General features: G+C 38.7%; 3 protein-coding genes across 8 annotated transcripts in view; all 3 read right to left on the reverse strand.

Annotated features, from left to right (window-relative positions):
• Positions 1-15,229, reverse strand: part of galnt2 (UDP-N-acetyl-alpha-D-galactosamine:polypeptide N-acetylgalactosaminyltransferase 2) — a 90,249-nt gene extending 75,020 nt beyond the window's left edge. The window contains exon 1 of one of the 2 annotated variants that reach the window (XM_027145892.2): positions 14,833-15,229. In XM_027145892.2, the coding sequence (XP_027001693.1) occupies positions 14,833-14,928 (96 nt within the window). In that variant the 5' untranslated portion in view covers positions 14,929-15,229. The remainder of the gene's footprint in view (positions 1-14,832) is intronic. The other variant, XM_027145894.2, reaches the window with a different exon arrangement.
• Positions 15,230-35,261: 20,032 nt separating this feature from the next.
• On the reverse strand, positions 35,262-46,854 carry LOC113642443 (zinc finger protein 184-like). 5 transcript variants are annotated; one of them, XM_047812633.1, is made up of 7 exons: positions 46,701-46,854; positions 44,322-44,669; positions 43,295-43,824; positions 39,351-39,428; positions 39,164-39,253; positions 37,364-37,468; positions 35,262-35,599 (listed from the first exon to the last, which is right to left on the reverse strand). In XM_047812633.1, exons 2-7 carry the CDS (start codon positions 44,653-44,655, stop codon positions 35,513-35,515), a joined length of 1,224 nt encoding a protein of 407 aa, XP_047668589.1. In that variant the 5' UTR covers positions 44,656-44,669; positions 46,701-46,854; the 3' UTR covers positions 35,262-35,512. The 5 variants fall into 5 exon arrangements, 4 of the variants coding, with proteins under 4 accessions (XP_047668589.1, XP_047668588.1, XP_027001759.2 ...); XM_047812632.1 differs by having other exon boundaries at positions 39,164-39,256; XR_007140416.1 differs by lacking the exons at positions 35,262-35,599; positions 37,364-37,468; positions 39,164-39,253 and having other exon boundaries at positions 39,358-39,428; positions 42,423-43,824.
• Positions 46,855-48,970: 2,116 nt separating this feature from the next.
• On the reverse strand, positions 48,971-58,868 carry si:ch73-109d9.2 (uncharacterized protein LOC565042 homolog). Its single transcript, XM_047812137.1, has 8 exons — positions 58,176-58,868; positions 57,705-57,841; positions 57,439-57,544; positions 55,566-56,697; positions 55,469-55,481; positions 52,029-52,386; positions 51,433-51,557; positions 48,971-50,308 (listed from the first exon to the last, which is right to left on the reverse strand). The coding sequence occupies exons 1-8, from the start codon at positions 58,432-58,434 to the stop codon at positions 49,223-49,225; spliced, it is 3,216 nt and encodes a 1,071-aa protein (XP_047668093.1). The 5' UTR covers positions 58,435-58,868; the 3' UTR covers positions 48,971-49,222.
• Positions 58,869-60,084: the final 1,216 nt, after the last annotated feature.

Below are 60,084 nucleotides of genomic sequence, written 5' to 3' on the forward strand. Positions count from 1 at the left end.
GCCACGGTTAAAGCCACAAAGATGACGGACTTCAGATAGGAGAAAAGCTGTGTAGGTTAAAAGAAGCTCTTCATCTGCATCAGCAGGGCTTTATGTATTATGTTGCAGCCATGTGATTGGCTGATTAAATAAATGCATAAAACCCTACCTAATCAAGTAGAGGTTGAAGGTGTATAGATTTATTTCTATATTTATTCTTCATGTTTAAAAGCTCAATTTTTATATATAGTGTGGAAGTAAACCATGAGCAGATTTTAAATCAAAAAAGTTTAAAAAAAAAAAAAAAAAAAAAAAAAAAAAAGCTCCATGAAGTCAAGGGATTTTTTTTTAGCTAATAAAGAACCTTACCTGCTGAGCTCGTACTTTCCATTTTTAGACTATCGAGTCCTTTTTTAATCTGAGAACTGAATATTTCGAGACGGTGAGTATTCATTTAATTTAATACCGAATAAAATTCAGAGTCTGAATGCACTAGTTCATGCACTAAAAGAAAAAAAAAAAAAAACCCTGCTTTCTTCGAGGCGAGCATGGCAACGGACCATAGTCACAAGCCATGTGGCATGTCAGATAACCATGAACCTGCCAGGAACAAGCATACAGTGTGTGCATTCATTACACAAAAACTCAACTGTAATCAATAGAAATAAGTTTACAATTTGCATTTAAAAATGCAAAGCTTGATCGGTGCTAAATAAAAATAAATAAATAAAAAAATTTGAAAAATCTTCTGTCTTCATAATCCTCGTTATAGAGCGCTCATTTTAGCAGCTACAGGATAGTCGATAAAACCCGTTGGTGTTAGAGAGGAAGACGAATTGGTTTTAATTTGCATTCGGGAAGAGATTACACAGCGTTCTCAAAATGCCTCTTATTAAATATGTGAAATAATAGAAGAACAACTGTTTTTCCATCAAGCATAAAATTGTGCAATTAACAGTGAGAAATTTTCAAACCAGTCAGGTCACTGTTAGAGACTGCTGATCTTCTGAGATTTCCACACGCAACCATCTAAATCCAATGAGGACACATGCAGATGGAAATGTATGATTAATGAGAGAGAGACAGAGAGAGAGATTGGGGTTGAATGACAAGACTGGTTCTAGCTTACTGGAAGTCTACAGTAACTCATAGATCCACTCACTATGGTGAGCAGAAAAACATCTCAGAACACATAACATGTTGGACTTTAAAGGTGGGGTCTCCGTTGTTTGAGAAATGCTTCAGAAAACTGTGTTGGGCCGCCAAACAAAACAAAATACAAAACAAACGGTGTAGCCAATGAGCAGAAAGGGGCGTGTCTTGTCAATATGGGCAGAGAGAGTGTTCAGTGTGCATGTGTGACATTAGCAGAAAGCACTTTTAACTTAGACATGGAGGATAAAAACAAAGAAAGAAAGAGAAGAAAGGCTTACGATAAGGCAAGAAGCAGGACCCGTGTTAATATAGGATCAGCGTTCCAGCACTGGAGAGAACTGAACGTCTTCCGTGTGAAACGGAGATAAACCTTTCACGGTACAACACACAGTACTACAAAAACACTTATGTATTAACATAGTATTACTCATGAGTTCATTTATTGATAAAAATATCCCCTCAGTCAGCTGCCCCAACAGGTTCCGCCATAATAGTTGTCTGGGTTATACATGTCTGGTGTATGTGTGGGACAGAGCTATCAAAACAGGGGTGGGAACCATTTGGGTAAGGGGTGTGTTTGTTTTGGTGATTTCAAAACGTCAACATTGACTTTCAAACAATGGAGACCCCACCTTTAAGGCAGATGGGCTACAACAGAAGAAATCCACATCGAGTGCTGCTCCGGTTTGCCAAGAACAAAAAACAGTCTATATTGGTCACAAAAACTTGACAGCTGGAATACTGGAAAAGCATGGCTTGGTTTTGAAGTAAGTAAGTACACCCCTGGCCTCAGAAACTGATAAAAGTAATGACTTTATGTAGCATTTCAGTAAGAGTCAGATCTGGGCCAGGACATTTTTTTTTAAACCAGTTCCTTGGTTGATTTACTTTAAAGTTTTGACCCATTACACTGTTCTTCATTTTCAACTGTTGCACAGATAACTCAGATTCTTCCCAAGCCCTCTTGGTATCAAAGACAATTCATTATTGATCCCATGACTGTGTTAGAGCTGCCAGGTTCCCAGGAAGCAAAGCAGTACCAGACCACCACATTTCGACCACCATGCTTTACACTTGCTATGTGGTCCTTCTGATTGAATCTAATACAGCTTTTGTGATCGAACAGCTCCGTCTTTGACTTGTCTGAACATAGCTCGTTGTTTCAAAAAGCCTGGTTCTTGCCTTAATATTCTGTAGGCAACTTTACTCCTGCTCTGACATCCTTTTTCTGCTTCCTCTCGTCACACCTCTCGTGTAGGTCAAATTTGTGTCGCTTTCTAACCGTACACTGAGCTACATTGAAATGAACAATGGCAAAAGCTACAGATTCAGGGATGAAATTCTGAGCTTCTTAGACCTCTTTTAGCCTTGAGTGGTCTGCTTTCAGAATACACTTGCAGGCCTGGACAAGTTGCCAGTGGTTTTAATCTCCTTCGCTGGTAGATGATCTTCCCGGGCAGTGGAATGATTGATTTCCAATATTTTAGAAAACAGCTCAAATCCCTTCCCAGACTCACAGGCATCTAAAACCTTCTTTCCGACAGACCGTGAGAGCTCTTCTGAGCTAGGCATGATGATACCGTACACACTCCAATAACAAAGAGCAAACTAGACCAGAGAGCAAAGCTTTAAATCAGACCCATTCCTCCAAGATATTCCATCTCTTTTCTCACCTGATTTTAACGTAAAACCCCCGAAGTAGCATTGATGCAGTAGTCAGGGGTGTGCTTACTTTTTCTACATGAGAAAACATTTCTGATTATTTCAATTTTATAAACGATGACATTTTTAAAGTCACTTGATAGATAAAAGTCATCAAATACAACACTGATGATAGATGACTGGATGTCCAAATATGTTGACCTTGGGTATAAACTTTATATCCTTACCTCTGCACATGACAGTAAATAACATCAGCACTGGAGTGTGTACATGACGCGAGTTCTACATGCAGATATTTCTGAAACAAACAAACAAACCCACAGCTCGTTTCATTTACCCGAGATCTCTCCGACATTATCTAATCTGCCCATTCAGCACAAAAAAAGCAATATTACAGAAGACAATTCACACCATTACGCAAAAGCATTTGTTTTAGAGGCTTAGGCTTGCTCGAAAAGAACGTGCTCGCAGGAATTTCCGCGAGCCTCGTAAATCCCGAACGCACGTGATCGTCTTCGGTGAGCGCAGAACCGCCAAGCTAAGACACTCGCGCTTCTCGTACGACTTTCTGTCACGGGTTTTTTTGGGGGTTTTTTTTGCACATTGCCATCTCTCAGAACACCAGCACATTTACCTTCAGCACAATGAACCTTTTGTGTCATGTAGCGCATTACACCGTCTCTCATCTATTATTTTTATAGCAGCTGTTTGTCTTTTTCAGTCAAAAGGTCCATTACTACAAGACATACAGAGCTTGTATGACAAATCCCGGAGCAAACAGTGATTAGTGACTTATGGTGAACATCTATTCACCATGCAGAGGGGGAGTCGTGTCTGAAAACAGAACAGTCAAGTCAAGTCACTTTTATTGTCACATCACCACAGCACATGTGCCTTGATGAGTGAAATTCTTAGGAGCAAACTCCAGAAATTACAGAACAGTTATGCAGATAAGATATAGATAATGAGTTGACAAGTCAAAATGTGCAATTTGCTCATATATATAGTCAGTACAATGTGTGTACAATATGTACAATTAGCAGACAGATATGGAATCAACCAATGAACATGTGCAATATGCTCATACATATAGTCAGTACACACAGTGTACTATTGGGCATCCTCACAGTAGCACTACACATTATATGCAATATGTACTTATACATGTCTGTGTAATATATGTAAATATATTATATATAAAATAGGTGCAAAACAGATTGTACAGGTACAGAAGTGACATGGATGTGCATCGGATGGTATCTAGTGGTAACAGATGGATTATGGCATTAAATGTAGTGTGTATGTATAGTCCAGTGTGTATAATGTAGTGTGTATGTATAATGCAGTGTGTATGTATAGTCCAGTGTGTATAATGCAGTGTGTATGTATAGTCCAGTGTGTATAATGCGGTGTGTATGTATATTCCAGTGTGTATAAATAGTCCAGTGTGTATAATGCAGTGTGTATGTATAGTCCAGTGTGGATAGTCCGAAGTTAAGGTGCAGTGTGTGGCATACCATAATGTGAAAGTATGTGAAACCTTATATCCTGTGAATTGTGTGCATAATCACTAATGGGGCAGTTAGGAAGAACAACTAAATAAAAATCAGAACAGTTCACACACCAAATATCTTCCTGCAAACTGGTGTCATTCTGTTGCATTGCGGAAGAAGAAAGGAAGGAAGGAAGAAGAAGGAGGGGAGGAAGGAAGGAAGGGAAGAAGAAGAAGAAGAAGAAGAAGAAGAAGAAGAAGGAAGAAGCTTGTTAGTGCTGGGGCTTGACCAGGGCCTTGAGACACCTCTTGGTGTTTTAATAAATGACACTACTGGGCTCTTGAAGTCTCAGATAAGAAAACGGGCAGAAGGTGGAACGTCTTCACCGCCGTTGCTCTGAAGGTAGACCCGGCAAATCTCGTCATTATTCTAACGTGTTACCGTTTCTATAGTAACAACTGACTTCCACAACTGATTTACAGTGGGTCATTTCTGAAGTTTTCTTTAAAGTCATGTTCCTTTAGAAGCTTATTGAACGAGTCTACAGTGTCAGCATCTTAGGTAAAGCACAGCAGGAGAAAGGCTTCAGGATGGAGGACATCGCTGTATGTCTGTAACATGACACACTGTAGTGGTTTAGTTTTATCAAGAAGAAAGAGAGAAGGGCAACTAAAAGAAGGAAGTAGCAAGTGGCTGGCTATGTTCTATTTCTTCCTCATTAATTTTACTAAACCATTTTTCATCCCCTTAAGATTTGAGGCTGAATGTGTTTTCTAGCATCTTTAAAGGCAAGGATTAGGAAGAACAGAACAAAAAACTTCTAACTGAATTAGAAGTGTTTTGTCTACTGGGTTGCATGCATGCATCAGTGTCTGTGTGGCTTTGATACCAACATCAGAAAAAGAAAACGGACTGGATGGATGGATGGATGGATGGATGGATGGATGGATGGATGGATGGATGGATGGATGGATGGATGGATGGATGGATGGATGGATGGATGGATGGATGGATGGATGGATGGATGGATGGATGGATGGATGGAAGGAAGGAAGGAAGGAAGGAAGGAAGGAAGGAAGGAAGGAAGGAAGGAAGAAAGAAAGAAAGAAAGAAAGAAAGAAAGAAAGAAAGAAAGAAAGAAAGAAAGAAAGAAAGAAAGAAAGAAAGAAAGAAAGATCTTTGTGATGCATTTTTAAAAAGCCGGCGCTCTTTTTCAAAGCAGCCTCTGTAAATCAATCCAGTGGTGTGAGGATGATAAAAGGCATTTATATCACATATCCTGCTTTTTCACTGAGATCTGAAATAAGACTTTGTGTGCATTATTAGACAAGTATTGCTGCATGTATGGGATGAGACAGAAATGCTAAAGTGATATCGGGTTCTTAATGCAAACGCACGCAAATGTGCCTTGAAGCTGGTTTAGGACACGGATAGACAGACTGGAAGGGGTGGGTGTGCGAGAGACCGGCTCAGTCAACGCACTGCTACAGAAATCCGTCGAGCGTGGACGGAACAATCAGCCACTCAATAATTGTACTGTGTAACAGATATCAGAGCTTCTCTTCCCACTTCTCACGTCTCGCAGGAGATAACAGGCACCTGACCACCCTGACACGACCTTCATCTAGGGATGTGTGTTGTAGAACCGGCAGAGAAAAATCTCCAGGTTAATCTACTGCACATTCGACGTGCTTCAGTCACGAGGATGCTTTCGCTTGATCAGACGCATGTAATTTCAGCTCTTATACAGAGCGTCTTCCCGGCATTTGCTCTGACATCCGAGGCACAATGAGATTCTTGATGTGTTGTGGTGAACAGAGCGTGGAGGTAGTGAGGGATTTACGCAGAGCTGAAGAGCAGCTGTCCTGCAGTGCAGTGCAGCGCAGTCACTCCCGCATGTCACGCCACACAATACAGCCTTCATCGCCAAACACTGGCTTCAAGTGTTTACTTTTTGCCATTGTGTTCTCAAGGTGTGCAAGATAAACATCAGTGCATGTGTAGACGCTTACACTCACTATGTTTACGTGGGACTCGGGGTGCTTTCACACCTATTAATCCACATGCAGCATCTGTTTAGAGCAAAATCGATTCTTTTGCTTCATCTGCTACATGGTTCAGTACAGTTTTGCATCGGACAGGATTAAATGAACCAAAAAATTAATTGATTAAATAAAAATTTAAATAAACAGTTTGAGAGGCACATACACAGCTCTCTCTTTTGTTTCACAAAATGCTGCTACCTTGAAATAACCGGGATGTTTAGTTCGATGTCCTCAAATGATTAAATTCAGAGTTGAATTGCTTTCTCACTTCCATAGTTTTGTGCTAGAAAATAATTAGAATCAAACTGAGACCACTGTGCGCCGATGTCCTCTGATTAGTTTAGCAGCTTGCATCTACAAAAATAATGCAGACAGCAACCCATAACTTGTACAGCTCATCAACTGTTCATTTCTTGCAGTTGAGTCGATTCAGAGTCAAATCGCTTTCTCACTAATCTGTGCTGAAGTTTGACTGAAAGCAGCCCGAGGCCACCATGCTCTCTGATCAGTTTAACAGCATCTACCAAAAAAAAAAGCTAAAATAAACATATAATGCATTATGAAAAGCTCGATCTCTACAGATGAGTTGATTCAGAGTTGAATCACTTTCTCGTTGTAATCAAACTAACCTAGAGCTTGACTGGAAGCAGACCAAGACCACCGTGGACAGAGCAGTTTAATGGTTTACATCTACAAAAAGAAAAAAGTGTGCAAATCATTGCAACCTATAATACTTCATGAAATTTTTGTTTCATGCAGTTGAGTCAAGTTGAATCGCTTTCTCAAACCATGCTAGAGTAAAATCAGACAGAGGTCACCGCGTTCAGACCGACTCAGACTGGTTAGTATTGTTCAGGTCTGAGTGTGATTGCTGTGTTCTGGCCTGCACCCACACCACCACAAACTAATCACTGCATATGTGAAAGCTCCCTCAGAGCCACGTGTACAGTAAAAACTGACACATATTACACATAAAGCAGTTAAAGACAGACGGCTTATGAAAACTACGATGAAACCTTATTCCATAACAACTAACTACCTCAACAAATACCTCAAAGCTACCAAAATCCTTACCCACTTAAAAGGCAAATGAACCCTAGAGAGAATAAACGAAATTTTATATCAGACTTCACAGATGCTCTTGTTTATCCACTCAAGGAGTCATTTGCTAATGACTCCCATTCATGTCTGAAAGGTGTGAGAGAATCCTCCTTGGAGCAAATGAAGGAATGATTCACAGAGCAGTCAACACATAAAATAAGATATACCTTTATTCGTCCCACAATGGGGAAATCTCTCTACAGGAGCAAAAATATATAAAAAGAATAAAGACAATATAATATACAGTATGTACAAAAACAAAAATGTATAAAAAGAGTAGTCCTAATCCTCTAATATCTAATCCTCAGTAAAGCAGAGAATATATAATGCTGCCACTGGGCCGTTTGCTTACAACTTCATCAGCGACCATCTTATTAGCATTAAACAGAAGTTAAAAAGCCAGTTAAAAAGCAGTGGAGCTCTAATATGTAGAGAATCAAAGCAGTTGGCTCCTGTTGCTCTGCACCTTGATTAAAATACACCATTCTCCACCTTCTTCTCAGTCTATTAAACACCAGTAAGACTGGTGAAAATGACACGAGCCGTTACGAGCACTTCTCTATTTAAAACTCACGCTGATTAGCGTCACCTTAATGTGACCTTCATAAAGTCAGCTGCGTAAAACAGGTTTATGAATAAATCCTGTCTGGGGCCTTGGTTTGAGTATGTGGATTGCTTGAAAGTGGTTTCTATAAGCCTTATCTGATGTTACTGAGTCTGTACTGTGGATGGAAAATGTTACTGCAATTGCATCATAAAATTTATTCAGAATATGTGAGCTCGGGCCGTGCAGCAACCGCATAGCAGAGGAAGTGGGCAACGAATACCGATTCCTTGATTAGTTTTTTTGTGGAGCATCACATCAAACAATATAAAAATTATGGCTTAAGATGCAGTGGTCCTCTGAGTAAGAAATAAAACACAATGGCACATGCTGTTATAGTCAAACAATCAATGACCGGGTGATGTGATGCGTTTTCCGTGTTAGCGTTACATTTAGCATTCACTAAACTAGACGGTTCCTGTTATTACTTTTGTTTTAAGCAGTCGATGCCTCAGTAGTCACACTTCTCTCTCACAGCTGATAAACTAACAAGAAAAAAAAAACTCCAGCTTTTTGTGACACTGAGAAACCAAAATCCTTTATCCTGAAGACCTTCTCAATGAGTTAAACCGAACATTTACTTAACTCTGTGCTTAAATTATGGAAGCGTCCATCATATAAGACCCTGTGAATGAGCTGTTGCTATAGAAACAAAAAAAGAACATTAGAAGAAAGCTGAGGTTTGTCTTGCTGCTGACAATACAAAAGAGCTTGCAGTTACAGAAACTTAATAACCACCTGCTGACCAATCAGATTTGTGGGTTACTGATCAGGAGATCAAATCCCAGCACCGCTAAGCTGCGAGTCCTTGAGTAAGGCTCTTAACCCTCTCTGCTCCACAGACGGAGTATCACTGCTGACCCTGTGCTCTCACCCAAACTTCCTAACAAGCTGAGAAATGCGAAAAAGCAAAAAAAAAAAAAAAAACAACAGCACTGTGGTGTAATCCAATTTAACCTTCTTCAACCTGTGATACTTGATCAATTCTGGTAGAACTGTTTATTGTATATTTAGTTGTGACTATCAGAATCTTGTACGTTTCCCTTTTGTGGCACTGGCATCACAGTAAGTTCCTTGAACAGCTCTAGTCAGATAAAGCGTAGCTTGGGATAGAAGCAAATGCTAGCCGAATAAACGAAAATGCAAACGCTCTAGATGGACTGAGAACTAATCGATGGCAGGCCTTTCCAACAAAGAACCGATTGTATAATCTCACAGTAATATGCACCATGTGATGCTCTTGCCATCCAGCATCCTAATCTTGCACATTCACTGCACAATTTCATGGTGCATAGCTCAAACATGACACATTGGACACAAAGTCTATACGGGAGCAATAATAATAGAGCTCCTTCGGTTACAATGCTCGAGTCTTCCCAGTCACAGCATGCATACAGAGGTGGAAAAGCTATATTTGTGAAGTTAAAAAAATTCAGTGTAGGTCTTTGCCAGTATAAGGAAAAGTTACATCATTAACGTTAGGTTATACTGGGGTATATAATACCAGCTCAAAATCTGTAGCTACTGTATATTGTTTGCAGAGCAAAACAACTCAAAAATACAACAAACATGTGACCTGAATGTTAATGCTTCATTTTGGTTCTAGACAATAATAATGTGTCTTGATCAGCATCTCTCTCAGAGTGGTTCTTCCCCAACAGTGACATCTGACAGGAGTATTCTCAAGCTGATCCACTTGTGATGGATGGCTGGTGTTGAAGTGCATACAAATACACACTAAGGGGGGAAAAAAAATCTAAAAATGTGCTTTAAAATACACTTTAGGGGTAAAAGTGTGTGGACACCTAATAACTTTAAACATCTCATTCCAAAACCATTGGCTGCTCCCCTTTTGGCTGCTAGAACAGCCTCTACTCTTCTGGGAAGGCTTTTCAGTAGATTTCTACAAAGACCGTGACCGGTCAGGCAGTGTCACTGAATAAAAACATAATTGCCTGGTGCAAAGGGCATCCTAAAAGATGTTCAGTGAGAGGGGATGAGGTCAAGGTTCACTTACTGTGCAGTAAACACTCCCACTTCCAGCTTTGCTAAACCATGTCTTCATAGACCTAGCGTTGTACACAGGAGCATTGTCATGCTGGAACAGGTTAGTTCCAGTTCCGAGGGAAATCTAGATGCTACAGCATACAAAGACATGTCCAACAGTGTGGAAAATTCACATAAGAGTGAGATAATCAGGTGTCCACATCATTTCCATATACAATATAGTGTATGTAACTGTGGATCTGCCAACTGCATGAGCTGTAGACCTTTCTAAAACAAGGCTGAACAATTATATATGATGTAGAGCACTAACAGGGTCACAACCCTACAGAGACTGACGACTGAAAGGAAAGAAACTGGACTCCAGACCCTAAGTGGTGCGTCTTAATGGATCTAGCGAACATAGTAAGTCCACCAGCAATGTGGTGAAAGAAACCAATCACACACCTGACAGTTAATAGAAAGCTTTGGTGGTGGGTGGGAAAGGGGTTTAAGGGACGGTTCATGTGGAGAGCGGAAGATGAGATGGAGGGAACCCAACTCCAGTCCCAGTATGCACATTAGCCACACAGTCCAGCAGATTTGCTAGGCTCTGTAAAGCTGTGTGGTGTGGCGATAGAGACATGCTCAATCATATTTCCAACATGGAGGAAAAATAGGTGGGGTGTTTCTGAATCCCTTTTGTGGAGTGAACGTGTTGAGGGATCTCCAGTAGAGAGCGTGAAGCTGCTGAAACTGTTACTGAATATTGTTTTAAAAATGTATACTGATCAGAATGAATTATTGTTGTATAATGAACCGTTGAACCCGTGTTGCTCGGCTACATTAAAGCAGATTATTCCAAGTGACTGAAAAATGGACCAGGACGTTTCATATGCTCAATAAATCCGAGGTAGCAGAAGAAAAAATGAGTAACATATTTTGTCTAAAACCTCATAGATCGCAATTTTATAGGCAACCTTATTTGATTCACAGACTGCCTTCTTTGTCCCCTGCTGCCCAAGTGCTCTGAAAATAACGAGCACCTCTAGATGAACTGACTATGCAAGACTGTCAGCCTCTTTATGGCTAGAAGTTCTAGCTAGCAATCAGACTCATAGTGTAATTAATGTCTAAGCGCTAATAGAAAAGGAGAATGTTTACTGGCTCCGTCTGGCTTTTTTTTTTCCAAACATCAGTTTATGTCACTGCAGTTCTGCCGCTCCACCCCACCCCCCTCTCCCTATCTGTCTCACTCTCTCTGTCATTCTCTGTCTGACCCTGTGCTGAGTTCATGACACACTCAAATAAGAAACAAGGTGTGTTATTTTTCACAACAGACTGAACAAAATTTGTTATTTTAACAGGAATAAGTATACTCCTGTGGTCGACAAACTACTTGGGTGCGGCACCAAAGTTCATGTCTTCTGGTCGTCTGGATAGACAGAGATGCAAATACATGGAGGAGATGGTGGAAGAATGGAGAAATAAGTGCTGGTACTGAGCAGCAACAAAGAGCAACTCATCAAACAGCGCAGTGAGTCAGGCCAACAAGGCTAACAACACTGAAACAGGGAAACCGTCTCAATGCCGTGGAGTCCCAAATCACTCCCAAGAAACTGTGCTATAAACAAAGAAAAAAAAAAACACTCATGGCAATAGAAGCAATAGCTGCAACTCTGGCTGTTGCCACAAGCTGTTACACAGATAGCTCCTTATATCTAACACATGACCTGACATAAAGGTAAAGTCAGATGATGGGTCTATTTATTTTCAACACAGCGCTTTTGTCATTTTTTCAAAGATCATGGCAAGCAACGCAAGCAATAAGGTGTCCATGTGATTCTCAGAGCCCTTGCGGTTATATGGAATGAAAGCACTGTGTGTGATACAGCGATGATGTGAAATACTACATCCTGTGATTTCCGACATTGAACATTATTACGACATGTATTTTTGCACTTCACTTTTTGTTCTCCGCATTCAGTGAAGTATACTGACAGAGTTCTCTTTCTAGGACTTCAGCGATTCAAACAAAATCCATCACTGGTCAGCAAATCTGCTGCTCTTCTCATAATCCATAGAAAGATAAATGCGATGTTTATGAGACCAAAGAATAAACAGAAGTCAGTGAGCAAAATAAATCAACGCAATCAAGCTCCCAAATGGAGACCTTAAGAAAGACTACACCAGTCAAAATCAAACTTATCGACCAGGAGTCCATCAGTGATGGCAGATGATGACCAAGGTTCATATTACTGGCTGATATAAATGTCATACTATACCGTACTCTGAAGACGGGGGAAATGGGGGTGCATTTGATATGTAGCTGTGGGTTGGTTATTAAATTTCTCTCTTTTAATATACATTTTTTTAAGACATGACAAAGGAGAGTAAGTGGGGAGGGGAAGTCATAGCTCAGAGGGTAAATTGTTGGCTGCTGATGAGGAGGTTGTGAGTTTAAAACCCCGAATCACCAAATCAGCCACTGCTGGGCCCATGAGAATGGCCCCTAATCCTCAGCTGCTCAGTTGTATAAAAGAGATAAATGTAAGCTGCTATCGGTAAGGATGTCTTCCAAATAGCATAAACGTAACAAGCATTTTTATAAGACAAAACAAATGCAAAATTCACCATATTTATTAGGAATTTACAACTTTCAGTCGCACCAAATAATTATATTGTGATCAAATTCCACATTAGTTTTAGTTTATTTCATCAATAACTTGGTCTAATAATTTCTTCTGACTGTACCATAGTGTAAACATCTCTATTTAAAGAGAACAATGTAGCAGCAATGTAGTTTAATCCTTTACCCTGTCCATCTCCTCATCTGTATACTCTGCTCAAACAGCTCAGCTCCCACAACTTTCATGCTGATCCCGGCATCGTCAATCAACACCGTCGTGCTTGTCACCTCGTAGCTCACTAACTAGCAGAGCAGAGTTTCTGCCATAACTCAGCACAACAGTATCATAAAGCTGTACTGCATTCTGGAGCATGGATTTAAATGCTTGCTGAGGTCAATACTTTTATGTTGTATTTTATCATTAATATGACTCTCTTTGCAGTGAAACTTGATCAGCATCACCTTCTTAAACAGCACTGTAAGTGTTCTAGTGATGTTTCCCTGTGGCACCGGAGTGACACACAACAACTAACTAAAGGGGAAATCACTAAACTTCAATAACATGGTTCTCTAAAGTGGTTCTGTGATGTACCCCCAGGGGGTTCCTAAGCGTATTGCAGTTTTAATTTCCTGGCTAGTGGTTGTGGCAGTAGTGGTGTTGACGAATCACCACCGCCACCACCACCATCAGCTAGCACCGAAGTTGCTGTCATTATTAATATTTATGGAATAATCTCTCCCTTTATATTCACTTGGCCCCATCAGTGGTGATTTTTAAGTCTCATATAGAACACAATCTATATGCATTGGCATTTGAATTAGGGGAACCTTGAGGACTGAATATTTGTTCTGATACTGATTGCAGTTGGTGATGCTGCTTGACTTTTTTTGCAGCTATTTTTTTTTTTATTTCCTATTTGTGAAGCACTTTGGTGTTTAATGCTGTGCTGTTTTTTTTTAATGTGATTTATACATAAAACTAAAGTTGGGTATTAGCGATCATCACTTAGCTTGACTGGCAACTTAATATAAAAGGTTCAACTTAACCCTTAATACCTAAAAGACAAGAATAAAACTGAAATTTTATTCGGAACACAGTGGGAGTGACAAATCCCAGTGTTTCCAATCTATATCTGGATAAATGGAAGCTTCAGAAATAAACAGATCACATGACATGACTAAGCTGAAGTCATGGTGCATGTTGGCATTTCTGTCCTTGCAGTTTATTGTGTGTCTTGGGGATAAGCGTGTTATTATAATGTCTCTGCTAGACCTTGCTGGATGCAAAAGTTTGTGCCCCCTTCAGCCCAAGAACATTTGGTCATCCGAGAACAAGCTTGTAAGTCAGGATTTACAACAAATTATTGTATTTACTATTTAGTACTTTTAGTTATTAGTGTGTTTGACTGGAATACGGATCAAACCATGTAGGCGTACTTTGTACTTGCAGTTTTAATAAAATACTAGAGATTCATTTTGAGGTTAAACTTTGTGTTTAAGTTCAAGACTTAAAGCTCTAAAGGTTCAGTTTTACTCGACGTATTTCATACAATAACCATTTATTACAGATTTATTTTAGAGCTAAACAAATCCTTGGTTCATATCAGTGTCTCACAGAGCAGAAAAACCCCCGAACACGATACAGTTATTTAGACAAAGTAACGTTAGAGCAGTTACTTTGTAGCTCCGTTAGCTACAGTTTAACGCTGTAAATGCTACACATTTGCCGGTCAGTGAGGGAAACACTTTCTCCTGAGATGTCTGAAGGCGATATTTGAAGTCAAAGTTGTCTAACCAGCAAAGGAAATGTCAGAAATATCAGCTTTTGTAGCGTTTTAGTGTCAGCTCGGCTAGCGTTAGCTGCTAGCACTAGACCGATATTCAAATCACAGCTGAGACTCGACGCTGTGGAACACGATAACAGTCCCTAAGTAAATAACCCGAACATTCACTCTGACGGCTCAAATTCACCTGATAAAGTTACTAGCTGTGTTCACCCGACGTGTTAGAAGAGTTTTAAGGTGAAAATACACACACACACACACACACACACACACACACACACACACACACACACACACACACACACACACACACACACACATAGTGAGAAGCAGGCGCACGATTGTTCATGTACATGCCCGTGTTCGTCATTAGCAAAGCGGCGAAACCTCATCTTACCTTCCGATGTAGCGTTGTTCCTGAATAGAAATAATACGCTATTCCTAGGATCCAGAGCACAGCGAAACATAGTAATATCCTGGATTTCCTTCGCATGGCTGCGGGTCTGGATGTGCTGCTTTACTGGATGGCTTCGTGTTTTCGCTGTTAAAGCAACCCGCTCGTCCGGGCTACGTGTTTCACCGGAGCTTCAGCGCTGTGTGTCTACCACTAGTCGGGCAGAAGAGGCAGGAAACGGCCAACATCACCGGGTTAGAGGGGAAAGGGGAGACGACTTTAACCCAATCACACGCCGCAAAGCACCAGAGGAGGGCGGCGACATCCACATCCACAGCCACAGCCTGAGAGCAACACGGCGAGCCCGGCTCTCATGAAAAGCTAATAAACTCACGACTAAACCCCGTGATAACTCAGTGACGCTGTTCTACATAACCGGCAGTCACGTGTAAATCAACTAAACCAAGCAGAAGTAACGTGGCGATCTTTGAGTTTTATTCAGAGTGTGTTGAGATTGTTTTGTTTGAATGCATAGATCTGTTTTGTTTGAATGCATAGATCTATTTAGACATATAGACAGACAGATTGGTAGATAGATAGATAGATAGATAGATAGATAGATAGATAGATAGATAGATAGATAGATAGATAGATAGATAGACAGGTATATATATAGATAGGTAGACAGATAGGTAGACAGACAGATAGATAGGTATATAGATAGATAGACAGAGATAGGCAATGAGATAAATAGACAGACAGATAGGTAGACAGACAGACATGTAGATAGATAGATAGATAGATAGATAGATAGATAGATAGATAGATAGATAGATAGATAGATAGGTAGATAGGTAGGTAGACAGACAGACATGTATATAGATAGATAGACAGACAGACAGACTGGCTGATAGATAGACAGGTATATAGATAGACAAATAGATAGATAGATAGATAGATAGATAGATAGATAGGTAGACATGTATATAGATAGATAGACAGACAGACAGACTGGCAGATAGATAGACAGGTATATAGATAGACAGACAGATGGATAGATAGATAGATAGATAGATAGATAGATAGATAGATAGATAGATAGATAGATAGATAGATAGACAGACAGACTGGCAGATAGACAGACAGGTATATATATAGATAGGTAGACAGACAGATAGATAGGTATATAGATAGATAGACAGACAGAGATAGGCAATGAGAGATAGATAGATAGACAGACAGACAGACAGACAGACAGACAGGTATATATATATAGATAGGTAGACAAACAGAGAGGTAGATATATAGATAGATAGACAGACAGATAGGTAGACAGACAGACATGTAGATAGATAGATAGATAGATAGATAGATAGATAGATAGATAGATAGATAGATAGATAGATAGATAGATCGATCTAACAACTATGGAAGGAGTCTCCACTGTCAGAGGTTTGTTATGTCTGTCAGTAACTTTGCCTGCATATGAAAGTCTTCAAATCTTTTAACTTTCCAGTTTCTCTGTAACATGACAAGCTGTGTTGGTATGTAGTATGTATTATTAACGTCAAGTAAAAAAAACTCCTTCACCGACAAACCCAGTCTTTCCTGTTCTTAGTCCACATGCCTTAAATGTCCTTAAAATATACTCCAGGTAGGAAGGAGTGCATTGAAGAAATGTCATTTCAGACACTGATGCAGTGGCAATAACTACATGGTTATTCTGATGGATACAGTGCTAATTTCATCTCTATCCTACAAACATTTACGCACAGACAAAAAGAAAAAGTAAAATGAAATCAACACCAAACCTAACAGCACAAAAAGCAGATGGTGAGGCAACTTCTGTTTCTAGTTCAGTGTGATTCAATTTGATTTTAACTGTATATAGAGCGTTTAACAATGGATTTAGTCTCAAAGCAGCTTTACAGATTATAGTTGCTATAACCTAAGTGATAACAGGAACTAACCTGTCTCATAGACATCCCACAAGATTAAAAGACTACGGATGAACAAAAGCAGTCATTGCTGTGATATAAAAGGAATAAAACATTTCCAGATACGCTGTTATAGGACAACAATCATCTTTGGGGTATTAACAGACATAAAATCAGCCTGTCATGGATTAATATTAATGAAACTATTTAAAATGTTGTTTGTTTGTTTTTTTGTGATCAACATATTTTTTTATTATTATTTACTTATTACAAAACATCAAACTATATACATCAGATGCCATGATTAAGAAATAATATTGTACAACAGTATATAATAGAATATTAAGATCCAAGCCCTTATAGTCGTTTAAATTGCTGTCAGTGTTTCAATTTGTCCAGTAAAATTTCAGCCATTTCTTCCCAGCTTCCGATAGTCCGATCTTTTGCACCATTGAGTTTGGCAGTGGTACATTCTAACAGAACAATGTCTCTGAAGAAAGATAGCCAGATGAAGTTTGTAGAGATGGATGTTTCAAACCACAGTTTCAGAATAGTCTTTTTAGCAGCCGTACTGGCCGCCAAGAGTATTCTTTTTTGACCAGTATTTAGTTTAAGAGTCGAGTCATCTAGTAACAGAAGAAGTAGTGGATCCTTGGGTATGTCCATATACAAAATGTCAGAGAGAGTGGAGGATACATAAGTCCATAAGGAAACTATTCTAGGACATTCCCAGAACATATGCATATATGAACCTATTATAGAGTTATTACAAATATGACAATAGGGATCAGATCTAAACCTCATCTTGTACAGAACACTAGGAGTAAGATAAGCCTTATTAATAGATTTGTAATGGATCATATGGTGCGCCAGATTCTTAGAGGCCGTGAAACAATTTCCCCATAGTGTCCCAGTCGGGTTTGGCTAGGTCTTCACGTTCCCAGGAATATGTGGCTATAATAGATGACTATTTAAAATGTTAAAGGTGGGGTCTCCGTTGTTTGAGAAATGCTTCAGAAATCTGCGTTGGGCCGCCAAACAAAACAAATACTAAACTAACGTCTAGCCAATGAGCAGAAAGGGGCGTGTCTTGTCAATATGGGTGGAGAGAGTGTTCAGAGCGCATGTGTGACGTTAGCAGAAAGCAGTTTACATGGAGGATAAAAACAAAGAAAGAAAACGAAGAAAGGCAAGAAGTAGGACCCGTGTTAATATACGATAAGCTTTCAAGCACTGGATAAAACTGAAGGAGCAGGAAGACCTGCGATGGGATGCAGATGTTGCTTTTTTCCTTCTCGATAAGTGAGTAACGCTGGTTTTGCTTTGTTTCACAGAACTAATATATGCCGTACTTTGCATGATTATGCTTGTGTGTCATTTTTGCTTATTTGTTTATCTGTGATCGTATTATTCTTCCCTTCAGCTATTATAAAGAAACATTTCTTTCCATTAGTTGCCTGGGTTACGTATGTATGTGTCAGTGGAGCTACCAATACAGGGGTGGGACCCATTTGGGTTAGGGGCGTGTTTGTTTCTGTGATTTCAAATGTCAACATTGGCTTTTAAACAATGTACACGCCGACTTTAACTTTAAAAAAGCACTTTGTATATTTCAGAGCCCTCTGCTGCTTCTGGTGTGAACTGCACTTGCAGTGGTTCATGACACTACATAGATCAGTCACACTACTTGTTAATGTTGGTTAACATTAAGTTTATATGGTGTTATTCAGAGATCCTAGTATAGGCTCCAGATTCACAGTAATCCTGACCAGAATAAAGCTGAGAGAATGAAGATGAAAGAGGGAATGTATTTCTATCATGAACAGGGCTCAGTTACAGAGCTATCATGGTAAATCTAGGCTCTAGGTTTCATTTCCTGGATGTCAAAATGTATTAGATTTGTCTTCCTTACAGAATGGCGTATCATTTTTCAGACCTTGCCATCTGTTTCACCATCTCTTACTCACTGCCATTGTTGCTGTCATGATTGTAAATCTAGAATTATAGATTATAGAAATTAGACAGTGGAAAGTCTCATTTGGAACTCCTTTGTGTATCTGATTATGAAGTCGAAACAAATTGAGCTCATTTTTTTATGTGTGCGTGTCAAATCAAAATCAAATCAAATCAAATTTTATTTGTCACATACACGTACATACAGAGTACAACATGCAGTGAAATGCTATTTGCATCTGTCCGGTATTTAAACATAAGGAATGCAATTTGGGATAAAGAAATATCACGAAAAGGGGGGAGATCAATAAAAAAAAGTATAAACTATATAAAAAGAAACTATATAAAATATGAAAATATGGAAATATAAGTGAAAATAATGTATATACACATAAATATACATAAATGCGTATGGTTTTAATTATTGTCCTTAAAGTGTAAATGTGCAGTATGGTATGTATAAAGTGGTACTGTGCTGTGCGAGGCCGAAGTTAAAGTGTCAGTCCAGAGTTTAAAAAAAAAGGTGTGTGTGTGTGTGTAAATCTGAATCTGATAATATCTCTTATCAGCACGTTCTTAAAAGACAAGCAGCCAATTTTTTTTACAGATTGAAATATACTAAATGTATTTATTACGTCATGAATGAGTATTTTCCCCCTCATCTGCATTGCCCCGGTTAATTTCAGACATCTGGTTCGTGTCAGTTTACACAATGAGCTAAGGATAATAATACCAGGATATGTAAAAATGTTTGGTCATTTAACAAAGAAAACCAAAAATCACAGATATGGTGAAGTTTTCTTCATCTAAAGAGATGTTTATTCAACATTTATGGAAGCAGTCTCCAGTGTCAGCACTTACAGTGTAACAGTCACATACCCATGGGAAAGTTTTCAGAACAGAGGAAGTTGACCTAAGATGTATTTTTTTCTTATTACTGCAAAGAAAGGTGAAAAAATACAGGCTGTTAAGTTTATAGCTGATAGAATGCAGACTTTCCATAGCAAAAATCTAGACAGACAGACAGACAGACAGACAGATAGACAGATCGACAACATTTGTAGGACGTCTCTGCCAACACTTAGATGTAAAAGAATCTGCCTGCTGTGTTTATTCCCCACTCGTAGATTTGATAAGTGACCTACATTCATGAAACACAGAAAGTGAGGAGGATTATGCAAGGAATAAAATATTTCAGATCGTGCTCATAAAGGAGAATAACATCATTAACGTATGACGTGAAGTGTCACTGTTCACATCGGTGTCACTCTGCGGATTTTTTTCCAATAACATGATTATTTTCATATCAAATTTCCAATGCTAACAATTTTGTTATTAATGAAAGGCATGTTATTATTTATTTATTAATTAAAGACATTTGCCTGCAATGTTAAATAAATATACAGTATACAATAAAATTGCATAGTCTAGTTAAAACTACACTGTAATAATAAAATTCTTTTTGATTAAAAAATATTATTATTATTATTGTTATTATTTAATTTATGTAAAACTCTAGATTTAGTGTTGGTGGAAAAACTACATCTTCATATTTTTTCAAGTGTTAGCAGCTAATAGTAATATCCTTCTTTTCTTTAGTTAATTTTATTTGTCATTCATTTGACAAAGCTTGAAACTCAGGACAAATTAGCCACAGTTAAGATTTGCTCTTGTAGCGTTGAATGTGAAATGTCTGTGTATGTTAGAGCTTTACCATTTAAACACACTCTAAGCAAGAAATATAATGTGTCCTTGTAAGAGACATCAGCTGCAGGAGAATCAGGATGACATAGCATCAGTCTATTATTACTGAGCTATTCTGCTCTGATCAATCATTGTTACTGTGAGATTTATGGCACTTAGGTACAGAAATGAAGGAACTGGAAGCATCGATTGATGACCTACTTTTCTCAAAAGCACTTTCTTAGACCAATTCAAGTTCATGGCACAAGGCAGGATGAAACAAAACACAGCAGTATTTTGAAATGCTTGATATCTTAAATGAGAACTTTGTGCTTAAGTGCGTGGCTATGTAAGTGTAGAAATGATGAAATTATAAAGAAATCAGGATAGAAGTATGAAACAGGTCCCTTTTTTCAGTCATCTTTCAGTTTTCTAAATCTATGGTCTAAATCTATGGTTATCATATCCTTAGTACATTTTTCTACAATGCTGCATATCAGTCTACAGATTATCGCTTCGTATCTGATGCGTAAAGAATAAAACACAGCAACATGTCCAGTTACAGGAAAATAATCAAATACAGGGTTGAGCCTCAAGTTTTTTATCTTCCTATAACTTATATCACAGAAAAATGTTTACATTTGTTATTAAACGACATTTAATGTTGTGGTATTTAGTATCTGTGAGGTGTTATGTCCTGTTAGCCCTTCTGTTACATAGGCAATAAAATATATAGTAATAAAATATCTCGTCTTCTCTCTTGAAGGTAAATATGACAAGAAATCACAGCTTGGCATTTTATAGAGAGTGCATAGAGACTCCTTCTCTAAATAAAGCTTAATTCATTTGCAACAATATGAACATTTTCTTCGTTAAATAACACTGTTTTTGTTTGTATTTTTTTTAAACTTAATTATTAATAAACACATTAATTATAGCTCATCTCAGCAGTTGCTATGGGAACGATAATCTTTTAGAATGTGTATCAATATAAATAAACCTGTGATTTGAATTATATTTGTACTACTATAAGAATTGAGTTTAAGGAAAAGAGATGTAAAAGAAACACAGTTGAATTTGAATAATGCAAAATTACCTAGATATAATGTAGGATTGATTTAGTGTGACTTTGACGAGCGGTCATCTCAAATGATCTCATATAAATGTGTTTTCTTGCTGCTAGAAAACTGCTCGAAGGCATTCCGGCACATCGTTCCACTTGTCCTCCGACGTCGTCACTTTTACACCGCAGTTGTATAGGAGTATGGCAGCTTAATTACCCTTCCAACTGTTTAGACACCGAGCGTCGCTTGCTTAAATGCAGCAGTTTTTTAATTTGTTGATGTTGGAGAGCTTATTTATACTTATTTTCATGCTTCAGAGCAGAAAATTGTGTCCATGCCTCTGAGTGATTAACATTAAAGAACTGCAGAGGCAAATGTGTTTTTCATCATGCTGATCATTCAAGTTTAGCCAAAATAATGAAAAGAACAGTACAGCTCATTTTTGGAAGTCATGTCACGCTTCTTCCATCTGCTTCATGTTTTGAAATGGGCAAGAGAAAAACAATCAAGACCAAAAAGATATTTTTTAAAAATGTATTTCTGGTTACAGTTCTGGCCGTGTTTTTATCTTCCTGGATTGTACGTCACAGCAGTGTTTTTACTGGGATGGAAAATACATACAAACTACCACTGGTTCCTGGCTTAAAAGCTTCTTGTCTTGGCTGTCAACATTTTATATGTAGCAAGCATTACAATGAAGCCGTCAAGCCACCCAAAAATCTCTGACCTTATTATATGTTATTAATTTTAACTTAATTATTCTTTATTGTTATGTATTAACTGTGACAACTGAAGTATCTCCAGTGAGAAGAGCAGGAATGGTACAGTTAGTAGTAATGGTGAGGAATGTTACCTGGGGTGTAAAGGCATTCAAACTGGAGAAGTGCATCACTGATAAACAAACTCAGGAGCAGGATTAGGTAGAGCTGCACATATAATTATTCATATAGTGAATCAATTAAATGAGCATTCTTCTTTAAACAGATGAATACACTTGATTTTAATTGGCTTCATTAAAATTAATAGGTTGCTAAACAGGTTTAATGATCATTATACATGCCTTCAGACTTGTATAAAATATACATTTTCAAACACAACTTGCAAATGCCTTTCAAAAAAAAGTAGAAGAAAAGACAACCGAGATTAAAGCACAGGTTTTATTTGCCTTGAGATTGTTGGAGAAGTTGGAGATTGTTCCTGGTCAGGATCATGTAACTAAAGCCTTTCTCAGGAACACTGGGATCAATGTTAGATCAGATCCCAGTGCATTAAAGAAGAATTATTATAGCACAGTTTTGTTTTTTTTCTTCACATATCCCAGCTTGTTAGGAAGCTAGGGTCAGCGCTCATAGTCGACCATGATACAGCGTGCCTGAGCACAGAGGGTTAAGGGCCTTGGAGGTGCTTGAGATTGAATCCCCCACCTTCGACTCCCTAACCAAGAGCCTTAACCATTGAGACACTTCTGTCACTACAAGGCACACATTCAGACATCCATTCACAGCTAGGGGTAATTTTGTGAGGTCAATCCACCAATTGGTGGAAAGAGACTGAAGAACACACACACACACACACACACACACACACACACACACACACACACACACACACAGAACATGCCTTCATAGACATTAACCCAAACATAGGGTCACACCAGAGACTGTGACGCATCAGATCTATGAGCCACACTACCATACCACCTTAGAGAAAATAAAGATATGCACAAGACATATGACTTTTTCATCTTGTGTTCATCTAAAGAGCTTGTCTAACAAACATGTCTAAACATCTCACACAGCAGTAAATGACCTTCTTTTAGTGTACCACACATACCTTCTTTGCTCTCCCTAGCCTCAAGTGATGGCATATTTTTAGTCCATAACATGACATGTATATTACTCATCTTTAATTGCATAAATATTACTCATCTTTAATTGCATATTTCAACCGTCATTTATATTAGTCTGTATTTTAATCAGAGCATTAGATGTGAGCTTTCTGCTTGTTGGCTGCTAACTCTCATATAAGATAAGACAATGAATGTATCATGACTCGGTTGTCATCGTTCTGCCAGCTCCATGTGAGCACTGTGTCTACTGACACACATGCTGGTTTTTAGAAGTGAGATTTCACAAGGCTCTATTTATGGCATGGTGAAAATTTTATACTGTTTGTGCATATTACAAAATCTAGCACTGTTACTCCTGCCAGCTAATTTTGAAATTCAGGTGTTATTCTGGGATGTAGTTGATGTGCAGTCCATGGAGACTCTAATAAAATAGCTGAGTTGAATCATAAAATCTTGGGGGGGGGGGGGGGAACAGCAAGACAAAACCCTTGTCCTTGGTGTAGTTGCTATTATTTTGACTACTACGCAAACAACCCCCGTCATTACTTTGCATTTTTCGCCTTCTTGCCACGGCCACTTTATTTCAACTCCTAAATGAGATTTTTATGCAACCAAAACTCTTATGAGCAACCAATAAGAACTTCTCTGTCTTTCAACTGCAGTCATTTGGAAATTCTTAACTAGTCTTAGATGTTTATATGTTAATTGTTAAATATCAAGTCAGTTATCAAGTCCTAGTGGTTAAGGTGTTGGTCCTGCTGCTGAGAAGGTTATGAGTTCACCAAGCCGCCACTGCTACTCTTAACCCTTATTTGTATTTTTGCTCAGTTGTATAAAATGTAAGTTGCTCTGGATAAGGGTTTCTACCAAATTCTGTAAATAAATCAGCACAGAAAATCTCCCTGAAATGAAATAAAGAACCAGATTAAAAAGAGAACTCATCCTCATCTGGGTGACACCGGATAGAGTAATTATACCATGCATCATTTCTCTTCTCTTCTATAACTGTATTAAATCATTTCTCTTCTCTTCTATAACTGTATTAAATCATTTCTCTTCTCTTCTATAACTGTATTAAATCATTTCTCTTCTATAACTTTAACTTTCTTGTTATTATTATTTTCTTGACAGATTGCTCGTGATAGCACTGTGCACCTTTAATCCATTAATGCACCGTTACACAGGATACACCATTACACTGCATTCAAACCACCGTGATTATACTGAACTATCATCTGAGCTTCCCTTTACTTTGATGATACACATTTCATTTCTAAGTTCATTCTTATCAGTAGTGATAATTCTGAATGGAAAAACTAACCATGGATTCTGAGATCATTAATCTGCACACATTAAATGATCTTTCTCATCGATGTTATATTCTATTATGTGCTTTTTAAATCATTCACAGGTTCATATAGTGAACAGGAAGCTGTACAGTATACATGTGCGTGTGACTGTTTACAGAATAGAAACCTTTGTTTGTCACATATACATTATAGCATGGGGAAATATTTTCCTTTGCATATCCCAACTGATACAGCACTCCTGGAGCAGTAAAAGTTAAGGGCCTTGCTCAAGGGCACAAAAGAGGCAGCATGGCAGTGCAGGGGCTTGAACCCTGATCCTCTGATCAACAACCCAGAGACTCAATTGCTTGAGTCTGCATTTTTGTCTGTATTGCACATACATCTCATTTAAGACATTTCTCTCTTTTCGCTCTCTGGGCCCATATTTTAGCTCTTTTTTTTTTACCAGTGCACTGTTCCATTCTGTCGCCGGAACAGAAACCGACATCAGATATTTTCAAACATATAATCATATGAATTATTTTATGTCTGCAAATATGATACAAGATGAGTCCGGACACTTTTGGTCTCTTATGTGTTTTTCCCTCTGTTGCGTTAACTGAAGGTAACACCTTAAAATCTATGAAACTTACGAAAATGCGTTTGGGGCATCTCATAGAGCAGAGATGGGTTTGATCTTATGGTATATCTTATGATATACCAGAAATGTAATAAAGTGCCTACTTTCAAATGAGCTGTTAATCATCACTCCACTGTGGAGTGACATGACAAAGAATATATGGACAAGAACGGTTTCAGAATACTGCTTGTACATGGTTTATTTTATCATTTGATAAGAGTGAAAACTTGTTTTAACATAATTAATTGTTATAATAATAGGGAAAGGTATAAAAGAATCTACATAAGATTTCTTAAAAAACTGATAAAGGCTGATGTGCTATAAATGTTACTTTTCTGACTTTGTTTTTATAACATTAATAAATAATACATTTAAGAGCTTTGTGTTTAAAGAACCTTTCCTCAAATTGTAGAAGTATATTCGATCATTGCTCTAAGATTTATTTTCTCATAAGACATAAGAAATGTTATGAGACGTCTCTGGCCTACTCGCCAAAAGGAGCATGTAAATGGCTGCAGATGCAGGGTGTAGCATGGTGCTTCTTGGCATTAGGCATATGCATGGAAATGATTACCTTGCTGCCTGTGAAGTGTAGTGAAGATCTAAGAGCCTGGAAATGGGCCCTTTTTCCAAAGCAGATGGCACCCTGCATAGTTTGGCTCATACCAAAATAATTACATGGCTTTAACGAGGTACAGTGAGTTTACCAGCCAAACCCAGGTTCACACAGTGACAACAAAATCAGCTTTTAACACTTTTATTTAAATTAAATCAATAAATAAATCAAATAAAACAAACTTTTCTGCATGGCTGACAGTGAAGTCCCTATAATCACATTAAGCCAAATCTCATCAAGTGATTTTAATTGAGTCAGTGCCTACAGCTGCACCTCTCATTAAGCTCAGTGTTAGTATAAAATAAGATCAGTGTTGATATTATGTCCCTGTGGTCATTTGGGGTTGTAATGGAATTAGACTGTGTTTGAGCTGTTTATGGCGAAGCATGACAATGTTTAAAGCTCTGGGTTTTATTTTATTTGATCACTATTTATCACACAGCCGAATGAGAAAAAGCTGCTTTCCTCTGAATATTTGCTTGTTGTCTCGAAACTCTCTGCGGAATCGTAATGAAATAAAATCTTCTACAATACTTTGAATAGTTTGATTTTTTTTTTAGTTCTGACTAGAGTTGTAATGTATATTTCATTCAGAAATATACAGTACATCCTTTTCACTTTTACAGTGAAAAAAAAAACAGTTTTTGTGAAGAATCAGAAATCGGGGTAAGTTACCACAGCTCCAATTCACCAATAAGAATATAAAAATAGAGACTTATACACACTAAGATAATATATACAAAAATATAAATAAAACTAGGATTTAAATAACTATACAAGTAAAGTAATATTGTTGCACAGTGAGATATGTTGTTGTACAGAGGAATTCTACAGTCTGATGGACACAGGTAGGGAGGATTTCCTGTGTCAGTCTGTGGAGCACTTTGGTTGACGTATGTGTGTGTTTTTATTAATATCTATTAATGAGTTCTTGAAATACATGATAATTTCTATCATATCAACATATCCACACAGACGTGTATTGTGGATGTGCCACATAAATGGGAAAAAAACAGCAACAACATTTTGTATTTTTTAGATGGTTTTAGTGGTAAGAGCCTAAAGCCTAAATTATTCTGACATGGGAAATAAAAATTCATTTCTCATTATGAAAGAACCGGATACCAAGATGTTTTTGAATAAATAAGTATATGTAATTGTTGATGTAATTGCAGGGGTAAAAGAGGAATAAAACACTATGAGACATGCTCATCCTTTTGTATGTTATAGTCAGATAACATGCTGGTTAATTATTTTCTCTTTAATGGCACATTTTATTGTCATTTATTCCTTATTTGATACAACAGTTACATCTGGTTTACAATCTGGTTTAAAAGAATTCTAACTACGCTGTTATATCAGCACAAATTTCACAAACGTGTATTATTTGACTGAATGAGTCGAGTCGTCCACATGGTTTATGTTGGCTTTGTATGTTATATGTTATGGTTTTTTGGGAGTTTTCTTGGTTATTATGGTTTCCTTTCATCTTACTTCCCTTATAGACATTGCAAGCTGATTGGAATCTTTTAATTGTCTGTAGTGTGTTATTGTACCCTGTAATGGGTTGGCAGCAGGTCCATGATATTCCCTGCTTTGTGCCCTGAATCTCCTGGGATAGACTCCAGGCTCCCCATGTCCATGTGTAGGAAAAGCACTACAGAAAATGGATGGATGGATGGATTTACTTTAATCTTTACCTTGCAATGTGCAATCCTGCTGCTATTCACAATATTCACGAATATGCTGCTTTAAAGAACCATGTTTTGTCTGTTTTGCATTGATATATTCCGTATGGACATTTATTTGTTTTTATGTTTGATATACAACTCATGATAATATTACCATTTTATATTATAGAGACGATTCATAAAGCAAAAGCTCACCAATAATGTCCACAGAAAAATGTCCTTTTCTGAAAAAAGAACCATTTAAAACTTAATTGAGAAGATTTGAGTGTTGTTTCATGGCTCGGTCTCATCCAAAGCACTGCCTTTACAAAAAATAAAGCACATATTTTATAGCATTATTCCACAAACAGAGTGAATTTCAGCTCCTATCTAATATTCTATTCATCTGTCAGACTGTAACCTTCCCATCCCTGTCACACAAGTCAAACATTTGACAGAAATGAATTCCAAGACCTTTTTATCATATGTCAGCTTGTATAAGCTTTAGGTTATCTCTGTGGAGCTTGAGCACGGCACAGAGTGACGCTGTTCTCATCTTCTGACTGAAAACTCAGCCTTTTGTTCTGCTTCTGCTGTCAGCCATTTTTAGCCTTTAAACTGTACTGCCTGCTTTGGTTTTGCATTAATTTACGCAAACTTGCACCTCTGTTACTTTTACGGATAAAACTGGATCCAATAGATTTAGACCTAGATCTCTATTATCGAGTCAAATTATAGAGTGTTGAAGATGAATATGACACTTGATCATCGAGTTCTGACCTTACTACTGTACATCTACTGCATTAGATGCTGAAGTTTTCATTTAAACGGAACAGCACAGAGAGTGAATTTTTGTACCTTTATGTCATGGAGAAACTTTTTGTATGCTTATAAAGCTCAAGGCTCGATATAGTCACAAGAAGGAATGTTAATAAAGCATGACTTGATGTCATATTAAATTATCTAGGATTTTTGTTTCCAGGCACGCAGTACGTGTTTAGGGTGAAGACACTAGTTTTAAACTGAAAAAGATTTCACTTGCAGCTGGAGTCTCTGTAGTTGATTTATTGACACAGCTGATAACTCAGCAGCAGAAGAGTTAGTTTACAGTTCTTACATTTCATGAAACCTGGTGTCAGGACTCCATTCTCCTATGAGATGGACTGTTGGCCATGTGCCTTTTGTTTATGTTTCTCGTCACGTGTCTGTTCCTAATCGTGTCTTGTTGTCTTTTTGTATTTAACTGTACCGCGTTGCCTTGTGCAGCGTGTAATCAACTGTTGTCTTTGTCCGGTCTAGTCTGTGTCATGTTTCATGTTTTCCGTTATTAAACCCTGTTATTTTTGCCATCCTGCGTTTGGGTCCGCTTTTATTCTCCTGTCATGACACCTGGAGCTTAAGCATATGCTGAGAATATGGCAGGACAAGAAATGGTTTATAATGCATATCGTCAGAGATAAGATCCAAAGTGCATAGACAGCCTCTGGAGCACAATGTTTTGTGTGTCATCATGAATCCATATTAATATTTGTTGTTGTTGTTATTGAGAAAATGGAAATCCTTATCTAACATGATCAAATCCTTCAGTTCAACACCACCAACAAAAAAACAAGAGATTTCATCTACACTATGCCAGAGGAGCATCTGAATAACTATGATTAACCCCTACCTGAAATGAACCTGCAGAACAAAGCAACACCCCAAACTAGATATTATCATTTGAAACTACTCTCCTATCTGCAATAACTGATGAAATGTCTAGTTCAACCATGAAATTCTATCCCTTGCTCTGATTGTTTCCCTAGATGCCAGCTCCATGCCCCATCCGTGGCACTTGCCCGTCTTCGCAAACCCTTTATTACCTCGACTTAACTCCCAGGCTGTGCCTCAGCATGCGGCAAGAGATTTTACTCCTCACCCTCCTTCTCCCCAGCACCACCTACTTAGATCTGCTACGAGGGGGTTCCTCATGCATTAGCCTCAAGCAGCAGCATGTTTGTTAACACATTTATGTTTGAGCAGGTTCAACAAGGCAGTCTCCGTTCTCACCCAGCAGCAGCAACAGCAGCGTAACAGATTTAATCCACCAAGAGTAGACAACAAACCTACCTAAATTCTATTCCCATCCATAAACCATTTAAATTCATTCATGACTGAAATGCAATAACTGAAACCATTTTTTACTGTTTATTTAACCTTTGCATGCCATTTTTGGTTTTATTACATTACATTAAATAATGATTATAATATTTCTTCCTGATTTGTCACTGGTGGTCCAGCAGCAGGCTCCCACATGCTCAGGGAACCAATCCAGTCACTGAGAGGTTTACTTTCACTGCTGCTCCCATACCTACAATATGCGGATCAGACGATCTGCTGTGGCGACCCTGAACAAGAGGCAGCCAAGGGAGAACAACATATTGTTCCTGATTGCCTCACAGATTCAGGTTCTCATTTTGATCTTCACCTCAGATTACTGAGTCTGAGTTTTCCTCGTGTCTGCATGGATCATCTTCGGGTTCGCTGGTTTCAATCTACTTCCCAAAAACATGCTAGGAGGTAAAATTGCCCTCAGATCTGAATGAGTGTGAATGTATGAGTGCCCTGCGATGGACTTGTGTCCTGTGTTCCTAAGACTCCTGATTCACCACAGTGCATTAACATAAACAAAATAGCATTCAAGTAAATCAGTTGCTGTTAAAACTTTTTTGCTTGCCCGTCATGCAGAACATATTTTCAGCAGTATTTCAGAACTTAGTGTGCTAATAAATATTAATAATGTCTCAAGGTCAGCTTATAAATATTTATGACTAGTGGGTGGTCTTTTCTGAAAACAGGCTGTGAGTGAAAAATACAGTGAGAAAGTAAAAAGATATGTTTTATTCCACACAAGAGTAATACAAAATACTGAGTTAAATGAGGTCTTAAAATAGTCAAATTATCTAGTATTTCCTATTATGATATTATAACGACAGTTTCAATCATTTAATGTGTTAAACAGACTTACCCTATTGACAGATTTCTGTTTTAAATGATCTGAATTATCTGGCAATAAAATTAAAAAGAAATGTCTAGAAGTATAATATTTTATTGTAATCTTATAATATAGAATACTCGATAAATTTAATACATTTCATTGTTTATATTCTACCATTATCTGTTGCAAAAATTGTGTTTGGTGTCATTCATTCGACTAACTTTCTTACACTTTTGTGACTTTCGCTGGCGTCACTCCTTTTCCCACCTTTCACCTATTCATCAACTGCAGACTGCCAGAGAAAATAAAACGCTGGATATTTTATATGCAAATGTAAGTAATGTATGCAGGCTACTGCTTCGCTCTTCATAGAAGATCAGACCACAGCCTGGTCCTATTAACCGCTGAATACATTCATGTCATTCAGAGGCAACCTGTGACCACAAGATTGGTGAGGAGGTGGACACAGGAAGGTAATGAGGCACTGCATGATTCGTTAGATTCTACGAACTGGAACACGCTATGAGAATCATATGGAGAGGACATTAACAGCATGACAGAGCATATCACTGAATTCATTACATTCTGAGTTAATAACACTCTACCAGTCGAAGCAGTACGCTGTTTCCCCAACAACAAGCCCTGGAACACCAGGGACCTGAAGGAGCTACTAAATACGAAGCAAAGGAGCTTCAGGACTGGAGACAGATCAGAGCTGAGGTGAGTGCACAATGAAATTAATAAGGAGGTTGGATATGAAGCTTCCACAAGAAAACAGAGATGTGTATACTGGCATGAAGCAGATCACTGCTTACAAAATGGGCATTGACAAACGGAGGGGTGTTTGGACAGGGCTAATGAGCCCCCTACAGAATACTCAGAGCCATCATCACACATATTGTGTTAATGTGATGAAGGAGAGACTTGAGCTGGAACACAGAACTAGACCCCCTGTGCTTGCCAAGCCATCACAGCTGGAAGATGCCATCAATAACCTGCTTCAGTTCGCACATTCACACCTTGACATACCTTGATGATTTCTCAAGCGCCATCAATACCGCACAGACTCTCCTTTAAACGGACAAACTGATGATGTTGCTGGAGGAAAAATCCACCATACCACCTAGATCACAGACTACCTATTTGACAGGTCCAAGTTTGTTATTTAATTGGTAGCAACATGTCTGAACAGGTGGTGAGTGTCATAGGAGCATTACAAGGGCCTGTTCTGTCTCTGTTCCCTTACACACTCTACAACTCAGTCTTCCAATACAACGCTGAGTCATGCCATGTGCAGGTGTTCTCTATATATTTTATTGTGGCAGGGTCCATTCATATTGGGCAGGAATACAAGATGGTGCTGGACAGAGAGAACAACAAACTGATACTCAACTCATCCAAAACCTAGGAGTTTGGTAGACTATAAGAGGAAGAAGATGGTAACCTGGTCTATCTTCATCGTGGTAGAGGAAGTGGTCAGTTATTATAAATATCTTATTGTCCACCTCAATAACAGACTTGATTGGAGGACCAACTGCAAGGTACGAGCTCTACTTCCTGTGGAAACCCAGATCCTTCAGTGTATGTATCAATCTGTGGTTGCAAGCACAGTATTGTTTGCTGTAATCAGTCGGATTGAGCAGCATCCGGAGCTGGCACAGAAGTTTTGTAAACTATTCAGGAAAACTGGATTCATTCTAGGCTGCACACTGGACACTCGGGAGGTGGTGGTGGAATTCACGGACAATAGCAAACACCTCCTCCATGCCACACAGGCCAAAATGCAGAACTTTTTTTATATTGTGGGTTTATTGTGTACTTGTCAAGTCTTAAAAAGCTTAAAAGGATAGTTAAGTTTTAGTCATTCGTTTTGTTCTTGCTGTAGATGCTGTGACCCCATCTATCTATCTATCTATCTATCTATCTATCTATCTATCTATCTATCTATCTATCTATCTATCTATCTATCTATCTAATCTATAATATATAAAACAATATAATTTCACATGCAAAAGTGGCTTTTTTTGTCGTGTTGAAGATTTTTATTTTGTGTGAATTCTCAAGTCACAAACATAAATGAATTGACTGGATTGTCAGGAATGCTAATGCAGTGTGACCTGACATTGTGATCATTCTTAGAGTGGGTGTCTATGTCTAAACACATACTCATGAACAGAAGGACTAAAATGTTTTTCAATAAACCCCCTACTGTCATTGCAGTGTTCAGCAATCTGTCTCAATTTCAAGTACATTCTGTCATTTCTGTCATGCTTAAAACTGAGGCACTCAGCAAAGACTTCATTTGTGGACATTAATGTGTGTTTAGTCAGATTTCACCACTTAAAAAATGATTAAAGAACATCCCAGCATTGGTGTTAAGGAAAACACTGACAAAATAAAACTGTTAATTGATGATAATTGCCATAAAAGATACATTTATATAAATTTTTTTTTTTTTTTTTACATTTTCTATAGACTAGCATATGTGCTGTACATCAAAAAGGAAAACATAAATCTATTTTAGTCGTATGTTCAATACAACACACATTGTTGCAAACCTGGCAGCATTTGTACAACGGCTGGTTGTTTTAGTGTATTGAACCTGACTTGGCATCATATCGAGCACCTTCTGTAGTGCCCATTTTCCTCTGGCAGTACATTTTGTATCACACAGACATCCGCTTTAAATTACTGATTTTAATTTAAAGTGCAGAGACAAGGACACAAATTATACAGCACCTACAATCCAAACTCCTATAAGATTTCTTTTTTTTTCTACAGTTTCACAGGAGCTTTGATTGTGCAGACAACATTGTTTGTGATTTTTTTATTCACCAGGAAATTGAAAGGTCTCCTCTAACTGCCAGTCTCCTGCTGTGAAGCTGTACTAAGTTTTCTCTCTGCTTGTGTCATGCAGTAAAGTAAAAAAAAAAAAAGACCTTGACTTTCTTTGAGCACACAGGAGATGCCATTTTACATAATTCACAGTCGAAAGTTTACTAGTGTATCCCAGTTAAGCTCATGCTGCCCACATTACTCACTCTTTACTCATGAACCAATGTTTTGTCATTTCTCATACTAGTAGACATTAAAAAAATGAGTTGAGAGACTAAAAAAGCAGCATTTTCTTGTTTGCTTTATGCCTCGTCACTACACGACTCCTCGAGCGAGATAAGGAGAGCTGATTAAATTCCTGATAAGACTCTGAACTCAACATGTGACTACTTCACTATAAAGTGACTCACATTTTTTTTGCACTATAATGTTCATGTCATAACATTGAAATGATTAGCATTTTATTTGGCAGCACGGATACATCCAGCTCAGCTCCGGTTCTGATTTTGTGAGCAGAATGAAGGTGTAGTAATTTATAGCATTGACAGCTAGTTGATTAATTGCCTTTTTTGCAGTGTTAATACACCATGTGTTATTCTGCGAATAAAGAACGCAAAGGACCCGGATGGCTGTCTCGGGTGATCGTCATCTCATCACATACTGAAGTGTAACACCAGACAGATGTACAGCTCCAAAGCATTAATGTGTGTGTACATATATGATACCCTCATAGTCCAAATATGAAATATATTCAATTATCATAATTATATGTAATTATGCTAGTAGGTTAATAATTTTTAAAAAAGGGTTGGGGGTTCGATTCCCACCTCCGCCTTGTGTGTGGAGTTTGCATGTTGCATGTTCCTCGGGGGTTTCCTCATGAATGAATGAATGAATGAATGAATGAATGAACATTTGAACAATAATAAAACATCAACTCAATGTCATACTTCCTCCTACTGTTCATCACCTGGGTGTACAACACATGCTAAGCTAAACTCCATTTTGTGTCACTCAGCGGGTTTCTGAAAAAAGGCCAGATTTGAGACTTTAGAGGCACGGGGAGAACATGAAAACCCCACACACACAAGGCGGAGGCGGGAATTGTTGTTCAAATGTTAATGTTAAAAAAACAACAACATTTAAGTAGTAAGAGAAACCATTGGGAAAATGTTACAAATGCTTTAACAAGCCACCTGGGAGCCAAAAGAGTCAACTGTAATTATTAAACTGAGTCAAATGATCTGATTCACTACAATGATTCAGAATTCCTATCTTTAATTCATATCCTTAGAGAATGAGCAGAGGTGAGCGAGGTCTCCCCCTGGTGACCAAGCAGTTCATTCTAGTGGCAATTTGCAAGTCCACTCACCCACAGGTCAGGGAATGAATAAACGGACTTTAATCCTTCCCAGGAGGATCCTCCTTCCCCTGATATGTCTGCTTTGAATGGCTAATAGAGGATATACAATAGCTGTATGCCCTTCCTTATGAATTGATAGCAACACAGTTTTAAACATTTATTTAAAAGAAGAAGACACTAAAGTCCTCTTGGTGCAAAATCAGTTGGTGCAATGAATAAAGTGAATACTTGTATTTATTAATATAACCATATTTTATTAATATTTAATTTCATTTTATTAACTCTCATCTGATCTTTTATGAACTCTTTTCTCATGAGTAGGGGTTCATATAATTTAAGCAGTTTCCTGTAGTAGTGATACCCAGAATATGTTTTTTCTTCTGTCATCAGTAACCTTATAATTACTGTACTGAGCATTTTCTAAACAAAAAAACTGTCATTCAAATTCTAATGAATTGAATTTTGATTGTATCCTGAACATACTTTTCCTCACAGACAGCTTTCCAGCATTAAATAAACATTAGAAATGAAGAAATAAATGAATTAAGAAACCATGTTCATGTGTATCTGAGTTTTATTCTTTTGCTCATGATGCTGTATGTATATTAGTGAAATATGGTGATTTTGCCATAAATAACAGATCAAAATTTCAAAGAACCTTTTTCTAAACTTGTGATTGACATATAAATTAAACAGTGAAAGACATTTCACTTCAGCATACAAAAACCCCACAATTAAAAGACAATAAATATACAGCAGAAGACTATAAATAACACAAGTAAAAAAACAAACAAATCGTATTTACATTTACGCATGTTGAATAACGTTCCCACTGTGAAGCTGAAGAAAATATCTCTGGCCCATAGGTAAACTGTTTCTCTCCAGGGTTGATTCCTGTGGATAAAAAAGGAGCATGGTGTCATAAGTATTAAGCCCTTTTTTAATCACTTAATCTGCCTTATTTATTGAAGCCTGGAGCTGAATGGTTTTAAATCTACTGCTCTGATGAGAACATTTAGACCTTCACTACGCAACAGTGACACCTGATGAACTGCTGTATTGAATAATAAAGACAGAAAGAAATTCCCTGTCATCGTTCCTTTCCCCGTGTCAGAAAACCTCTGAAGGTCACCTGGATTAAGTCTTCAGGTTTATCCACAAAGAGCTGGAAGGGTTGTCGTGTCTTCATTCGAGGCTAGACAAAGGTCACACTTGTTTCCACTCTCTCTGCTTCTGCTCATCTTATGGCCAGTTAAGTCATGCTGTCAGCTTTTATTGTCATTTCAACCATACATATCTGATGCATTACATAGTGAAATGAGACGACGTTTCTCCAGGACCATAGTGCTACATAAAACATCACAGATCTAAGGACGTGAAATACAGTATGTTGTCTGAATGCTTATGTGTGACTCGTCTCAATCTGGAGTGAAAAGCAGCAGATGTTCTGACCCTTCGTGGATCAGACTAAAGTCTCCTGGTTTAAGTGGAATTAAATCCCAAATCCCAGCGCTTATATAAAAAGGTTGAATTTAGACTTTAAGTATTAAAATATGTGGCAAAATTCCTTTAGGTCCCTAGTCATTATTTTAGGCCGAACGAATAAGTGTAGGCTGAGGTACGGTGCATTACAGAATGTTTGAAATTATGCATATGCATTAAGCAACATGTAAACTTATGGACGACTTTGTTAGAAGCACCTGCACATTCATGCGGTTATCTAATCATATGGCAGAAGCACAAACATACAAGCATGAGGATACAGGTGAAGAGCTTGTTCACATTAAAGCTTAGAATGAAGGAAAAGATTGATCTCTGTTACTTCGTAGCATGGGTGTTGGTACCAAATGGCCTGGTTTGAGTATTTCATCTGTGGAGTCTACACAGAATAGTGTGAAAAAATAGTGTGAAAAACGAAGAGTGAGAGACAGTGCAAATGCCATGTGAGAGCTCTGAAGAAAGCAATAATCACTCTTTACAACCATAGTGAGTAGAAATGCATCTAAGCAAGCAGATGAGCGAAACAGCAGAAGACTACATCAGTAACAGCTACTCCTGTCAGCCAAGAACAAGAATCTGAGGTTATCATGGGTGCAGGCTCATTGAAACCTGATAGCTGAAGATTAAGGGGAAAAATACAATCACATTTTCAAGTCTTCAAATATCTAGTCTGGGTGAACCTGTGCCCATGATTCCTGTTAATGGCTGTGGTTGTCTGTGGTTCATCCACCTTAAGATTCGGAGTGCTCTGCATTCTGAGATGCTTTCCTGCTCACCACGGTTGTAAAGAGTGATTATATTAGTTTCTATAGACTTCCTGTCAGCTCCAAACAAGCCTCATAGTCCGTCTTTGGTTTTTTTGCACCATTCTGTGTAAACTCTAAACATCGTTTAGAACAGACCTTTCTAAAATGCTAAAACTAGCCCATCTGGCTCCAATAATTATGCCATGCTTAAAGAGATCACACTCTTTCCCCGCATACTATGTTTCATGTTAACTCAAGCACTTGAGCCGCATCTTTTTGCCATTTAGATATCGTGTGCATTCCTAATAAAGTGGACAACCAGCACATGTTTCTCAGTACGACTACAAACGTGTGTCAAATAAAATGTACCCACTCTGCATTAAAAATGTACTTGTGTTTATTTTTGCATTACCTTTGCTCTCCTACGGAGGTAATCCCTGCGGTTATGCAGCATTTTAGTACAGCGCACAATCACCTCGGTCTCCCTCCCCGACAAATACGGTAAAGCAGAAATAATCTGAAAACACAGGGAAAAAAAATTTATTAGGAACATCTGTACCCCTGCTCAATCAGCCATCGTGTGGCAGCGTCGCAACGTAAACGATCATGCAGGTACAGTCATGGGAATAAGAACGTACACTCTTCTTCAGTTCAATGGTTTTATTTGGTCAGCACTGCTTTTGTCAAGTCACGTAGCTTTTTTTTTTGTGTATTGTCTTGTACTGTTTTATATTGTTTGTTTGCACTGTCTTTTGTCTCCCACTGTTTGCTGCAGGTTGCACAGATGCACTTTATGTAGCTAGGACTAACTTATTTAAGTCCTTAGCTATCTGTCTTATTCCACGTAGCTCTGCCTTTATTCTATGTAGCACCATGGTCTTGGAGAAACGTCATCTCATTTCACTATGTACTGTTATACAACAATATATAAAGTTAAAATGTCAATAAAAGCTTGTTGACTTGACTTGAATTATCAGGGCCTAAATAATAACTGTGTGGTCTGTGTGATAATAAAAAAACACATCAGGTTACAATATTCAATATATTGTCATATAAACGAAAATAAAGTTAAACAACATTCAGAAACTAGGTGTGAAAAATATACGCTCATAAATACAAGCATAAAGAAAGCAATTAGAAGCCAGGGGTTATTAATAAAATGCACAAGATTAGTTAAGCTGAACTTTTGGTAGTTTGTCTGTTTTTTTGTCAACACCTTTGGATTTGGTTGATTTCTTTATAGAATTTCATCATCACCACCCAAGTGTTAAATAGTTATTATTTAGGAGGGTGTACTTTCTTTTTCCCATGACTGTACATCAGAATGGGTGAAAAAAATCTTTAATTAAGCAACAGTAAAGTCCATTCAGCTAATCGTGTGACTTCTAATAGCAACTGCTAAAGTCATTTCAAGTAGCTGGTTTAGGAGTTTCACTGCAATAGGAGTTGAATACTTTTACATAATTTTAACACTATAAAAAAATGACAAGCTGAGAGGATTATTAGTGAGCCCCTGCCCAATCTCCAGGACTTGTACAACTGTAGGGTGAAGAAACGGCTATAAATCTGCTATAGATCACTGCGCACTAAAACATCTGGGCACAAGAACGGTTTCTTCTCACAGGCCATATCCATTTTAAACAGCGAGTACATCCACCGTTACATATCCCGTCTGTTAAAGTGCAATATTCTACAGTGCAATATTGTTTACTACAATCGATGTAAATACATACTTATATTTTTCGATGGTTATATAAACTGTACAGTATTCACAATTGTAATATACAGTACAGTAGTTACTACGCACATCTGTAAAGAACTCAACTGCACCTTTGTATATTATGTATATTTTTATCTTTTTACCCTTTTGGTCTAGGTATTTCTCTCTCTGTGTGTGTGTGTGTGTGTGTGTGTGTGTGTGTGTGTGTGTGTGTGTGTGTGTGTGTGTGTGTGTGTGTGTGTTTTTATGTATACACTATGTTTAGTAGAGCTCCTGTAACCACAACAAATTGCTTGTGTGTGTGTAGATTTGTTGAATAAAGCTGATTCTGATCAATCAACAACTTAGAATAATTTATTACATATAATCTCAGTGATGCCCGTTTCAGTGCCAGACTTTATTTAACACAACAAGATACAGAAAAGTTCAAGGGGGTGTGAAAACCTATGGCAAGTCTGTATTAGGTGGAATGGAATAGACAACAGGAGGAACCTTTGCTGTAATCGGGCCCCATTCAATGTTCCTGCTGTAGCACGCCCTCTGCCAAACCTGGAACTGGGTCAGGATTTCTCTGGCCACTACCTGCTTCCAGAAACAAAGAAAAGAATAGAATGATTTGATTATTATTCAGAGACACTAAAAAAGTTGAGGTGAGTGAAAAGAGCAACAAAACACTTACACTGAATGTTCTCTGTCTGTTTATGGTGCACATTTTCACCAGGTCTGTCGAAGGGGTTTCAGGATGCATTTGGGTTGTCTACAACACAAACACACACACACACAGACACACACACACGCACACACAAAACAGTGTCAGTTAGTGTACAATATCCAGTCACTTCTGAAAACCTTTCAAAAGTTCCGTCACTTGATAAACGATGTTTGAAAGCCGACTCGTGATTCACGACCGACCGAAAGTCTAAGAAATCGTCTGAGAATTATCGATCATAAAATGTGTTTTCATGCCTTGAAATGGATGGAGCAGGCAGGAAGCTGAGACAAATAATAGGACGGTTTTATTATTTCTATTCACATGAAGGTCAGACACTTGGTGAGACGATGAACACAGGAGAGGAGGAGAAACTCACAGTTAAACAACAGACAGCGGGGTTCAAATGAATGGAGTTTCGAGAAGTCAGAAGCACGTTAGTGTCTCCTGCTGTTGCTGAGGTGCAAAGCACAGAATATCACAAAAGTCTCTTTCACTCTGCTTTCTTTGTTCACTGAAATGAAAATAGCCAGTGAGCATAAAAACATCACACAATGTAAGATTGAATATGGACAAAATAAAAACATCTTTCCCCAAATAGATTAGAAAGAAGTGTGAATGTTATACAGCTAAGGCAAAAATCAAGCAAAAGAACAAATATATTCATTTACTGGGTTCAAAAATCCGAAAGTTTCAGAATACATATCCATGACAGAGCCGTGTTTGTGGAGATTCTCCAGCAGATTTTAGTTAGAAGAATATTTCGTCTCTCGTCTCAATGAAGCTTAATCTGAACCTCTTAATTCTGCAGTATTACAACTTTAAAATTTGTGCAAACAGACTTCAGCTAAACTTCATCCAAGTTCCTTTTAATCAGTTTATTGCAGTATCGCGCCTCAAACATTAACACACCCACGGTGCTTAATGGAGTTAGCTAGGGCAGCACAATAATGACTACATTACATAATGCACTCTGAAGAATTCCAGCACTTTTGATCACAGTTACTCAGCCAATTTACGAGCATAAGGGCTTTATTGCAAAGTATTAGTTTCTCATTTAAAACCCGACAAAGGTATTTCCATACTGTACAATAGAATCTTATATTCCTTTACATCTCTAAAATGAATACAAGGCTGTTCTTTTACTCGGTAATCATGTGCTTATTTTTTAATGCATGTCAGAAACACAATCAGCCTGAAAATGAAGGAATAAATAAACATATCATTATAGCATGTAACCGAGCAGGTAGCTAAAACACATTAATAAAAATACCTGATAGTTAATGAACTAATGTTAATTAATAGGGCCATTTATAGCTAAGCTTTCAGCCCTAGATTTAGCTTTGTGCACAATCGTCAGATTTCTATTAAATGCCATGCTTCTTGAAAAACAAAATCCTGAACAGTTAAAGAGAACTGACTGACTTTCTGCAGTAAGGCATCGAAGCGTGGTGATTACACGACGTAGTTCGTCATGATGTTCATTTTGCGGATTCCCGTGCAACCCTTCAGACAATTGTTATTAATATTAAGATTAATATTATCTTCTGAGAGCACTTCAACACCCTGAGCTCTAATCCGCCTCTGATTTATGTCTTTGCAGGAGTCCTGTGTCTGTGGGTGTAATTAGCCGTGATTCTCTGGAGTCTTTCCTCTCGGTTCCTTCTGCGCATTTGTTTCTGTTCGCTCGGTATGTCGCAGCACTTCTATCTGTCAGCTTCTCTATGAGCTTTATGCCAGATTGTACTCTGCCTCATACTGTTGCTTTGATTAAAAGCATCTTCCAGCAGAATATTTCCTATCCCGGATACGGTCGGATAACTAAAGATGCTGAGAAAGGCTTTTCAGAGTGATGCCGTTTTGGTGCCATGGAAAATATAATCAATTAATCAATAAATAAATATCCTTGCTGAAATGCTAGCATTATGCAGAATAAAATTTGTGGTGGAAACATGATTATTTACTCTCTCACTCACTTTCTACTGCTTTATCCGAACTACCTCGAGTCACGGGGAGCCTGTGCCTATCTCAGGCGTCATCGGGCATCAAGGCAGGATACACCCTGGACGGAGTGCCAACCCATCGCAGGGCACACACACACACACACACACACTCTCATTCACTCACACACTACAGACAATTTTCCAGAGATGCCAATCAACCTACCATGCATGTCTTTGGACTGGGGGAGGAAACCGGAGTACCCGGAGGAAACCACCGAGGCACGGGGAAAACGTGCAAACTTCACACACAAGGCGGAGATGGGAATCGATCCCCGACCCTGGCAGTGTGAGGCGAACCTGCTAACCACTAAGCCACCGTGGCCCCCGGATTATTTAGTTTACTGTTAAAAATACTGTCTAAAGATTCATGGACAATAAGGGTCAAAGAGGTTTAATCCTTCTAAAGTCTCTAAAGCTCACAAATAAAAAGCTTTATGGTTTCAACAAAATAATACATTATTGCACACACACACACACACACACACACACACACACACACACACACACACACACACACACACAACACACACACAGAGTCGGTTGCCATGTTATAGCTCCAGAGCCGTAGGGTGATGAAACTCAGCTTACTGTCGGTGTCTGTGTGGAGTCTCACACGTTCTCCTCATATTCTATTGGGTTTCCTACAGTTTCTTCTCACCTCCCAAGAACATTCCAGTAAGTGGCTTGGCAACAGGGAATTGCCACTAGGTGTGAATGTGTGTGTGCATTGTGTGTTAGGATGGATTACCATCCCTATCCAGGATGTATTCCTGCCTCAGGCTGTGTTTTCAGGACATGCTTTTGAATCTGAAGATTACTAAAGATGAATAAATTCATTATTTAAAACTTTTAAAAATCTGTGCTGAGGGATTTTTCTTCCCTGGTAGCAAAAGGTTTACAGAACACAGACACATAAGCAGCATTCTTATAGTAAAAGGGTTCATAAAACATATAACGTCAGGCTTTTCATTTTTTTAAAATAAGTGCTTTTAATTTCTAATTGTGAAACTATTTTATTTCTGAGTTTTAAAGCATCAACCTTTTTTGATTTACATCAGAATTCTTCATTCACTCTGTTTTCTCTGTACTGGCTCATTTTGAGACATGCGCGGTTCGGCTCAGGCAGAAAGGGGTCGCTCGGGTCATGCATGCCGAGATGAGTGGCCTGGAAGGTGAGAGTCAGTTCATTTCCGTTCCATGCACTTTCAGCAGATGGCCCTTCAGCTGCTTGAGGCACACAAATGTCTTCCCGCACTGAGGGCAAGGACAACTCTTCCCCACTCGGCTGTGTCTCCTGAGATGGATTCTCAAGTGAGTGGATCTTTTGAACCTCATGCCACAGTGGGTGCAGTTGAAGAGTTTCTCGCGCGTGTGGATGTTCTGATGCTGCTTGAAATTGCTGAAGCGGGTGAAACCTTTGCCGCAGTCGGGACAAATGTGAGGCCTTTCTTTGGAGTGCTGCTTTTGGTGGTCCCTCAGCTCAAAATCATGAGCGAATGTTTTGGTGCACTGGGGACACTTCTGGGGTTTGTTTGGTTGGTGCATGAGCATGTGAACCTTCAGCTGAGCCATTTGAGCAAAGGATTTTCCAGGGTGTACTTTTTCAGTGGGAATTGGAAGGGAATGTTCGCTCTGAGGAAAGGGGAGGAAAAGTTTCTCACCTAAACAAAGCTCTGGATGACTCAAAAGGCTTTCTGGACCAAACAAGTGTCCATTTTCATTCCGGTCAAATGAACCGGGTCCCTCAGGCATGGGAGCCAAAGCAAGGTGAACCAGCTCTGTGGTGACTGACTCACTAGGCTCAGCCTTGATGCCTTGTGATACCTCTGTGTTACAATTCAGTGAATAGGACATTAAATGTGATGGTGGATCTGGCATGTTGAGAGCAGTTAGATTTGGAAAGTTATCTACCTGTGTTTCATCGGGATTCCAGGATCCGGCGAGATTCTGGTCTGTTTCTGCAGGAGCGCAGTCATCTCCGCAATCCCACACTGGGAGCATCTCCTCCTCTTCCTTAATAGCAACCGGATCGAGACGGTGCTCAGATTTCACAGTGGCGTAGGATGGAGACTGAGCCAACTCACCCACCCTGTCTTCCTCTGTAGCACACTGTGCGGTTTGAGACTGGGCCAAGTCTATGTCTTTAGTGGGAGTGAAGTCCAGAACAGGTGTCTTGCAATGACTTTCTCTGGGTTGGGGGTTGCTACAGATCTCTTGGGTCCTCACAACTGGTCGGTTGTCGCACTCAGAATGTTTCACTTCCGTATTAGACGTGGACTCCTGCTTCCCCCTTTTCTCAAGCGCATTTATGTTCTTCTCTTTGTCATTGTGTGTTTCAGGGGTTCTGTATGAGCCCAGACTCTCTGTAGACCTCCAGACTTCACCAGGCCTTTTCTCAGACTGCTCCCTCAGGCTAAGCCTTAAGCACAGAGCATCTTCACCTACAAGAGAAAAAAAAATCTATTTCAGTCACAGAGCAAGCGTGAATGATTTACAAAGCACTGGTTGTAAATATTTAATCAGTGATAAACATTTTAGACCTGCATTCAGAGTGATGAGGATAATACTGAAATTAGCAACAAGACCTCAGGTTTATCTACAGACATTATCACTGCACAGACGGTTGAATCAGACAGTTTGTGCTAGCTGCTATTTCACCGTTTCCTCACATAAACATACAAATATATTCTTTAGTTGTATTTCAGACAGACAGTCAGATGGAAAGTTAGATGGACAGTTAGACAGACAGACAGATCTATTTATTTTATGCATGACAGAGAACACATGCTTCTCCTTCCCCAGAATTGAAAATATTGCACAATTTTAGTAATTTGTAGAATTTTGTTTAACGCTTACTGACATATCTTCTAAACTAATGCTGATAACCTAAATCTTGAACTCTGAATAAGTTAATACAAGGCTCTACATGTCTCCTAACCTGCAAGTGTCTCTGCTGGTTTCTCTGCGATCCTCTCTCCACTGGCTGTGGCTCTCCCACAGTCTGTACATCGTACCCTCTTCTCTCTCTCCTTCAGTTTGCCCTCAGAAAACTGCAGCCTGTGCAAAAGCAGTTCCACCTCCTGCTTGCCACGAGCCACTTCCTCCATGAAGCTGTCCTCCACCAGCCTGGTGATCTCAATCATAGCTGACTTGAGAATCGTCTCCATGACGATGGACAGCTGAGACTGGAAGGTGACGACGAGGGCGTCGGACATTTTACCGTCTCGTTGCTGTACTGTACCTTCAGCGGAAACCGGCTGGAGCTTTTGCATTTAACTTTTGAGACCTGAAACAAAGGAGCTTAGTTAATATTTAAACGGGTGAGAAAATAAAGTAGCTTATATACTGTAGGCAAGAACAATTTATTAAAAAATTGTTTAATTTCACAAAAATGAAAAAGTATAATCGACAGCTCGTTAGGTTCTAAGATATCGTTTATTCAAAAGAAAACTAAGAGTATATTTCTGAGCAGTAATGTATGACACTTATTTGAGTCTGACCAACAGATCTCAAGGTCGTCAGAATTGATTTCTTTCATGACAAACTACATGTCTGTAAAACCTGAATTAGTCTATAACCATTTGTACAACTCTGCAACCATGGGTAGTCATCTAATAATACATATGGTGTAGGTGGATTCCATTCTGAAAATGGCCCCCAGGAGTACGAGTGTGTCATTGTCTGCAGAACACTGCAACCTTACACAATGACCAGGATAAATCAACCCTCCCCTACAAAGACTACACACCTCACAGTAAAACTTCAATGACATGTCCATCTGTAGGGCTGAAAACAACACTCACAGCTGAGACAGCATGGGCACTTGACTGACCACTAGCATGTTAAGCCTTACTGCACAATATTCCCAATTACTGCTAAACTTTTAGGCAGCAACCATTCACAATTTTTCCCATTGGCCAATTACTGATGACAGCTGTACACAATGACTAATCAAACTATAACCTTGGTTTCAATGACCGATTTTCAGTCGAAATTTTGCGTCCAATCACTGATCACCACTATTGCCATATGACCAAATGACTGTTCCCAAAAAACAATGATCACCATTGTTCCCAATGACTGTTCTCAAAACCAATCACTGATCACCACTATTACCTTATGACCAAATGACTGCTCTAAAAAAAAAAACAATTACTAATCACCACTGTTCCAAATGACCAAATAGCTGTTCTTAAAAAGCAATCACTGATCACCACTGTTCCCAATGACGGTCCTCAAAAACCAATTACCGATCATGACTGTTTCCACACATCAATCACCGATCACTGATTAAATTTCAGAGTCAGTTTACAAATACATAAATAAATAACCCTATTCTATTCCGTCTTGAATAATCTTTCACTTTTTATTCAATCTGACATCCACATGATTATAATGATCCTATGGATATGCAAATTAGCCTCGGGGCATCATCTGATTATGTCAGATTAATCTCATCATCATTCAGCATGCACTTCAACATGCACTTGGAAATAAAAAGAAAAAATTCTCTTCAAAATAAAAAAAATAAAAATAGAGTCTCAGGTTTATCATGAGCAGGATTAAGAAACATTAGATTAGTATCTAATACTTTCTCTTCATGCAGGCATGAAACATGACACCTAACACAGAATTTGTCTGTTCTGTTATTTCTTTCTTCAAGACTTATTAACCAGGACTATTAAAATATAATGAATAATTCAATAATTAAATAATTCTATATATTCTGAGGTAAACTGGGCCGCCATTTTCCCCTCAACATCAACAAGGCAAAGGGTAGGAAAGTGTCAGTATTTTACTCTCACCACTAATAACTGTGGACAATGTTGTCATACAAAACATATTATTTTTTCCACTTAACTCTACAGTCAGTCAAAGGATTTATTTTAAATCCTCTGTTCATGGTGGAATTGTGTCTTTTCTCTACATCACTGTATAAAACATTAAGCAAACGAACAACATGAACCTGTAGGTTAATTAGATCAATAAAATCAGACATATTGTCTGTTCTAAATAACTATTTAGTTCAGAATTCTGTGCTGTTGTACATCTCCGACACCGTGTTAATGTATCACCATAACACTGCTATGACATGGAGCCCTGCTAGTAACCTATTGTGTTCTCTCTACAACCCAACGGCTACAGGAATGCTAACATTAGCTAGCATTAGCTAACATTAGCTAGCAACAAGTTAGCAGCTTAGCTACGGCCGGTCGCTCTTCCTCGCCGCTCTACGAGTCGTTTACTTTTAATAAAAGGTGCTGACGACTGCTAACAGAAAACGCAAATCAGTTTAACAACCATCAATTTAACTTACAAAATACATAGAGAGATGATCCAGTACTCGGGCTGCAGGTCTTTTATTAGACGTGTTGAATATTGTCCTTGTACTGATACCTGCTGGTGTGGAGGATCATTACATCAGCTTTCACAAAATATCACCCCAAAGTGCAGACTATTAGTGCATTGACATCCCAATAGTGAACTAGATTTGTAAAGTTCGTCGCAACAAACTTTGATGTTGGCTCTGACGAGGCAAGTATTCACAAAGGCCAGTGCTTTTTGGAGTCAAGTGGACATAAGTGTCAGTGTTACATTTGGAGGCAAGTAGACATAAAACTAGTGAAATGTAGTGGAGCGCTAGGGTGCCAAAACATTTGGAGGCAAGTGGAGACGAGCATGTGTCGTCATCCGAAAACCTGTGACGCAATTCCCCTCCTTGAGCTGAGTGTTTTGATATGTCACATGCCCATGTTGTGCAAATTTTTTTGATTTTTGCATATTTGGGGACGGGGCTTCGGGACAACCGAAAGGTCAGTCGGTACACCAATTTAAAACTTTGTTCAGAGTGTCACCCTAAAGGAGCTGGTCGAGTTTGGTGTAGATAGTTTGAAAGCTTGCCGAGTTATAAACCTCCAAAGTTTATAATGGGAGTCTATGGGAAAAAAGGCCATTTTGAGACATGGTACCGGAAGTACCGGTACTCGGATCGCTTAGAAATGTAACAGCAACAAACTTCAAACCAGGGTCTACAACATATCCGAATTTGGTGCATGTGGCTCGAAAGCCCTAGGAGGAGTTACTCTTTATAAATTTTTGTCTAAGCTTAAATAAGAAAACAGAATAGCCAACATAATTATTCACTGCATCGTGATGTTCTGTGCCTCAGTTTGCTCTGATAAAAAAACAAAAAAATCTTATCTCCTGATAAAAAAAAGGATAAAACTTCTTAAATTGCTTTATTACAGTTTTGTAACACACACAGTATATATGGCTCTTGTAATAGGTTTCATCTTGGTTAACTAAATAAACTAAATAAATAAATAAACTAAAAAAATAAAATAAATAAAGTTAGTTATTTGAAAATGATTGTATAATTATTGAAATGATTCCTTACCAAAGTTAACTGTGATTTTGTCTTAAAGCGATTAAATATTATTCAGTAAATTACTTTGCAAGTGTAAGAAATTAAAAAGAGGCTTCCCACCATTTGGTGAAAGAAATAACTGCAACGCGTTGGCTTGCAGCAGGGCCACCCATCATACAGAGAAGCTGCAGTACAATCAACATGTCCGTTGGTCTTTTGGCCCTGAAGCCAGACTTCAGACAAGCATACATTGTATTACATAAAGCATAACCACTAAACATAATATTTCATCAATAGTTTGATCCTCTCTAACAACTAGAGACATGAGAATTACCCCGATAGTGTAATGTGTACATGTCGAGACCTTTAACAACTGGCCATATGATGTAAGATGCATGGATTGATTGTAACCATTTGAAATCTCACTATAGACAAGACATTGTGTGCACATTGTGTAAAGAGGGTTAGAGCTACAGATAATCTGTCCTACAAAGCTGTTAGTAGGCCCAACCATCTCCTTTTATCTATTCCCAGCCACAATGGGATCATCTTGAGTTATGTTCTCTTGCTAGTCATTGTATCCATCAGTCCCACACTAAGTTAGCTACAAATTGCTATGCTATTCAATATGACAGCATCTTTTCTCAGCAATCTGAATTATTACACACCGCATGGTGTCTATTAAGGAGTTAAGGTCCTTATATGCATGGTGTTAACTGGACAATGCAGCACAAAGAACTAGCAAACCGAAGTCATTATGCCATAGCCATTACGGTGCCACACACCATTGACAGCATCTTTCTCAAGGCTTTTTAAATTATAACAAACTTTACAAAATGGTTGAGGTGCCTCTATTTGCCACAAATCCTCAAGAGACCAGTGTGTGAAGTTAATCCATGACTCTCTGGCTGTCTCCTGGTGTTTTATTCCCTTCTAGTCATTAGAACCCAATACAATGTTGGAAGACCTTACAGGTTTCTGACTACTGAATGACTGTTGGTTAGCTATTTTTGGATGACTGTTTCTCAATACAGCAGTGAGAAATAAAGTATACTGGAAAAAGTACAGAATGGAAATCAAAAGAAAATTCTTAATTTGAATAAATGCAAAACAAGATTTGTGTATCGAAAGAAAGAATACTTTTAAATGTGGATTTGTTAAAACTGCTTGCTGTACTGGTTTCTAATCTTGAATAGCAAAACTCACAAGGATAAGCAAACTATGAAAAAGTCCTTTATTCATAATTCATAGTGGTGCCACTTTATGACATTGTATGACTATGGAAAAAAGACTACACCTATGCATGGTCTTGAGCACAATATTGCTTATATATCTAAAAAAGAGATGGAGAAATGATCCACACACCCATATACAAAACAAGAGACAGCTGCACAACAGAATAGTTACACACTGTAAACACAAAGCCCCTTTAGCGAGCAGAGTCAGGCAGATGAGAAGCTCTATACCAGTTGTCACATGTGAGCAGAGTGAATCCTCTGGTGTCTTTTCAAATTGCATTTCTGTGTGAACCGTTTTCCACAATCCATGCAGATGTAGGGTCTTTCTCCTGTGTGGACCCTGCGATGTGCCTTCAGGTTGCTGAGTTTGGTAAAGCTGCGTCCACACAGCGTGCAGCAGAACTGTCTCTCTCCTGTGTGGATCTGTTGGTGAGCTCTCAAGTGGCAGAGGTGAGAGAAACCCTTCCCACATTGTGAGCAGATGTGCGGCGTCCTCACCAAATGGTGACCCACGTGGCCGTGAGTTCTGATGCCGACCACCTGTGGGATATTTCTTCCAGTCTGCAAGGCAGTGACGGCTCTCTCGTCTGTGTAGGAGCGCTGGAGTTGTGGAAGTGCCTGAGAAGGTTTTGGCAGAGGGGGACTCTTGTGTAGCGAATGTACCCTGGAAACATTTATAGTGGGGGAACTTGATGCCAGCACATTGACATTTTCAGCAGGTTTGGGCTGTTTTTTAACCAGCATCCTGAGTTGCTGTGTGACCTGAGACGACTGGCTTTCTTTACCACAAGTTCCTGGATAGACCATATGTCTTTCCTCTAAAGTTCCTGTAGGAAGAGTATCTCTGTGCTGGAGCTCTTCACGTACCTGACTCACTCTGCTTGCTGTGGACGTGGTCCCTGTCCTCGCTCTGTCCAGCTCTTCCCATTCTGGGGGAAGCACCACTACAACTTCCTGTTTAATGGTGGCCATTGATTCTGGAGTGCCTGCCTGCTGGTTCACAGTAGGGGACACTGAGGATGAAGCAGGCCCCGTAAGCTCCGACTGCAGATGAGCTGTCTGTATCAGATGCTCCATTTTAGAGTCTGGCTTTTTAGCTTGTGCTCTTTGTTTCAATGAATCCTGATTCCCAGCACTGGTGCTGGGTAACTTGTCTCCCTGCGGGAGCCAGTGTTCAGGCTGTGATGTGTGGATGCCTGATATTTCCCCAGCATTGTGGCTCTGGGAGACAATGTGATCTGCTGTGGTGGGACAGTGTGGGTAGATATCGGCAACCTCCTCCTTCATCAAATCTCCAACTATTGCTTCATCCACTTGAGTCTGGAAATCAAGAAAAGATTCTGTCTTATATATCCATACTTTTAGAACCAAATCTTAAAAAAAAAAGAAAAGAAAAAAAAAAAGCTGATTTTACAGAAGATTATTTAGATAACTAAAAGTGTATAATAGTACATGATTGAGTTGTACTTTTACTTCTTTTTTGTCTGACGAAAACGAGTTATTTACTTTTTACGTAAGTTTGAGTTTCAGAGAGCAAAACTGTCCATCATAACAGTCCTGATTGTAAAAACAAGTCAAGAAGTCAAAATGAATAAATGTTTAGTAAATGTTGCAAATGTAGAAAGTGCAAATGAATTTCTGGTTTGTTTTGCAAAGTCTCTTTATCTTCTGTCTAATGCATGTTTTGCTATGTTTATATCACATTAGCTACTGACAGCTTCACATTTTATAAGAGGATGATCTCAAATGATGAAATGAAAGTATTAAACAATTTGATCATTAATGGAAAAATGTTCTGTCATAACAATCACCACAGTTACAAATACTGTTAAATTAACTACATCAGAGTCTGACGCTCACCATCCACTTTATTAGGAACATTGAATCAATGATCATTGATGCAGTTATACAGTCAGTCAATCATGTGGCAGTTGCACAGTGCATAATATCATACAGGTACGGTTCAAGAGCTTCAGTTAATGTACACATCGAACGTCAGAATGAAGAAAAAAAGCGTGATCTCTGTGACTTTCATCATGGTATGGTTGCTGGTGCCAGAAGTGTCGGTTTGAGTATTTCATAAACTGCTGATGTCCTGGAATTTTCACATACAACCGTCTGTAGAGTTCACACAAAGTAACACTGAGTGAGTGACAGTACTGTATGTGAAAATGCCTTGTTGATAAGAGAGAGCAGAGAATGGTTCAAACTGCCAGAAATTATATAGCAACTAAAAAGTGATAAAATCACTCTTTATAACCATGGTGCGCAGAAAAGCATCTCAGAATGCACATGACACGGAACAGCAGAAGACCACATCAGGTTCCACTCCTGTCAGTCAAGCATTGTGTTTCATAAATGAGCAGGTGTACATTTTATGTTAGTGATTTAAATACTAAAAGTGGCAGCAGGTGCAGTTGCATTGGAATAAGAATCACTCTCACCTTAAGTTCAGGGTCAGGGATGGTTGATGTTGCCTCTTGCCCTAGTGTTCCGCTTCCCTTCTCACAGACTCTCCTGCCTGCATCAGACACACCCTCCTGCTTTGTAACGCAAATCAACTCCACACCTAAAATAACAAAGAGCTGTACATCATTCAGCTATACATTCTACATGTAGAATAATTTATGTGTATACAGTATATATATATATATACACACACACACACACACACATACATTATATGTTATTAATAAACACTATGAGGTGTGCAGAAAAAAAAAATCCAATGCAAGGTGATGAAAAGTGGCCTGATGTGAAACAGACATTAGAGCAACTATAAACAAAAAAAAATGCACTTCCTTACTTCTGGAAGTAATAAGACATAGGAATATATAAACCATATAACAAAAATGTTATATATTCAATACTTACAGAATTATTTCAATAGGTTCTGCTACTACTACTTAACTTCTTATCTATTAAGAAGTAAGACATGCTTTTATAGACAATAAATCAACATCTTCTGACCACTCAGATAGAAAAATTCATATCATCTATAATAAATACAGTAACCATGGAGATCAGGTGGTTCACTGACCATCCCTGTGCCTCCTGGGGTCTCTCACACCCGTGTCCTTCTTCGACAGTCCGGTTCTTCCGCAGTCTGTACATCTTACTCGTTTAACTCTTTCTCTCTCACCGAGTTTTGTTTCCACGATTTGCAGTCTTCGTCTCAAAACTTCTGCCTCTTGTTTCCCGCGACCGATTTCCTCTAAAAAGCTTCCCTCGACCAGCCTGGTGATTTCACATATAGCTGATCTCAGGACGGTCTCCATCACCCCGGAGAGCTGAGTCTGAAACGTCAGGAGGAGTGAATCTGACATCCTGCTGCGTCCCAGTGACAGTGACACCTGACACACACACACACACACAAACTCACACTCACTCTCACACACTCACACTCCTCGTATTGCTGTAAAGTCAAGTGTTGCACTGAATCGCGCGGAGTCGACTCTTACATCCTCGGCTTTGACACCTTGTGTGTTTCATTAGCTCCTAGCCTAACTAGCTTCCACAGCTAACTCAGTACTCATGCTAACGGTGCTCTGCTGCTCGTCTTAGTGACCCACGCTTCCTGAACAGCAGGGTCGCTTCTCCGGGGCCCTTTTTAGAAACACAGCTCGTATATGACCGTAAACACGGTTGAATTTACGCGGACTTATTAACTAATAGAAACGGTTGGACGCAACGGTCTGAAAAGGAAACCTTGTTATCCTCCGTGACGTCACGCGTTGTACAGTAGCCCGCATGGACATTGCTCACGTGAAACGCGTTGCGGGAAATACAAGCTTGCCAAAAAAAAATAAAAAAATACAGTAGTGGTGTCTTTAGAGTTAAGGTTCGGAGCATGTATGTATGAAGAAGAGTATGTATGTGAATTTGTGTAATGTATACGTTACAAATAACTGAAATTATTCTCTTCACACATCCCAGCTTTTTAGGGTCAGAGCACAACAATGACAGCTTGGTGTCGCAAGGGCTCGAACCCCTGACCTTCTGATCAATCTGATCAACCCCCATCTCTGACCAATAGTCTTTTCTACCATATTAAAACCACCTTGACCCTGACACTGGCAGTTACTAAAGATGAAAAGGAAGAATCTTCCTCTCCCATTTCACTGGTTTGGTACATCAGAGTCTGTGTGAACTTACTCTAGCTTTGCAAAGGAAGACTTAAGTTTACATTTACATTGCATAAGACTTAAGTTGTAATTCCAATCTATTTGCCGGTTCTCTCACTCATTTTCTACCGCTTATCCGAACTACCTCGGGTCACGGGGAGCCTGTGCCTATGTCAGGCGTCATCGGGCATCAAGGAAGGATACACCCTGGACGGAGTGCCAACCCATCGCAGGGCACACACACTCCGGACAATTTTCCAGACATGCCAATCAACCTACCATGCATGTCTTTGGACCGGGGGAGGAAATCGGAGTACCCGGAGGAAACCCCCAAGGCACGGGGAGAACATGCAAACTCCACACAAGGCGGAGGCGGGAACCCCGACCCTGGAGGTGTGAGGCAAACATGCTAACCACTATGCCACCAAGCTCCCCCTTTGCCGGTTCTGTTAATCAGGTAATTAATCTGGATTTTGTTTTAAATCTTGTTTTGTATGTTTTCTTTTCATACGATGTTTACTTCCCAACAGGATTTTTTTTTTGCTGATGGTATTCTTAGTCCCTGGCCTAGTGAACTAGCATGGGGATGTTTTTCCTTCTACTACAAATCATTTCTACAAGTTGCTTTCTTAAAAATCTGTTTTGTATCTGTTTGTACATAATCCTGAAATGAAGTTCCTAATTTGAACGAATTAGTAGTAGAAAGAAGTGCGATGTTATGTGTAGCGACCGTCCCATAAACTGGATGTAGGTATGTGCACTTAATAACCTGGCACATTCTAACACTTCTACAATTAATAATTATACAACACTTGATAAAATTCTTTGTATTTTCATCACCACGGATTCATTTTTCAGAAAAATCATCAATAAAGATGTGCATTATGTTTTAATAATCATTCATATATTCACTTTTGTTAAGTACACACTGAACATCAACATCAGAACCCTGAGCAACTCTAGCGTCTGTGAGCTTCCTTCCCATCTCTTGAAAAGTTTTAATCTAGAGTGCTTACACTCACTTTCCCCACAGTGACATCCCTGTCAATCAGCTTTACTTTTTCTTATTTTTTTTATTTATACGTACCAGTGAGTCGTTGCCCCATGACTCTCCAGGGGAAACCGATACAAACGTTGTCCTTAAAAACCAAAAATCTGCATATATTTAACAGACATCATAATAGACATCAGAAAAAAGTAACTGTGTAAATATGACTCAGTGAAACATTCATTATTAAAACAGTATTAAATACGAGACGAAGTCTCAGTTTGCAAAACAAAGTAATTACAGAGGCACGGCAGTATTAAACAATACATTTTAACATAAACCATGAAGAAAACTTCCTTTTCAAAAATATTAGTCAGGGCCGTTAAAAAAAAATTACAATTAATTTACTGGTGTTTTGTGCTTCTAAAGTTAAGAATAACACAAGAACTAGTCTCTTATAAGCTTCTACAGGGCAAACTGGATTCATTTCCAAGCACAAATAACAATTTCATGTCCTCGGCTTGCTGAAAGGGTTGTGTATGCATATTTAATCATATTTCACAAAACTTGAGAATTCTAAAGGTTCTCGCTAATATTTTCAAAATTTACATTTCAGTTACAAAGTTCTCGATCCGTTGTTATTTGATACACTTTGGCAGTACAACATTGCTAAACAAATGCATAATTTACACACAAACACTAACGTCTACATAGTTTTCCAACAAAAGGCAAATGGTGCGTTTAGATGTATTTGTAAAAAGAAAAAAGAGATATAACGTCAAACTGTTTGTATGTTTTATGGTAAGATTTATAAGAAACACATCACTATCTACAACATTTGAACAAACACAAATGAATGAAACGACTCTAGACAAAGATACGTGAACATCGTGTTTTGGATCCCATCTCACTATTACAGTTTAAAAAAAAAATAGCGAGGTGGACTGATCACTTGAATAGCCGCCTGGGACAAAACATTTTCTGTCTTGGGGTTCTCGCTTGATGTTTAAACTTAATGCGCTTCACACGCAGTGTAGCAACTTGGCCAGTGAGTTCGCTCTTGTTCTGTGTTTGTTTTTTTTTCTCGTTTTTTTTTCTTGCTGGCAGTTTCTAATACATCTTGTTCTATGCCCTGTAAAAGCCTATTCACATCTAACTTTAGTATTCACAAAAAAACAACAACACCATAATCATTTTAAAACCTGTTAAACCTGCAGTAAATATTTCTGGAACAAATAAAATTATGATAAACTCCATTATCAATAAGACTGTAATAAATAAGACTATGTGTAGTCCATAGTGCATTGTATCTGCTTTCTAACAGTCTGCTCGATCAATACACTAACCTGCTCATTTTAATACACTAACCTGCTTCTTCCTGCTTTACAAATTTCACTGAGATGTAGACAACAATTAAAAAAAAAAACAAGCCACACTGTATAGGTGTTGTTCTTCCACAGATGGCTAGTTCTGTTGGTTATTTAGATTGGCTCCGTGTTTGCGTTGGTGTGATCGGAGATGGTCGAGGCGTTTAAAGGTGAGTCCACAGACCCTGCAGGAATACGGTCTCTCTCCGGTGTGGGTGCGCTGGTGGACCTTCAGGATGTCGGCCCGGGTGAAGCTCTTGTCACACATGCTGCAGCGGTGTGGTTTCTCCTGTGTGTGGATGCGCCGGTGCAGCTTAAGGTTCCACAGACGGCTGAACTTGTTCCCACACAGCGAGCAGCTGTAGGGTTTGTCTCCAGCCTGGCTGCACCGATGCCGCCGCAGGTCACTGAAGGATGTGTAGCCTTTCCCACAGTGGCTGCACAGGTGCAGACCCTCTCTCTGGTGGACGCGCTGGTGAACCTTCAGATTGCAGGCTTGAGGGAACTTCTTCCCACACTGGTTGCAGAGATAGGACGTGGTGATGTTGCGATGTCGATGACCATTCATGTGCGCTTTCAGAGAAACCTGGTCTGGGAAACTGATCATACACTGAGTGCAAGCATGCTCCCGGTCCTCTCTGTTCTCTGCCAACATTCCTGCAGGTCCGTTATTCAGCTCTAGAGGCTGGCTAAAAGCCTCTCCACTGTAAAAGCAATCAGTATTGTCATTAACCGCATCTCTGTTGTAGATCTGGTGTCCTTGTGAGTCTCCGGGTGGTGCACCTTGAGCTTGAGAGAGTCCGCTTACATCCTGCAAGTAGCCATCCTCGTTAATAAGCAAACAGCCCATGTTGCCAGTATCTGAAGTGTTGTGTAACGATGGAGAGCCTTTGTTTCCTTGTTTATTTTTCAGCTGTCTTCTGCATTCCTCAGATGTACCCAGGTCAGTCTGCAATGAACCTGCTAGCACCCCGAATCCCAAAACCTCTCCAGCTCTCTGAGGAGGATCTGTTAGTCCGTTCATCCCTCCCAAATCCAGCTCCTGGTTGCTGTAGCTTCCCAAGTCTTCCATGTTGTAGCGACTTCTGTAGAGCAGACCCTGGATATGTTCCATGTCTGTTTCAGGTTCAGGGGCTTGATCCAACCCAGAGCTCCAGTCATTCTGAATCTGCTGTAACTCCTGCTCACTGTAGGTCTTACTATGAGCAGAGTTGTCAGAGCCTTCTGCTACTGAAAGACACACATGGTAATAAAATTAAAGGTGCATGGTGAAAATATGGAGTTTCCATACCGATGAGGCCACAAAAGTGCTGAAATTGACCCGACGAGGAAACGATCTCATTATCATGCTATGACCTATAAAGTTCAGTTTTTATATTGAGAATCATTTTAACACATAACCACCACCATTTCTGCATTGCTCTACACTGCTCTAGACAATATAGCCCAATTAAGTCAATAGTGTATATAACACACAAAACTCCTGAGTACTGAACTGAAACTAGCCATGTCCATGTCCTAGTTTGACACAAATCTATGTTTTAGCAACAATCTAACTAGTTATATATCCTACATATCTCTTTTTATCGCAAACCTTTAACATGTACATGATTAAAGCTGCTTGTCCATGCTAGCTTTTATTAGAAAGGCCAATTTTGTGTTAGCAAGGAAGCTGAATTTTAAATTAAGAAAACAAAAATACATATGCGTACTCCTATTTACATATCGCATATTTCTATCTGTGGTCCATATTTTGTGTGGTTGAGACATCTTTACTTAGCTAGATAGCAATCAGTACGAAGTTAGTTAATATGCATGATACTAGCAAGTCATTCTGATCTGAGACAGTCTGATCTGTCTCACTGAATCCACTATGATTGTTCTCATGTAATTCTCAGTACATTGGTGCGACTTTACTTTCCCGTTGGTGTATTATTACACGAATACATATAAACAGATCTTAATCTTTACCTTCACCACTCAGTTTCCATTCCTCTTGTATCTGAGAAGCAGGGGCAGAGTGAACAGCTTCAGATTTAAGCATGCAGTCCATCTTTTCTTTCTCTTGAACCACAGGCTGCATTGAGCACATACACAAAGAGCAACAAGACACAAACAGTTTTTTGAAATCTCCCAGAATCATGACTACAAACAGAATTTAAAATCAGAAATACGGGATACAAAGCGTACTGTTAGTTAATGTTTTGCCATTAGAAAATAAACTGCGTACTGCTCACCTCTGCAGCGTTAATTGGCCTGGATTCAGTCTCTGATTCCACCATTCCGGAAAGTTCTACTGCTTTCTCAACTCCACAGCTTCTCCAGCTCTCCTCCGTAATTCTCTCCTGTTTAAGAATCCGAGCGTTTTCCACACCTACAGATTGATAGATGAAATATATAGATTTCATAGCAATCGTAATAAATTTGGTCACGGTGACACACACAAAAACAAAGGAGGTTCAGATTCTTTGGAAGTTAACATAGAACTCTTTTTTTTATAGAGGAATCGAAAAAGGCAACAGTCTTCACTCAGAACACGACGTATTCCCAAATGGTGCTCGGTATTCCCGTGAAAGGATCTGGATCCGTAACAACTATCTTCTCACAGGAGCACCACAAATACATCAACAACTAACAGCTCGGCACCAGAACCAGACCCATGATGCAGCTCCTGAAAATACATGAAAATATTCCCTCTGTAAATGTACCTGTTTGTGCTGGTGTTGATTTATCTCGTCTTTCTTCACCAGACAGTTTGTTATTGCCACATTCAGCACATCTTCTTCTGCCTTTGCTTTCAGACCACTGCAGTTTCTTCTTCAGAGATTCCACCTGCTCACGGCTCCTAGACACTTCCTCCAGGAAACTGTCCTCTACCAACCTGGTGATTTCAAATATAGCAGCTTTAAAGACTGTCTCCATAACTCCGGACAGCTGGGTCTGAAACGTGAGGATGATTTCAGACATCTTCAGGGTTAATGAGTAGCTGGAGCTGATGTAGATAAATAAGACGTGCTGCTGTTTGTTTAGGTTGAATCAGTCAAGCGTTTGAAAGCATCGATTTAAATCTCCTGCTTTTGTATTTTTGACTCGTTCATATGTCTTATGTTTGCTTTTAAAAATGCTTTCGATTTAGCCAATCCTATTAAACGTTATTAAGCAGCAACTGCTAGTAGCATAGACAGCTAGCTTAGCTGACGTAAACATCGAGAACAGTTAGCTAACCAAAATAATGCGCCCTATAATGTTGACTCAAATGGTACGTTTATTAATAATAGACTACTTATACTGCCCTTTCTCTATGCTATAATGCACAACTAAGCACACGGATATATCAAAACACAGCTAGAAAAAAGAAAACGAGTCCCAATGCAGTGTTCGCGAGGTTAGACTGGGCGAATGGGGGACTAAAACAGTGTAACACCGAAATGTTAGGGATGTGTTCACATTCAACAGTCATCTGTACTACCTAGGGCCCTATTTCAAGTCAACTAAAACTAGATTACTAATCCATGATCGACCGCTTAAATAGTTCATTTTAAAAGACAAGTTTATTATTATTATTATTATTATTATTATTATTATTATTATTATTATTATTATTATTATTATTGTTGTTGTTGTTGTTTTGTTATTATTATTATTGTTATTATTATTATTATTATTATTATTATTATTATTATTATTATTAGAAGAAGAAGAAGAAGAATATATTAGGCTGTATTTTGAACGTGAGATGTTTGTGTGCTATGAGCTGAGCTTGAAGAACTGGAGAATTGAAATTTATTAATGAACAACACATCCCACTTTTAAAAGTTTATATGTGCATTATTACAGCAGCTTATATATTATTATATAAGCAAAACAATCCTCTGTTAAACTTCTTATTAATGCTTATGCTGTTATCCTTGTTAAAACACTGTTTTTTTTTATTCTATTTTTTTGTGCATCATTTTGTGCATCATCTATCAAACTGCAGTGCATGTGTTCATATTTTTACAATTACATTTCCAGCATTTGGCAGACGCCCTTTTCCAGAGCGACTTAAGTTATTTCATTTTTATACAACTGAGCAACTGAGGGCCTTGCCCAGGGGCCAAACAGTGGCAGCTTAGTGGACCCTGGATCGAACTCACAACTTTCCTAAGCATAAGAAGCATGGTCCATAGAGAACACAATACAACTATTGCTATTATGCAGATAGAGGCATCTATTTACTATTTATTTACTATATATTTATATAGTATCAATTTACATCAACAGCGCTGCCTGTTTTATACAACTCGTCTCTTATTCTTGAGTATCACTGAAGAATGTTTTTTATTTTTTTGAAATGACAATTCTCACTGTAAATCATCTCACAGTTATATGCATATGTTAGTGTGAAGTCTATTTATATGTTGCATTAACCATAGAAGTCAATTTAGTTATAAATAATAAAAAATAAATATAAATAAATATAATAAAAAAATAAATAATAATAAAAAAAATAAAGTTAATGAGATTAGTAGGAGTGAATAGGTAGTTGGTAGGTACTCCTGGTAGGTGGTGTTTGTGTCGCATCACACATCATGGTCTGGAGTGTGTTGTTTCGCTTAAACCATAATACTCTTTTAA

Source organism: Tachysurus fulvidraco, chromosome 4, assembly GCF_022655615.1.
Source record: "Tachysurus fulvidraco isolate hzauxx_2018 chromosome 4, HZAU_PFXX_2.0, whole genome shotgun sequence".
NCBI classification, from domain to species: domain Eukaryota; kingdom Metazoa; phylum Chordata; class Actinopteri; order Siluriformes; family Bagridae; genus Tachysurus; species Tachysurus fulvidraco.

Bases quoted from the DNA above. Each gene is read 5' to 3' on its own strand.
- LOC113642443 (XM_027145958.2), bottom strand. From the start codon at position 44,655: ATGCAAAAGCTCCAGCCGGTTTCCGCTGAAGGTACAGTACAGCAACGA. The intron at 43,825-44,321 runs GTTAGGAGACAT...TTTCTCTTGTAG, and splicing joins ACCAGCAGAGACACTTGCAG to GTGAAGATGCTCTGTGCTTA.
- si:ch73-109d9.2 (XM_047812137.1), bottom strand. From the start codon at position 58,434: ATGTCTGAAATCATCCTCACGTTTCAGACCCAGCTGTCCGGAGTTATG. The intron at 57,842-58,175 runs GTACATTTACAG...ATCAATCTGTAG, and splicing joins ATCAACACCAGCACAAACAG to GTGTGGAAAACGCTCGGATT. The intron at 51,558-52,028 runs GTCAGTGAACCA...TTGTTATTTTAG, and splicing joins CCCCAGGAGGCACAGGGATG to GTGTGGAGTTGATTTGCGTT.